The 72,089-nt window shown below is 41.1% G+C and overlaps 1 protein-coding gene and 1 pseudogene across 2 annotated transcripts; both read left to right on the plus strand.

Moving 5' to 3' along the window:
- Positions 1-16,169: 16,169 nt before the first annotated feature.
- Positions 16,170-21,246, plus strand: LOC147423740 (chloroplast envelope quinone oxidoreductase homolog). Its single transcript, XM_086501225.1, has 5 exons — positions 16,170-16,326; positions 17,649-17,790; positions 19,754-19,845; positions 19,943-20,161; positions 20,582-21,246. Exons 1-5 carry the CDS (start codon positions 16,189-16,191, stop codon positions 21,053-21,055), a joined length of 1,065 nt encoding a protein of 354 aa, XP_086357351.1. The 5' UTR covers positions 16,170-16,188; the 3' UTR covers positions 21,056-21,246.
- A 4,758-nt stretch (positions 21,247-26,004) lies between these two features.
- Positions 26,005-29,570, plus strand: LOC147423741 (pentatricopeptide repeat-containing protein At4g18520, chloroplastic-like; annotated as a pseudogene). The gene is made up of 2 exons (XR_015186670.1): positions 26,005-26,594; positions 26,709-29,570. The product of XR_015186670.1 is annotated as a pentatricopeptide repeat-containing protein At4g18520, chloroplastic-like (transcript).
- Positions 29,571-72,089: the final 42,519 nt, after the last annotated feature.

Consider the following 72,089-nt stretch of genomic DNA (forward strand, 5'->3'; position numbering starts at 1 on the left):
ATTTATTACTTTCAATATGTTTTTAAGAGACTCAATCAAGCTATTGGGACCATAATGAGGAATAGCTTCATAGCATGATTTTATATCGAAAGTATGTATGCTAAAGATTATTTTAGGTAAATTAATTAGACAATCATATTGATTTTGAATAATCCAATAAGCATTGGTATGAATGTGTGTGAATGTATATATTTTGTTGTGTAAGGACTCAATGTATTCCATAAGGCCATTATTTATTGTCTTTAATAACTTAGTTATAACTGATGTAACATTGGAAAACATGCATCCATGTGCATTAGTGATCCAACGGAAGTCATTTTTATGAATTTTAAAATTTCCCATTAGGTATGGGAATGTATAATGCAAAGGTGAATCAATATTATTATTCAAAGAGAATTTACAAATTGCTTCAAATATAGTATTTTCCTCTACTATGGAGTATTCGAACTCACTAGAAGATATTCTTAATTTAGCGGCATTTCTAATGAGGTTTTTACAAATAAAAGTGGGTGATTGGGCTGACTTATCCAATCCACAAATGAAAAGATGAGTAGTAAGATAAGCAATCTCATCTAATAAATCTTTATTTCTATACCAAGATTTTTGATTCTGTGTATGATTGGGAAAAATGGCAGAGAATTCTCTCATAACTATCTTTGTTATAAATATATGATGTGCTACAGACTCATTGATGCACATTAATTTACACACTTTTGGCCAACAATCAAATAATTCATTAATGATTGCTTTGGGATTCAATGGTTCATATGGAATATGATTTAAGCCTTTACTAACCACTTCTTTAAGCAATGGATGTCTACATATCTCTTGGTTTGTAGTTACTACATGGCAACCATAGTTATCAAAAGTTTTGAGAAATGGTTTGAATCTTTTTGAAGTGGAACAAATACATTCTACTAGTGGGAAAGAGAAGTTGCAAAAAGTTTCTAAGGGTTTGTATAGTAAGGTGGATAAGTTTTTAGTGTATTTCCATGCAAACCCGATGTTTAATTCCTTAAATGTTTTGTTAATATTAAATTCTTTCAAAACCTCTTTAAACACGGTTTCAGGGGATAAGAAATCAAAGAACTTATTAACAAATAGGACATGAACAAATCTCTTACTATATTTCTTCTTAGTGGAAAAAGAGAAGAGATGATTAGCTTTTCTAGTTAAGACGCGAACTTGGTCATCATCATCATTGAAATCCAAAGCTTTCAAAGTTTCTCCCAATTCCTCTGATCCACGAAACTGTCTTGGCTTTTTGGTAGCGGATTGCATACTTCCAGGGGTATAAGGAAGCCTTTTGAATGAGTCTTTGTTTTTAGAAGGCTTAAGAATAGACTCAATGGTGTTTGCAATAGGAGTATTTACTAGCCTTGGGAGTAATGGAGTATTGGGACTATAGAGGACTAGGCCACGGGCTGCCTCTAGCATATGCTCATGAAACCAAAAGTAAACAATAAGAGCAGTTCTTACCTCTATGGGAATAGTTGCTACCCACCCAATGAATGCATAGACTTGTGCTGGTCCAGAAGAGAATGAGAAAAATTTGGGTAAATTTTGGAAGACAAACCATAAAAGGTGGTCTAGCCAAAGGATAGAGGCTGTGCAAGATGAGTTAGGGTCTGCCCTCTTGCATTGACATTTTAAAAAATGTCTAAAGGTATTCCAACAATTCTTAAGGAATCTTTTTGGATCCTTGGATTTGTCTTGGTTAATGGGCCCTTTTGTTCGTGCTATAAGTGACAAATTAGAGCATTTAGAAGAATCTATATCAGAAAGCTTGATTTGGCTAAGCTCAAAAAAGAAATCAGAAGATAGTAAGTGCTTTGCTTGGATAGCAGTGGCTTTACAATTCTCTACAAGATCAGGGGAGATGCTACAAATAAGGGCTAAGGATTCTAGTGAGAAAGGAGCCCTATGATTGATGAGCTCAAAATCCCATAGCTTGTGATCAAGTCGAATAGAGTCCAATTCGACTTGTCTAGGAGGAAGTAAAGGAACTAAACTAGAGAAGGCTACAGAGATGTTTTTAGAAGGAGATAAGTCAGAAGAATGAAAAGCTAGAGTAGACAATGCTTCTTTCTCTTCAGGGTCCAATAAGTCTAAATCCAAGAGAGGGTTGACAACTTCCACTTGAGATTTAAGCTCTATAGGAATAGATGGAATACCATTTATTTGTAAAAGCTTATTTACAATATTAGGTAGGGATGAAAAGTAAAAATTCAAATCACATGAATCTTGGCAATCTATTAATGATAACGAGATTAATAGCTTATTAAATGCCTCAAGACAATCAGTGGGGTTTTTTCGTGATGTTACGAGAAGAGAAATCCAATCATTTATAGATGCAATGTTAAGGGCAGACAGGGTTTTGTTTTCACATAATAATTTTTCAAAATCTAGGAGTTTCTTATGAAAATCAAGGCCCTTAAAACAAGATAAAATGCATTGTGTACCAATGGGAGGAATGGGAATAGGAGCTTTAGTAGCAACATATCCAAGTTTAACCAATGATGGAATCCATTTCTCCTAAATAATACATGTAAACAGTTAGATCTCTAAACAAATTTCAACTAAATTGACACTTAAGCATATGATACTAGCCCGACCAAAGGCTAGTTAGGAAACAGGGGTGTGTGTGTTTTATGTTTTAATCCTAACCACAATTGGAATCATATGCTTAAGTACAATTTAGATTGAAGTTTCAATACAAAATAAATTATCTTTATGATCATAAATTACAAAAAAACATAGCATTAATCAGCTTTACAAAGATAAATTCACAAAGAAATTGGATTTTGTAGGAGATGCTTTCTGCCACAAGCATTCCTAGCTGAGGGATGAGAGACTCACCTGCCAACCAACCAGACAACACATAGTTAGAATTAATCATGTATTGAATGGGTGACAGGTGTAAAGCGCCCCCCATCCACGTATTATAGTTGTCACATCTAGCAATGCATAGCATCTTGCATTCTCCAATAATGAGGTAAATTATCCATTGAGAGACAGAGAGAGAGAGAGAGAGAGAGAGAGAGAGAGAGAGAGAGAAGGAGAAAGAAAAAAATAATCACCATTTAATAGAAATGAGTTTTAACTCCCAACAATCTCTTATTTTGTAATCACACAAGTTGAGAACATCTTCTCAAGACATTGAATTCACAACAAAAATATTATTGTGAATATGCATGTATCTATAAATGTAGAGGGTGTGTCCATGAAACTTATAGATTTAAAACCATCACCACGTTTGTAGTATATAATCCCTATTGTATTTATCACAAAACCCTACATTTCATTGTATGGATGTAACAAATAAACCAATATACATATGCACTTATGTCAAAATTCCTTACCGTGTGTTTGTTTGTTTGTTTGTGTGTTTGTGTGTGTGTGTGTGTGTGTGTGTGTGTGCGCACGCACGCGCACATATCGATTAGAAGTATATTTAGTTATAATCTCTAGCTTTGCTTACTTACATTTGAATGAGTGATTGTGTGTGCACACATGCACACACGAACGCACATGCGCACAGGATTTTATACATGTGCATGCATTTTTGTAGGTATAGTGTATTTTCAAGTGAGGGTGTGTTTTGATTTGCTTTTGTGTGTGTGTGTGTGTGTGTGTGTGTGTGTATGTGCAAGTGTGCAAGTGTGCAAGTGTGCATGCGCACATACATGCACACGCATGTATGTACCTATGGGTGTGTGAATACATATGAAAACATTTGTACAAAAATTGCAACAATTTCTTCACCATATTTAAAATTGATGACAAAACGATGAATTAAACAACACCTGTGAAGTTGTGGCAAGAAGTAATGCCATGTTGCAAATCACCTCCAAGACTGTGATGTCCAAGGGTACCTTGATGATTGATATAGTGCTACAATTTATACTTTGATTAGCTTCTCAACATATGTAGCTATCATAGAATTATGCTAAATTGAAAGTAAGCAAATAGTCTTTCAAGCTCTACTGTGTAGTACAACTCAAGCTTGTGTATACTCAAGGCTCTCTTGGTAGGCAGCCATCACTCTTCTTCTCCTTTTATCTTCATATGTCCTCAATCTGTTGAAGAGTAGAGTGACCTATTATTAGATACACCAATTTCTGTTTTGCATAGAGACAATATTGTGAGAGTGTGTGTGTGTGTGTGTGTACATGTGAGAAGGAGAGAGAATGATAAAAGACAACAAAGATGCAATCCGTTTCCTCCTCTTTTAGCAATACCCTTTTATTTAAAAATCAATGCCTAGGAGAGAGTTGTGTGTGTGTGTGTGTGTCCAAAACTTCTTTTGTTTGGTGTGCATGAGAGCTAGTGGGAGAAGTTTTTAGACAGTAGGGAAAGTATTTTACCATCTTTTGTCTTTGTTTGAAAAGAAAAAGTATAGGTGATGGTCCTACATGTTTCCTTGTCAATGTAGCCACTACATTTTAAAACAAGTGAAAGATTTTCAAAAAAGTATTTGGATATCTTATTTGTACCCTTCCAATTTGTATAGAAAGAAATTGAGAGCTTTCTCAAGACCTTGAAGCGACTACATTTTTAAACAAGTGAAAGATTTTCAAAAAAGTATTTGGATATCTTATTTGTACCCTTCCAATTTGTATAGAAAGAAATTGAGAGCTTTCTCAAGGCCTTGAACGGCTGCACTTCTTTTTTGTGCATCTAGTGAAAAGGTAGTTTTAATGAGCTTTCAAAATGCAAACTAGGGCCACCATTCAAATTTGAGGGTTGGGTGAGAGTCACACCCAAAAAAAATTTTAAGCAAATAATAATAAGATACCCACCCAAAAAAGGGGGGGAGGGGGGATCTCTTAACTTTGAGAGTGAGCGTGTGTGTGTGTGTGTGTGTGTGTGTGTGTGTGTGTGCATACATGTACAAATATACTGGAGCTTTCTAAAACATCAAAACCTGTTGTGTGTGTGTGTGTGTGTGTGTGTGTGTGTGTATACATGTGCAAATCATACTCTCACCATTTTTTGTGAATCAAATAAAGTGATATAAGTTTAAAATTTATTGATACAATTTCATATAATAATAGTAAAAAAATTGGTGATGGTCTAACTCACTCTCTATAGAACATGGGTATGTGTACATGTGTGTGATGCATTTTTGTACATGAGGTCTTTTTCAGTTTATTGTGTGTGTGTGTGTGTGTGTGTGTGTGTCGCTAGGATGGAGTGTGAGGGAATATGCATTGATGGCGGCCAAGGTCCATTTGGGAGAGAAAAGAGAAACAAAGTATGTTGGCCCGAGGGGAGCGAGGGTTGGGTGTGTGTGCACTGCGTATGCCAAGCTAAATTTCCAAGGCCTAACATTGATGGCTAGAGGGCATGAGGTTGCAGTGAGATAGCAATATCGCCGCAAGCAGCAAGATTGCTAGCCTCCATAGTAGCCATTGTGGACGCTCGCTAATGAAGGTGGGGGAGAATTAAAAACTCACACACGACAAGGGGGGAGAGAGATGTAAAAAAATTTCAATACCCTCTCACAAGGGCCTACAAAAATAGTAAAAAAGGAAGTTTTTCATCATTAGCTTGCCATGTGGCACTAACTCTCAAGCTTAATCCAATGGTCCACAATTGCACCCACAATCCAATCCTTTACTAAGGACTACCAATATTTTAAACAAGGTGAGGAGTCACATGACCAACGAAAGGTAAGGGGTGGGGAAGATTTATCGGAAGTAGGTCTTAATCAGTGTTGCAATTGTACTCTTTTAATATAAAATTGTATTGTCCACATACATCAGTGGTTCTAAACTGAACTAGGATCTAGCAATCGGTCTGACCCCCACCACTGCCTTTGATGATGGATTATGGATATGGGAAATATACTTACCCTTCATTCCCAATCCCCCCCACACTAATACACACACACACCTACATAGAGGTGAACTGGTCACTGACAAATAGTAAGGTTAAAATTTTTGTAAATGTAAAAAAGAAAAGGGGAGTTTTTTTATGACCTTCAAAATGAAAAAAGTGGAGTGACCCTTAAGCTGACACTTGGATGCCTTGAGGTCTCACCATTTTTCCCAAGATCTATAAAGACTAGTAGGGTAAACGACCCAATAAGTGGACGGGTCCCTAAATAAGGCCCACCCTATTCCAAATAAATAAAGTTGTGGATGCTCCAGAAGGCATACAACAATTGTTGTGTGCTTGGCTTACTTTAGTTGACGCGTTATCCCATAGGTCAAGTCACGAGTTCGGATGTTGTTATTGATATGTACTTCTTTTGGCATAGGGTGAGTCCTACAATAGAGACCCTTCTTTTTACATGGCGAGGCACAAACACTTGTCGCGTTTCTTGCACATTGAGAAAATACCTTCAACAATTCTTTTTTGGCTTGGAAACCTCCTAAGCTACATGCACTACCATTGCAACCTGAGAATTTGGTACCACAATGTGATATTTTTTATGTCCTTAAAGAGGAGCTTTTACCCTAGAAATGCCTTGTCCCTTACGATGGGCCCACTTAAACAGCAAGGTAAAAAGATCACATTGACATAAAGAAAGGTAAAATAAAAAGAAGTAAAATAAAAGCAACAAAATAAAGAGACTCCATTACAAACTACAAAGTAAATTTAATAGGCATAGACAATAGATAAAATAATTTCTTTTAAGAGGTCCTTAAATAAAAATATTCGTTCACAATTGAGATACTAGGATATCTCACATCATGGGATCAAACATTGATTTTTTTATTTGAAGCATTTTCAGCATTCCCATTAGATCAGATACAAAGGTGTACCTTTGAGCATCACTCAACCACAATCGAACCCATAACCCAGGTCATATAGATTGAATGCTCAACCAACTGAGATAGCTCCTATTGACAACCGATAATATTTGATGCCTTCATAAGAAAAGATGGTTTAATAAGCATACGAATAAGAAAACAATTTCATGAAATGTCATTTTAGGAGGTACTTAAATGAAAAGATTCTTTCAAAATCAAAATACTGTAAGATTCACATCATAAACCTTGTGAAGGTTTGTGCCACTACCCTTGTTGTTATACTTATTGGAACTAGTGAGTTTTCACATGCATATAGATTTGGTTTAATTGCAGTTGACATCATCTGACATCATCTTCACTAATACTTCTGGAATAGTTCTCTCAATGGAATCTTCAAGTTTTTTGGCTCACTCGGTGTGGCTTAATATGGGTAGAAGTCTATTGACTTTTGTTGGGCATATTGAAGGTTGGAGCTGATGGGAATCAACCCTTACAATCTCACATTTTAACCATCTATGAGACTTAACCCTTGCAGCTTACCTACCATATTTATTAACCTTGTTTCCCCCAAAAAAAATCTAGTTTTTTTGTGCTCTTTCCCTGCATACTTTTTGTTGGGTCATCCTCACTCATTCTCATTCTTTCGTGATGTTTTCTTGGCAAAGCCCATGCGGGTCGTCCTCACTCAGTCGACCTTCGTGACTCTATGAGACATTTCCCTCTACACCCTCGCCTTCATTTATAGATCCCTCCCTACCATATCACCTCTCTCTCTCTCTCTCTCTCTCTCTCTCTCTCTCTCTCTCTCTCTCTCTCTCTCTCTCTCTCTCTCCTGTACCAACATGAGGTAGTGCCTGGTGAGCATCCTACACCCATGTACCGATGTGAGGCCTCACCTTGTGAGCATACATGAGATGACTGTGTACCCTTGATGCATACATGCCAAGATTTCACTACAAGAGGTTCTTCACACTTGTGATGGCTATAGCGACAAAAATACACGGGGATATTCTTCCCCGGTGTCACTATATGCGTCGCTAAAAACATCACAAAGAAAAAGTCGCTATATGCATCACTATAAGCATCATTGTAGGTGTTGCTATATAAAGACGCATATAGCAACGCTTATAGCGACTCTGCAATTCCCAATTTAGCGACACGTATAGAGATGATGTAGGACCAAAAATAGAGACGCATAAAATGATGCCTGAGAATAAATTTTTTTGGTGGCAGGGCATTCATTGTTCTGGCACCCCCGCAACCATATTGAACATAAAGTTTCCAAAATAAATATGCAAAACTAACAAAAGTATCTCGATGAAAGTGAATCATCAAAAGTAGTAGACTGACAAAATTATACACGTCATAGGCATAATCACTTGATTTTTAACTTTAACCAAAATATAATAGTTACAACACAATTGTCATTATTGAGAAAATACATCGTTAGTTACAAAAATGACGTACACACGTCATCTCATTATACATGCTATGAGAAAAGAAAACTAGTGCTATCTGGCTACGACTAGATTGATGTTGACTAATTTGACGTCTCATCACGTCCAAGCAACGTATGTGTCAAATTTTGTAGAAAAAATAATGACACTTTTTGTAAGTATAAACATAAAATTACAAAACAATCTAATGTTTAGCTTATTATTAAAATACAACAAATGTAAGAGAGTAAAGTTAAATACTAACCAAGCCAGAGCGAGAACTCAGAATGTCCAAAAGGGCATTTAAGCCCTTTCTGTTTGCATACTCGCGCTCGTACGATGCGGGGTCATGTCCTTTCATCGACCACTGTTCAAAACATACAAAGAATACGTTATGTTAGAATTTAAAAGTACAAATACCCATAACTACCAAACCTAAATGGCAATGCAAAAACACTTACAAAGTCGGCCTCAAACGATGCCCATCCACGGCTCCCCAGATGGTGCAAGCTCCCTGCCTCTACTCGTGCTCTGGCTGCCTCCTTTTATTGCTTCCACTTGTCAGGATTCTCGCGCGCTGCTTGCTTTGCATTCTTCCAATGTTCTTTGGCTAGCCAATCTGGCATGTTCCACCCATGCTTTATTGCTTTTTGCACACTTCAGAGCGCTTGTGCTTGCAGTACTCGTGCATCCGCACCTTCATCAAGTCTTCATTGAAGCGCTCATCCCAATTTGACATGAGAAACTCGTCATGCAGTATGCTGATGACTCTATCTTTTAATTCATTTGGCACTTCACTCTAGGTGTTTTATGTAGTGTCCAAACACCTGAGAGCAAAGGCCACACATGCGCAAGATCACCTCTTACCCTCGTCATCCAAGATGATGATGCCATTGTGATGTCGATCGAGTAAGACAAGCCCTCTCGCCTGCGACGCGTGAACCTGGGTGTCTCGACACGGGTGGCAAGTGGCGTCTCGATGGGGGTATGGACGAAAGGTGTCTCCACTAGAGTTTGGGCCCCGAAGCGAGGAGTGTTGAGTGGGGTGACTCTCGGAGGAGTAGCAAGTGGTGTGTAGCCAAAAACGGCCGATAGTTGCGCAAAACCTGGAGTAGAGGGCGTCGCTGTGGCTGGTGTGGGTGCAAGCAAAGAAGGGGAAGGTAAGGAGCCTCAACATCTACGAGGGGGTTGTGGAAGCATCAGCAGTGGCTCCTCCACAGCAACCGCCACCACCACTAGAGCGTCGGTGCCTAGAGGAGAGTGTAGAGTGTCTAGTCGACACGGAACTCTCAGAGCGGGCTGATCGCTCTGAACCAGACGGAGACTCTGAAGGAGTGGAATGATGTGACTGTGCTTTGGAGCAATGGCGGTCCTCATGCCACCTCCTTTGCTTAGGGTCCAAGGAAGAAAGAAACTAAAAATCATCCATACCTGCATTAAATACACGAACATTAAATCTTAATGATGAATGGAGAAGAAAATCTGAATAAGTTATAATTTGATTCACAATTTAAATTTCACAAGTTTAGCATAGAGATAAAAATGGGCAAAACTCTACATGATTACAATATATATTATAAAAAGGAGCAAAATTGCTTAGATACAATGTCTATGGCTTTAAGAGGTCTCTCTCTCATCCTCGCACAACTCATCTCTCTCATCCTTGCATAACTCAGCATAACCCCCTATGTCCCACAATAGATTACCCACATTCTTGAATATGTGCATTGGATTGAGCAAGTGACTGATCATGAGTCTGGGCCAATATGGTAGCACGCACCATAGAGAGAATCTCTTCATCCCTAGGGGCAAATCGTCATCACATATCTCCTTCTGCTCTAACCACGCTCAAGAAGACATCCTTGGCAGTTCTCTTCCCAAAACACCGTTGCATAACTCGAAATCCTCAGGAAGATGCGCTTGATGACCTTTGTAGATTTGCTTCTTTGAGTTAGGGCACCTGACGTGCATTAAGTCTAGGTCCACATGTGACGCATGCTCTGTATATGCTTGTTTGGAGCCTTGCATTTTTACACATGATAATAGATAAGCATGAGAAAAACAAATTTTTATAGTGCTTGAGTTTGAGTATTTATCACCTGAGCATTCTGTTAGTCCGGGACAGATCTGATCAAAGCATTGTGCCGATTTGTGTGTCGGCTCATATCCACCACTTCTATGCCAATCCACAATTTTTGTAGCTCTTCCAATAGTGGACGAAGATGCACATCCATATTCTTCACTTTATACCGCCCCGGCACAATCAAGCTTAGAAATAGGTGCCTCTTCTTAGTAGTCAACCACGGGGGAATGTTGTAGTTGACAATGATAATTGGCCATACACTGTAAGATGTTGACCTTTAACCAAATGGATTTACTCCATCCATAGCCAGGCCAAGGTGCAAATTTCGAGCTTCCCTGGCAAAATCCGTTCATGTGTCATTTATATGCTTCCATGCCATACAATCTGCAGGGATCCATAGCACACCGTCCGAAGATCTATTCTCCTCGTGCTATGATGCTAGAGCGGCCATGGACTTACATTCGAAGAAATGCATGATGCGAGGTAGCAGAGGAAAATGTCGCAACACCTTCTGAAAAAAAATTTGTTCGTGTACTCGATATCTCTCGAAATCACATTTCCATACTTCTCCATGTCTATGTATTCCCCCTTGAAAAGAATGCAATCGTTATAGGACAAGCGTGAATAGAACTGTAATCCATCCCCAAGTTTCATAAGATCTTTCTTGCTTCCTCTCTAGAATCTGACATCACATTATCAGCTAGCAGTATGTGCTCTTTGAGCAATCTACACAACAAAAAAATGCAAAACACTTGTGTAAGTAATTTGGTACATTATACATTTAGAGTTTTTTATTGAAGTAGACACATTGTAATAAATCACTTGAAAAGTGATGTGACGTTAATTTCACTCCATCCAAACTTTGCATGCATGTTGAGAAGAACCAAGAGCTCCTTCGATCTAGACACACGTGCTCCACCATACAATGGCATATCGGCTTCACTTTTCATGTCATCATAGATAAGCCTTTTTGAATCCATGATCGTCTTGATCATTTTGTCAATCTCAGGCTTAAACATAGCCTCGTTGGGAATGTGCTCTACATGATCACCCTTTGAGTTGTTAGAGGATGCATCTTGTGGTCTCACGTATGCTGCTTGAGTAAAGCGCCTGCGAATAGGTCTATTGGGTTGCAAGATTGCTTCATGTTGGCCAAGGTCAGAGTCCGACGAGTTGTAATTGGAAACAACTCGATCTAAAATAGATGGGTCAAACTCGCCAAATTTGCAAACGTTCTGTAAAGAAACGCGTCTTGTCCGTCTCACAGCATGTTTGCATTGATTACAAGGACATAAGATCCTTGTTGAGAGATAGGCGTTTCGGTTCGATGTGTTAGGAAATAAGACGTAGCTAAATAGATAATTGAGTAGATTACTTAATGGAGAGAGACAGATTTATATACACGAGATTATAGAGTAGAGAGAGAGAGAGAGAGAGAGAGAGAGAGAGAGAGAGAGAGAGAGTACACACGATATACGTGGTTCACCCAATGTGGGCTACGTCCACGGGAAAGCAGCCACTCAATGGCTTTAGTACTTCAAAACAAGAAGTAGTTTACAAAGGGATTATACCCTTAATGAAGCTCCCGCCTTGCTTCACTCTCACCACCTCACACTCACCTTGTTGCATCAACTTCACACTATGAAATGTGTGTAGAAATGGCCTCCTTTTATAGGCCAAAAGGGCTGCCCTCTCTTATGAGAGACAGCCATGTGTAGCCGTCCTTGTGCGAATAAGTCCAAATCGGACCCTCCAATCCGCCCATGTGTGGCCGCCCTTGAGAAGACAAGTCCGCTTTTGAATTCGGCCACCGGCCATTGACTTCCGACCACCGGCCACCGGCCATTGACTACCGGCCGCCGGCCACCGGCCAACCGACCGGTTGTTTTCTGACCACTTTCCGGCCGACGTCCGGCCATAATATTCCGGCGAAAAAAAAGTCTCAGGGGGCCTCCGCCCCCGAGGCCTTTAAAGTTGCCCCTGATTTTTGTCCGTGAAAATTTTGGTTTCCGGTGAGTGATTTTCCTTCATGCACGATGGCTTCTCCTCATAATGGGGGCCTTACAAATGTGCGCTTTTACCACAGAAAATTACAAGGGTAAATCAGGCTCCATACTTAACACTAGCTTGGCTCAATGGTAGCACTTAAAGTATAAACACCAACTTGGGGTGCCATCCCACGGCCATCAACAATGTATATCGTGATCTACATTTATGGAGATGATTTTCTTGTTGTAATCATGCACGGGTTTAGAAACTGCCTATACATTATGTATATGGGTAGACCTACCTCTGACTCACTTGCCTTGAGCACATACATGAAGCCCATAAACATGAAATTTGAAGATCATGAAGACCATCAACATGAAGACAAAGCACCAGAAGAAGAAGAATCGGACGAAGTAGAAGACACTGACCATGAAGAAATTGAAGACAAAGCATCAAAGAAGACAAAGGTGCTCTTGAAGTAGAGTGAAGCAGACATTTTTTAGGATTTTTCTCTTCGATTAGAGCGTTGTTTTTTCTCTTGGATTGGAGTGTGGCTCTTGGATTAGAGTGTTATGTTGTTTGTCTCCTAGATTGGGGATGTATGTTATATGTGCTCCTCAATTGGAGTGTTTTCTTTCTTCATCAAGTTGTAGCCCAAATTTCAAGGGGAAGATTCCTCTTATATTGACATCCTTAGTGGATAAAGAACCTTCATTGTATTGTCCTAGTCCAAATCTCAAGAGCATGATTGTAAGGTGTGAGCTTTGTTCTAGAGTCACTAGAGTGTGAGTCAAGGAGAGAAGAGGTGGAATTATCCCACATGTATTGGTGCAAGGTTGTAGAGTTACTTAAAGCTCATTTTATGAATAAGCAAACCCAGTCTATTTTGCATTACATCTCTCTTGTTTATGGTGAGCTTGTGATGGCTTAGCAACAACTCAATGTCGTGTTTATGAATCCAAGTTAATTGATATTGGAAAATTTGCTTGTTGATAATCTACCCAACACACACTCACCCTTGTGCATGATGTTTCTCTTCCATCCACCCTAGCTAGCACGATCCTATTCCCATCAATAATTAGGAAATGCTATCTGTGTATTAACTCTAATACCACATGTAATGCCTATGGTAGATAGACCAACAAGGCATTCATCATAGTGAGAGATTCATAACAATTATGAATAAGTAGATTAGAGGGAATGTACTCAATGCAATAATAGGAAATGAACTTTCTTTGATTAGCATAAGAGAGCCAATTGCAAGCTGAGCATGGTGGCCTTATATAGGCTCAAAGGTAGAAGGTGTAAATGAAGGCAAGAGGGATATGAACGACAAATGAAAAAGGGGCAAGTAGCATGTGGGCTATAAAGTGTAACATGTGTGCATAGAATGAGAAGCATGTCTTAAGGATTCCTATGTAAGAGGTTGTATACATGCACATAGAGGTGCATGCTAGTATGCTTGGCTTTAGGGATTGTTCATATATTGAATGTAAGCTAAAGGCTTACCTCAACACATGTTATACACCATGCTAAGGAAAACTTTTTAATGTAATCTATGGGCTTTGTTAATAACTATGTTGGTTAGTAAAGGGAGATTATGCACAAATTACCAAACTGAGTCAAATTTGATAGTTTCTCTAAGTCTTTTCCTATTTAGGTCGAAAGAGATGATCTCCTTACGCCTATTCCAAGATTTTCAAAAGCCCTGTATAAGTTTAGAGCTCTTGGTCTTTTTGAAAGGGTTGAAAAAAAGTCAAAGAGGGGGTAGATTTTTCCAAGAGGGTGCTATTGCCAAAGAGAACTTAATGATATCTCTATGCAGAAGCTATGTCTAATCATTGTTGGGTGCGAGAAGGATCTAGCAATCCAATTTTTTTGTAAGTTTGTCTACTGCAACTAAAATATCAATGATGTTCCCAACCAAATTTAGCGATTCCGTTTTTGTAAGGGTTCCCTCTTCACAAGAAATTATTGTATATTCAATGCATAGCAAGTGAATAAAGAAAAGAAATTTATTGTGGTGAAGTCAAAGCTACACCATCCTGCTTCCCAGGCCAGATTTGTAGATGATGGAGCAAGGGAGGACTTCATTCCAAGGGCTGCTCCACATTGCCTCTAAATTGAGAAGTAGAAATCCAAATGAAGTTTGGAGCTATGATTTTGAGCTTAGTCTCTAGATAAGAGGAATTTTTTTTGAGTTCTTCCAGGGCAAATATTGAAACTCGGTTAGCCGTTGATTAGTGCTCCTTTTTTGGGGTTTGTAAAACTCTTAACATTCCAAGAGACTCCTTTCATTTTCTAGGTTTTTTGGGTTTTTCTCCAAGATAAATTGAAGCTTTTTGTGCACACTGGTCCACATGCATGTGATTCTATTGATTATCTTTGTGGATCGCCATGGGTAGTAGGTACTATCTCTTATTTGTTCGGGTAAAGGCGGTTTGCCTTACTGCGGGCCAGACAAAAAGTTTGATCGTCCACTTATTCTTATGTATGTATATGAATAAGGAGCTCTCTCAATTCCACTTTTGGTAACCAGTTCCACCCACACTCCGTCTCCTCTCTTCGTTTCCCGATCCGCACATGCATGCATTATGCATTCCACATGCTTACAATTGGTATAAGTGCACGACGATAGTGGGAATGACGGCTTTGAGGTTTTGCGACAACAATCTCGTGAGGTCAAGAAAGCTCGCACCCAGTGGTGAGAAGATGATAAAATAGTAGACTTGAAGCTTACAAAAAGCTTTGAGAATTGTTTGTATGTGGGAAAGCAAAGGGGGAGCTTTTGAATCGTTTGCAAAGGCTCTAGAATTTGACACAACCATCTAATCTGAAAACGGGTACAGGCTTGGAAAATCAGCATTGGACATTGGCTTCTCTAGCGTTGAATTGAAGCAATAAAAATCCCCAACGTTGGGAGATTTGGGTGAGTAGCACTAGAGAGAGAGAACAAAATTTAACGCTTGAAGGCCTTGAAAGTGTGTGTGTGTGTGTGTATCAAACACACATGCACAAAGGTTTTACAAAAGAGCGCAAGGTAAGTGTGTAGCTATAAGTGCATATTTATCAACAACAACAACCGATAGTATGCACAAGGGCAGCAGGTTTTGCTGTTGCTTGAGCTTGGGCTTGATTGGGGAGGGCCTCATCACTGCTTATAATGCTCACACTTCCTCTTATGACAACGTTTTGTTGTGCGGCATTGCTTAGAGCAACATGAGTGTGCAAAGTAGGGGGTAAGCGGTCGTGCATGTCAGTGTGCGGGTGCTGAGTGAGAAGCACAGTGGGGTGTAGATGAGGGAGGATTAAAAGCGAGAGAATGCTCGTGGGCACTTTTAGTGCTTATAATACTCACACTTCCTCCTATGACAACATTTTGTTGTGCGACATTGCTTAGAGAAACATGAGTGTGCAAAGTAGGGGGTAAGCGGTCGTGCATGTCAGTGTGCGGGTGTTGAGTGAGAAGCACAGTGGGGTGTAGATGAGGGAGGATTAAAAGAGAGAGAATGCTTGTGGGCACTCCAAGTGCTAGTATTCCATGTAGGAAAATGATTGTCTTGCATGTTGACATGACTAACATAGTTAGAGGAAAGTGGGATGAGTGTTGTGAGAGCGATACACGAATTGAGAGTTGCTAGAGGGTAGTCATATCCTAGGGGCTCACATCATAGTGGAGCTCAATCTCTTAGCAATTTTGCTTGTAGCTATTGCAACCAAGGTGTCACCTAGGGTACCCGCATTTGGGATCTACGGCCCACAATGCCCCCGCCGTAGATCCCACCCTCCCATGCCCGTGCCACTTAGTCCTCAGGATGGTCCATTGCATTAGTGTGGAATCGTGGATAGGGACACTCAAACAAGGGAAAGTGCGAAGTCATAGAGGGAAAGTGTAAAATTTTATAAACGTGTCAAAAAAATGCGCAATACACGCATTTGGAACTTTTTAGTGAGCACTAAGACTCTGCGGGGCCGTCTCCTAGCAGCTATGGCGGACGGCAAGCTCATGCAGGCTCTACAGTATTCCTCCTATGGTGGAGGCCCCTCTGCTCTGAAGGTGAATCTCTCACTCTCTCTGTCTCACACACACACACACACACCCACACCCACACACACACACACACTGTCCGCGCGCGCGCGTGCGCGTACACACACACACACACACACACACACACAGGTTTCACGCCCACGCACAATAATTTTTTTTTTCACCTCAGCGGAGGGCTCACTACCGGGTGTGGTCCTGAAGTAATTATTGTCATGCTTGTGAAACTGAAAAATTCGTTTTTGGGTGTCGATGTGAACATTGTGATTCCTACTACACTAGCTAACCACACATGGCGATTGCTGCAAAGGAACAAGATAGCCTGTGTGCAAATGTTAGGTGCAAGTTGTTATGTGTGTGCAAAACATTGCGCAGGTAAGTCTGATGGTAGAGTAAGAGAAGATGAATCTCCAGGCTGAAACCTTCTACAGGTTCTGTATGCTGAAGAGCAACTGTTTCGGATGTTGCAAGGGGCTAATAGAGGGTTCAAGGTTAATCATGCAAAAGAGAAGACAATAATTGCTGGGAAAGCTTGTGTTTTTCGGTTTATGTGAACCTCGATGAACTAGAATAGGCTAGAGATTGTGGAGAGATTGTGCAGCATCCATGATGTCCAATAGATCAGTTTAACCTTTGTTTTGCAGGCTTGTTGAGCGCAGAAGCTAGCAGAAGTTGTGTGTGTGTGTTCAGGCCTGTTGAGTGTAGAAGCAAGCCAAAGTATATGGAGGAGGTAGAGAGGCAGCCTCTTATTTGGAATGCATGTTACAGATTTAGAGGGTAGAGAGGACTTACACTAATTGGGCTAGATGGGAAGCTTCCTTACCTCGTTTATCGGAGGCTTCCTTGGTTGGTGTAGAGGTCATTGGAGCTACCTATGGGATCTGCAGAGGGGTTGCTTCATGTATGTGAGGGATTGATGCAGCTGTTCTTGACCTTGTGAAGGCATGTATTAGCCAAGGACTCTCTTGCGTCTATGAAGATAACGGTGTGCAGTGTGGCATCATGAAGACCTGTGTAGCTTAGCATGATGACCATTTCGAGGTGTGACAGCCATACAAAGGCTTGGCTACGCTCTTGTTTGAGCTACATCTTGAATTGTAATGCCAAACAGGATCTCCAGAGTAACTAGTCATTGAGAAACTGGAAAAGATCAATTTTGAAGATAGCTTTGTGTGGCTAAAGTAGGCCTCCATTGGGGTGATGTCTGACTAGTGCACCTGTAATGCTCTCCATTATGCTGAATCTATGTTCATACAATTCTAATTAAGTGATGCAAATGCGCATATATTGTATGTTTTGTTGCATTTTCCTATTATGCTGTCTTGGCTTTGTAGCATGTAGAGATTCCTGTGCCAACACCAAAAACGGGCGAAGTTCTAGTTAAACTTGAAGCAGCCAGTGTGAACCCTGTTGATTGGAAAATACAAAGTGGGATTGCTCGTCCTTTTCTACCATCAAAGTTCCCTTATATACCAGGTGCGTTTGGACTAAACAGTTGTATCTAATTCCATCTACCTTTGTATGGTTCTTTGTCTGTGTCACTAGCTCAAGAAATCAGAGACATTTCTTTTGTTGTGTACTTGTACTTGCTTAGACATACTAGGTGTGTCACCAGCGTGTGACTACTATCTATCCTTTTTGTTGATTTCTTTCTTATTATCTATTTACTTTCACTTTTTGGAAACACCCCTCGGGAAATCTAATTGCTCTGCATTGCATAGCTAGTGTGGAACTGTCCAGAGGGAGTCCAGGCCTGAGGGCAAGAGAGCACTAAGGTTGGACAAGGACTATGGTTAGCCAAGTGGGGTCATTGACTAGCCAAAGTGGAATCCTTTGCTACAAAGGTTACATTTCAGTTCTGGATGTGGCCGCAGTGTACAAAGAGGGTCGGATGACCTAGAAAGATACAATGGCAGCATCTCCTAAAATTTAGGGAACTGCTATTTTGGGATCTGAAAATGTGTTGACGTCATTACCTCCGGAATGACAAGGAGAACATTTTCTTACTCTGTCGTGAAGTCAACTGGGCGACCGGTTGAGAGATTTTTAGGCGGCAACTCTGAAATGGGAAAATGCTTATAAATGTGCCAAGTGGCACCTTCTGGTGCACTTTCCTCATGCAAGAGAAGGGGGCGCTGAATTTGAAGAGCAAAGAGGCTCATTTTCAGAATTTGTCACAGGTTAAGAGCTATGGAGTGCTTGCTTTCCCTCTTATGCACAGTGCGGTGCCAGGAGTGATGCCCTGCACGCTACACATTGCCCTCTCTCCCCCCTTTGGCAGTATGTTATGCCCCACTAGTGGGCTCTTCATTTGACCAATGTACAGTTGTGTGGGTTCATGCACGATTGTCGAGGCAAGAGCCTCTTGCACAAGTACTGGATTAGCTAGCGGCTAATCCCCCGCAGGTACAGGTGAATTCGGAGAGGTTTCACGCCAGAAATCTCGTCCGATTCAAAGGGCAAGTAGCCCTACAGGTGCGGGAGCTCGAGGACTTGCTACGGATGCGACCGGCACGCGAAACGGAGCCCAAAACAGTAAATTACAGCCTGCTGTGTATTTTTGCAGGTTTAGGGTTTTGGCCCTAAACGGACCCTAATACCCCCAGGAGGTTTGAGGACGCAAGGGGACCGCTGTACAGGTGATCTGGCGCATTTTCGGGGCTGAAAACAGAGAATTCAGCGTGCTGCAGATTCTCGCCAGGTTTTGCAAAGTGCCCGTATGCGTCTGGAAAGTCAATCAATGCGTGGAAATACTGACTGTGAAGGGTCCTAGTATAGTTATGTTGCCGAAATCGGGCCGGAACAGTTGAAATTCAGCCAAGTTTGTGCGGGGCAGCTTGTAGGGATCTACAACGTTTATTCCCTCTTTTGAACAATAAAGAAATACCGAAAGGGGCGCCTAAGTTAGGGGCCAATCTGGTGTCGGTCTACTCATACAGGTGCAATCTAGCAGCCTGTATCCCTCTCCCCTTTGTTGTGTCTTGAAAGTACAGGTAAAGTGGACGACAAATTAAATGGGTGAAAGCTAAATCAAGGTTTAAAGTAAAGTCTACCACCCTTATTGGATTGAAACAGGCCGGCTTCAAGGTGACCAAGCATCTGTTTAAGGGCTTGGATTCTAGGAGAACTAATCTTCCTATGAAGAGTTGCAAAAAGGAAAGTGCTTTGAGATGTTCGTGAGAAAAACAAATATTTTGGGAATTTTGGAAAAATTGAAGGGTATTCAGGGAATTTTTTGGCAAAATATGAGGAGTATTTCGGGAATTTTTGAAATTTGAGGGGTATTTTGGGAATTTCCCCAAATATGAGGGGTATTTTGGTCATATTCCTTTAGTTTTAATAAAGTCTGAGCCTCAAAGGCGATTGGCATGACAACTTTTCTTACTATAAAAATGAAAACAGACTTCTATTATGATGTGATCTGGTGTTGGTATTTCAGGGACTGACATTGCAGGGGAAGTAGTATCATTAGGACAAGGAGTAAATGGGTATTCAGCTGGTGATAAAGTCATAAGCTGGCTTGATTTAAGGGTACCCATTTACATTCATATTGTGATTATTACTGAAATGCATGAGTGAGGTGATGGATTTGGGAAAATTGAGGACTGTGGTGGTGCCAATTTTGCAGAGTGGGGGTTCTTTTGCTGAGTATGCTGTTGCTTCTGTCAAATATACTGTCAAAAGACCACCAGAAGTCTCTGCTATTGATGGTTCTTGCTTACCAGTTGCGGGCCTAACTGCTTTGCAATCCATTCGAGATACTGCGGGTGTCAAGCTGGATGGTTCAAGCAACGCCAATCTTCTTATCACTGCCGCATCTGGTGGTGTTGGCTTATATGCTGTACAGGTCTGTGAGAGAACCACACCTATGTCTTAAGGCTTCTGTATGTATGATCCCATGTGATGTGCAGTGTGGCATGAAACGTCTCTTGGTTTCGGCTGTTTTGGGGTTTCGAGGTTGAAATGTTTTGTTTCAGGGCATTGAAAAAGTGAAACAGCTTTTGTAAATAAATAGTTATACAAGGAAATAAAGAAATATATATATATATATAGGTCTGGGTGTACGTTTCTATATTTACACACTACACAATTTTTTTTTTTGTAAGACATACACACACACACACTCACACACACATCATGGAGGTTGACGTTTCGCAGGTTTTGCTGTCTCGAGGTTTCTTACCCATGACACGGGTTTTTATGTCTCTTATGATGTGTTTACTTTTCTATACACTTAGTTTTGTTCTGTGCATGACGTCTTTTTCAGATAGCGAAGCTTGGTGGCGCACACGTTACCGCTACTTGTGGAGCCCGCAATATAGAGCTGGTAAAAAGTTTGGGTGCTGATGAGGTTCTAGATTACAAAACACCAGAAGGAGAGGCCATGAAGAGTCCTTCTGGCCGACTTTATGATGCGGTTATTCACGGGACAACTGGAATTCCCTTTTCAAAGTTTAGTCCCAATCTCAAACCTGTAGCCAAAGTGGTGGATTTAACTCCAAACTTCGGCTCATTAGCCTCGGCAGCCATAAAGAAATTAACTCTCTGTAAGCAGCAACTGGTTCCGTTCTTGATGTCTGCCAATGCCAAGGATTTGGCGTTCCTGGCCAACCTTGCAAAGGAGGGAAAGTTGAAGACTGTGGTGGACTCCCAGCACCCCTTATCAAAAGCAGAAGGAGCATGGGCCAGGAGCAAAGAGGGGCATGCCACAGGAAAGGTAGTGGTGACATTTGATGGTTAAGCCCATCTCAAATAAGTACAGATTTTGCAAAGGAGTTGTGTGTTTTGGTGTATATTTGTGTTTTATAGGTATTTATGGAACTGGCTTATAGTTGTGAATATGAATTGCAATCACTCTGTCGCGAGCTGCCATGCCCTTTTGTGTTGACATAATGAATTTATTGAATTTTTATTCATAGCAAGATTCCACTACACCATGCATCATCCATTTATGGTGGCCATGTTTGCATTGTTGGTTTTTTTTTTCTTTTTTTTTTTAAAAGTATAATAATTGATCTTTACCTTGCGTGACTTTTAGTAATGCCACACCGTGGTTATAGCCAAATCATAGATTGTCAATCTTAGGATTGACTTGCAATCAGACACGCCTAGTTTCGGAAACACTTTCAATAGTAGATATTGTTGGCGCTGCTAAAAGTAATCTCTGGTTGGTGGCGTTGACTCACATTTGGTACAAGAGTAATCTCGATCCCATACCATCACATAAAACATGTGGGTGCTCATGGATAAGACATGGAAGTCTCAAAGGTGAGATCGAAGGTCAAACCCTTTGGTCGGGTACCCGAGATTACTTTGGTACTCGAGATTACTTTGGCTGATGCTGTCACGATCTACGGCTCTCCCATACCGTAGATCCCACCCCCTCAAATGCCTGTGTCACCTAGTCCCCTGGTTCTCCTCCTAAATGGCTCGGTGTGGGAAGTACTTTCTATACTCTAGTATCTCCTCCTCCTCCTAAATGGAGATTGTATATACATCCTGAATGGAAATAGTAGACCTGCTAGCGGTTAAAGCATTAGTTTAAAAGATCCCCCCCCCCCCCCCCCCCCCCCCCGCCCCCGGCCCCACCACAACAAAAGAAAAAAGAAAAAAACCCACACACAAACCTTTGTTCACCCTTGGTCCCCCAACCAGCATTTGGTGCCCTCACGTCGCCTCCCTTTGCGTCTTTGCATTTCTCCATCCCCCTTGCCTTCAACCTCAAGATGGAAACCACAAGCCTTTGCATGCCCTCACTCAATATAGGCCTTGCCTTCAACTCAGGGAGGTTGCAAAACTTTATAGGCCACATCTGATCACAAGGTGAAAGTTCACTATGGCTTACATATTGAGAGGAATTTGATAATAGAAGGCTGCGCTTGTGAGAGAAAACAAGAAAGTGACCTAAATTTTTTTTATCACAATAAATTATTATTATTTTTCGAAAACAAGTTTCAAAAGCATAAAAAATGATGATAGGAAAAACACTTCGAAGCATTGTAACAAATTGAAATAAGGTGAAAGTTCACTATGGCCTACATAAGGCTATGAGAAGAATTTAATAATAAAAAGTTTATTTTTTAGGGAAGACAAGAAAGTGACCCTAAATTCATATACTAATAGGGACAAATAGGGACATAATGGCTCGTCATTTATTTTATTCATTACTTCCTTAAATGCTTTCTGAGATTCCCTCTCAAGTGTATGATTCACTACCCATACTACAAAAGGGAATCACGGATTCGAACCCCCACCAAGCCAGATTACCCTACAGCTTCTCCTGTAACCACTCGAGAAACAATGTGGAGCTATTGTTTCTTTGAAGTTGCAAAAAGAAAAAACATAGCTTATCTCCCCTCCCTCTCCCCCCGGGTCGCATGCGTGCTGCAGCTCTCATCAAGCTTTGCACACCTCCTCCTTTTTCGTCCTTTGCTCATGCCTAGCTAATTTGCGTGCGCGTCACCATTCCAATTACCATAAGGGAATGTGATGCATCCTGCCATCGCCCGCCAACCAGAAGTCTCAAAGGATCTTGAAAGATTCTCATTTTACATGCTTTTTTTAAAATCGTTAGCACATACTGACCCTAATTATTTTACAACATTTGTTATCACAATAAAATGGCATGTTTCTTGAAAAAATATAACAATAAACTATTTAAACTATGATATATTTCAAAAACATAAAAAATAATGTTTGAAAAACCACGTAGAACCATTGTAGCAAATTGAGAAAAACAAGTGAAAGGGTCACGATGGCTTTCAAAAACAATTAGAAACAGATAAAATTGTTTAACTAGTATCAGTGTTTGCGAAAGGATTGCATCAGCTTAATCTTGAGCCGATTGAAAATCGAGACTAGGTAGTTGCAAACCATGGTAAACGAAAAACGGATGAAATATCTGAGAAAGTCGTCCAAACATTTTGCAAATCTCAATTTTTTTGCTAGTATTTCCGGTTTTTTCTTTGTGAGGAGGAAACTCGATTAGCAACGGCTTAATAAAAGAGACTTTCTTGAATTGGAATCAAGCTATAAAATGCAAAAAATGTGAAGCCATGTGAAGTTGTGATATGTAAGGTGAAATAAAAAGAACTAATTAATATATGTGTGTGTGTAGAATTTATTAGAATTATGCAAGGTGAAGCTTCACTTTAGCATTCTTTTTTTTTTTTCAAAACTCACAATTGTGAGTGGATTATATTGAGCAACCCAAAAAATTACAAGGCTTTGTCATGCTCATGTTAAGCCATGACAACATCCAGGGATCATAATTACAACGGCTATCAGGGCAGCCACCCCTACCACCCCGCCTCCATATCCTTGATACCCAAGGTCCATACTCTTGTCATTCTAAGATCTTTTATTTACTGATGGCCAAGATTTGCCCCCATCCTAGGCATTCCATCTGCTGACAACAAGGCACAAGTAGTCCTAGACCAATCCTCCGAGTGATGCTTGCGCCCGAGTGCCCATATTAGCACTTTGCTTTCTTGATACCCAAGGTCCATACTCTTGTCATTCTAAGATCTTTTATTTACTGATGGCCAAGATTTGCCCCCATCCTAGGCATTCCATCTGCTGACAACAAGGCACAAGTAGTCCTAGACCAATCCTCCGAGTGATGCTTACGCCCGAGTGCCCATATTAGCACTTTGCTTTCTTGTATAATTTCTGCGAAGCTTGCCACCTCAAATCCTCCTTCAAAAACACGGCGGTTCCTTGTCTGCCATACATTATGAAAGAAGAAGTATCTGACGATCTGAGTGCTGATGAGGAGTGCATGACTACCTGAATTTTTACCTCCAAGGCATAGGTCAGTCTTGAAAGAACTTATTTTCCATGTTCTCTGGACCCACTTGCATACTTTCCCTGCGAGGCCTTTTATAGCTGGGCAGTCCATGAATAGGTGGGCCAGATCTTTACTAGCTAACCTGCACCCCAAGCATCGATCTGACCCAATCCCTCTCTCCTGAATCTTCACCCCCGTCGGTAGAGCACCCCAAATAACCTTCCATAAGAAAACCTTCATGTACTGTGGAACCTTTGGCTTCCATACGTTCTCCATTACACGCTCCCACCTTTCCTCCGGCCATTGCTTTTTCCATAGCTTGTTAAGGGGGCTAGACCAATTCTTCTTTTGCATCATTGTCTGATAAATGATTTTAGTATGGGGTTTCCAAAAGAGACTACTTCCGGGCCAGTTTCAGGCATTCCAGTCCAACTCCGAATCACAGATTGGCATCACTAGATTGTCAAGTTCTTTCATCACTTTATGGACAAGCAAGACCTCCAAGATATTGAGTTGGTACTGGGCAACCATAAGGTCAATGGTTTTCCAACTCTTGTTGACATTGTCCCAGAAGTGCTCAAGTCGGATCAGACCCTTATTATTCCGCTTCTTGGCTGCCTCAATCCAATAGGGAGTTTGAGTTTGTGGCGGATCTACAACTTTGGAGAGCCAGGGGGACCAATGCAGGATGGAGTTCTTGAAGTATTTGGCTTCTTCCCCCCACTTTAAGACTCCTGCTACTCTATTGCATTTTCTTACCAATTCTCCTGAGTTGCCCCCCAGTCTTAAGGTGGACCATGCCGGGGCTAACAGTTTGTTATGAACCTCCACCCCGCTCCACTTTCCTCCCTTCGAGCTAAGTTTAGCTGCTTCTATCATATCTCTGATCATGACAAGCCAAACTTGATCCTGTTTAGCCAAGGAAACAACAAATTTGGCACAACAAGCTTCTGCATGGGCCACAGGGTTGAGAATCCCGAGGCCTCCTTGATTCCCCGACCGAGCAACTGATTCCCCAACGGGCCCATTGCCATGGCCCGGAAGATTTTGTGTTATTTTTCCATCAAAATGTTTTTACTGGTTTTAAGAACTCTTTCTAATGACACATAGCCATCTTGAGAAGCGGGCTAGTGAAGGCAATATAGGGAGTCATAAAGGCATTCATCACTTTTATCCGACTTGGGAATGGGAGAAGTACATACTCCCACCTACTCATTTTTGTTTTGATTTTTTCAAGCACCCACTCGAATCTTTGCTTGTGAGTTACATCCACCCCCAAGGGGACTCCCAGATGTCTAAAGATATTCTGTTTTGTGACAATCTCTCCTGACTTTAGCATTCCAAAACAATAGAATGCAAAAAGAACATATATGTTGTGTGTGTGTGTGTAAAATTTACTAAACTTATGTAAAGTTTCATATGTTGTGTGTGTGTGTGTGTGTGTGTGTAAAATTTACTAAAATTATGTAAGGTGAAACTTCACTTTAGCATTCTAAAACAATAGAATGTAAGAAAAGTAAAGACAAGATGTAAAATGAAAGATATGTCTCCATCATGCACTGAAAACTATGAAAGTCCCCCTAACCCAGCTCAACACTAAGGGTTTCTTTTAGAAAGCCAAAAAAAGGTGGAAGAGGATGAGAAAGATTGTGTGATCCAATATTTAATGACTGTCTTTATATATATATAGAGAGAGAGAGAGGCACACAAATATCAACACCTCTCACAAAGACCTAAAAGAAATGTTGAAAAAGAAAGTTTTTTGCCATGTGGCACTAATCTACAAACTTTATGCAATGGTCCACGATTGCACCAAAAATCCAACGCCTTCATAATGCTATTGAGAGGAATTTAATAATAAGAGGGTTCTTTGTGAGAGGAAACATGAAAAAGTGACTAGCATTCAATTTTTGGCCTGCTAAAGAAAGGCCTTAGTATCGGGCTCGGCGTTCTTTCACCAATGGCGTCCACGTGGAAGGCCAGCATTTTTCGAGGTGAGAAGGCGTGCGAAACTCTGTTTGGAGCCGTCTCACAGTTGCAGCTGAAGAAAGCATGCCCACGTGAGCTGACGATGGGACTCTGGAGTCGCGAGGCGGAACGCAGACGGGCTGGGGCTTGTCAAAGCTCTAGCATCTGAGCATGCGTGCGAGTCCTGCACTTCATCAAAATGCAAGTACCCTCCCTACTGGCTGTGTACCTTAACTCAAATGCGAGTACCCTCCCTACTGGCTGTGCCTCCACTTCATCAAAATGCGGGCTGTGTCCTGCGAGTACCCTCCCTCAAATCCTCAATTGCCTGAGACGAGAGAGAGAGAGAGAGAGAGAGAGAGAGAGAGAGAGATGAAAAAATGACGGTTGAGGCCTTTGAAAGCGTTGAGGCCACCTTCATTGTGGTTGTGAGCAATCGGAACAAACAGTAAAGAAGGAAAGGGCTTGCATGCACCTATGCTTGTGTCTGTGCAGGAATGGAACCTCATCATCACATGCAGAGGTGACTCAACCAGCCATATAATTGCCTCCTTCATTGAACTCGCATCATTGAATAGGCCAATGGTATACACTAGATTGGGAGCTTCTACTTACTACTTAATGGGCTTGGCTGCAGGTCCAAGGCTCAGAGGATCCTCCACACTGTTGTCAATGGCCACTTCTCCATGGCGACTTTCAGCATGCTTTTACTATGTATCAAAAATTGTCTGAGGAATCCCTGCCTGTAGATGAAGGTACTTTTTTAGCCTTACTGAAGGCTTGCACTGACTTAAAAGACGTGGTCAGGGGCAGCAACATTCATGCGCAGATTGCAGAAAGAGGGTTATTAGGGCAACACCTCTTGATTGGCAACACCCTAATCAACATGTATGCAAAATGTGGGGTTTTCGAGAAAGCACAAGAATATTTGATGAGCTTCGAATTCGAGATGTTGTCTCTTGGAATGTACTCCTCGGAGGCCTTGTCAAGTATGAGCGCGCCGAGGCAGCACTGGAGTGGTATGAACACATGCAAGTCGGAGGATTGTCTCCAGGTGCAATCACTTATGTGTGTATGCTACAAGCTTGTCATCGTATTGGAGCTGTGGACAAGGGTAGAAATTTACATGCTGACATTGCCAATAAAGGCTTGTTGAAAAGGAATCTTATTGTTGGAAACGCACAATTAGATATGTATGCCAAGTCTGGATTTCCATCAAAAGCGCAAGAAGTGTTTGACACTTTGGAAGTTCGAGATACCATCTCAAAGATGAACAAGGCGAGAAGGCATTGCAATGTTACCAAGAAATGCAACGGGATGATGTCTCTCCAAATGCTGTCACATTTGTTTGTATTATGAAAGCTTGTGGACTCACTAGAGCGATAATCAAGGGTCAAGAGATCCATGCTCATATTAGCAGACACGCTTTACTTCAAAAGAACCTTGTGATTGGTAATTCACTTGTAGATATGTATGCCAAGTGGGGCTTGATTACGAAATCTCGAGAGGTGTTTGACAAGCTTTCTGTAAGAGATGTAAACTCCTGGAATGCGATGATCCCAGGGTATGCCAAGCTTGAACATGGTGAGCATGCAATGAAATGTTTAGAGAAAATGCAACATTGTGATGTTGTTCCAGATGCGGTCACATATGCGTTAAGCTTAAAGGCTTGTGGCAGCATGGGAAATGCAATAAAGGGCAAAGATATACATTCTGAGATTGAAAGAAGAGGGCCGACAGTAAAAAATCTCGTTGTTTCCACTGCATTGGTTGACATGTATGCCAACTGTGGCTGGCTCATCCATGCTCAAGAAGTGTTTGACGACCTTCTAACTCGAGATCTTGTCTCATGGAACGCCTTGATTACAGGCTATGTTGACCATGAGTGTGGCAGGGAAGCATTGAATTGTCTAGAGAAAATGCACAGGGAAAAGATCTCTCCAAATTCTGTTACATATGCTTGTTGCTTGAAGGCGTGTGGCATTTTGAGAATGTCTGAAAAGGGTTGTGACCTTTATGCAGAGATCTCTCGAAAAGGGTTGCCAAATTCTGACAATCTTCTTGGATTTGCATTGGTGGACATGTATGCCAAGTGTGGTTTGGTGATGTTAGCGCAGGAAGTGTTTGACAAGCTTTTGGTCCGTGATTTAGTTCCATGGACTGCCTTAATCATGGGGTATAATGACATTGGCTTTGGTGAAGAAGCACTGATGTGCCTTGAGCAGATGCAACTTGAGGGGACTTTTCCTGATGGCGTTCTGTTGGCTTGCTCCTTGAAAGCTTGTGGTAGTATCGGAGCAGCACAACAGGGCAAGTCACTGCACACAAAATTTGTAGAGACTGCGTTCTTTGAAAAAGATCCTGTTGCTGGCAGTGCATTGGTCGATATATATGCCAATTGTGGTCTTCTTAAAGAAGCACAAATGGCATTCAGCTGCCTTGTAAGACGGGATCTTGTATTATGGAACACTTTGATTGCAGGTTACACCAAGTATGAACGTCGCAAGGAGGTGTTGAATTGTGTTGAGGAGATGAGATTAGAGGGTATACAGCCCAGATGTAATCACATTACTCTGCAATTTGAGAGTTTCTTTTAATGTTCGTGCATTACACCAGGTCGAGGAAATTTTGGATTCAGATGTCAAATCTTTTGGAGGCAATCTCTTGCTTAGCAACACCTTGGTGAATATATATGCAAAGTTAGGCTGGTTTTCAAAAGCTCTTACAATTTTCCTGCTCGCAACAATATCTCCTGGAATGCTCTAATCTCAGGATTTGCACTGCAGGAACACAATGAAGATGCTCTAGACTGGTTACAACACATGCAAGAAGAAGGAATCCTTCCAACCTTTGTTAGCAGCTTGAAGGCTTGCGGCAGTGCAGGTGCAACCGACAAGGGTGAAGACTTACATGTGGAAATAGCTAGGAGAGGTTTACTCAAAGCAGACATTACCGTGTGCAATGCTTTGATGGACATGTATGCAAAGTGTGGCTGGCTTTGCAAAGCTGAAGAAGTATTTGACAATCTTCTCTTTCGTGATGTAATCTCATGGAATGTCTTGATATCAGGACATGCGCAGTTGGGAGATAATGAAGGAGCATTTGTCCTCCTTGATAAAATGAGAAGAGAGGGTCAAACTCCAGATTCAAGAACGTTTGGGATTATTTTTTGTGCGTGTAGTCAGCAGCGTTGGTGAAGAGAGGCGAGCTATTTTTTGAATCCATGAGCAAGGATTTTGACATCGTCCCAACTTGCCAGCACCGCACGGCCATGTTCAGGATTAAGGGCTTACCCTGCCATCCGGATTTTGTAGTATGGCTTACTGTACTAGATGCCTGTAGAAGGTTAGGGCGTCCACAACTTGGATAGGAAGCTTATTGCTGCGCATTGCATCGACAGAGCTTCAATACCACAACCTTATTCTCTCTTCTTGCCAATCCTCTGAGAAAGGCATTTCATCTTAATCCATCATTGGTATCACAGGCCATCGTGATTCTTCACCTTGTTTTTGTTATTATAGAGTATTACAATTTTGAAAACAAGTGTTACAATTACTTATTTGACATACAATATATTCCAAAAGAATAAAAAATAATGACAACCAATATTCAATGGCCCTCTTTAAAGAGAGAAGTACACAAATATGAACACCTCTCACGAAGACCTGGGAAAAATAATAAAAAAGTTTTTTTGCTATGTGGCACTAATCAGCAAGCTTTTATCCAATGGTTTACAATCGCACCAAAAAAATCAATGTTTTACTAAGGACTCCTTATGTAGTCCAACAAGATGAAGACTTCACGATGGCCTCAAGAAGGCAACATTTTTTGTTGTAATAAATTGAGTGATTATTAGAACACATTTGACTAATGAGAATGAGAGAGAGAGAGAGAGAGAGAGAGAGAGAGATTATAGCTAGAGAGACAGAGAGGCTCTTTTTTATGCATTAAATTGTGAAGATAATAGAGAGAGGAACGTACACCCACACACACACACGCACGCGCGCGCACACACACACACTCACTCAATCACTCACTTTCGTAATGAAAATGTTTAAATGAGTATAATAAGGCTTCATTACAAAGAAAACTTAAAGGGTCATAATTGCAAGCACATTTGTAAGGTTCTTTTTCTCTCTCTCTCTCTCTCACACACACACACACACATGTGTGTGTGTATATATATATATATATATATATATATATATATATATATATATATATATATATATATATATATATGAGAAATAACATTTAATATTATATACCATTCTTCATATTTCATTAAGCAAGCCATGATGTGAACAATCAGACCCTTGTGCACGGTGACTTTCTGGCAGATGCAACATCTGATCGAAGGCTTGGGGGGCCATACGAGTCGTATGTGGGACAGGGGGTTGCTGCGCATACAGAGTGTATCCTGGAGCCATATCTGCTGCCATGGGAGAGGGGATTGGCTGAATGTGCCCTGTGGACAGGGGTTGCTCCGGAATGGGAGCACTGAATTGCTGCTCCCCTCGCTCTAGGTGTTTGGTGGTGCTATCAAATGTCGTATTTTTTGCTGACAGGGTTGGCGGCTCCCTGACTTCTTCACTCACCCGGTTAGGGTCTAATGCATGTTCTTTGGATTCTTTTTGGCATGCAAGGCAAGTTGTGGCAGGATTTTCCTTGCACAATGGCATTGGAGGTCTCTCTATGATAGGTGAGCTCCCCTTGCAGCTCGAGTTTCTGGTGGTGATTTCTTTGGTCTTCTACTGGTTTGACAGCACGTGGCTCGCCGAAAAAGTGTGAAGTTGGTGGTTTGTTCGTGGTGATGGAGTTGAATGCTCCCCCCTTATGGGGATCTATGTAGGAAGTGCGGTTCTGGTCTGCTGCGACGGCTAATACGATGGTATGTTCCCGTCTTATGGAGGTTCTGCCCGAGTCATGAAGCTGTATGTGGCAGGGATAATTTCCTGGTGGTAACCTTGGGCACTGTCCTCGGATCGATGTCGTCTGCTGGTATGCCATGCTGTAGCAGGCCTTTGTGGTCTTTTATTATATCTGTACGAGTATTGGCCCCCTGTATAACCCTAGGTTTGTTGAACGATTTGTCAACTGTAATTGTCGTTGGTATGGTGGGCTCTCATGGCACATGTTGTGCATGAGACTACTGTCTATAAATTTTTTGGTGTTTAATTCAATTTCAACTCACTTATTGGTGAAAGTTGCAAAAAAATAAAAATAAAAATTTTGTTACCATATACATGTGGTAGTGATGTGTGTGAACACACTAGGACCGCCGGGGCATTTTTTCCCTCTTTAGGAGGTTTTTTCCCCCGTGCATTGTATATACGCCCATCACTCTAGGGCTATCTATCTTTACATTGCACACTAAGTAACACACTCTCTATTGTGTGCCTTGAGCTTCCTTCGTCTTCTCCAAGCTGTGTGTGTTTCTCTGCAACCCTAATTCCAACAATTGGTATCAGAGCAAGTCACGTCCTCCCGGGCTTAGTCGCCAGCTGCTCCAGCACACGCCTGCTCACTTTCTCCGATTTCAGTGAGCTTTGGCGAGCGTTCGCAGGTCGACAAATATTTTGGGTGAGCTCAATGAGCTCGGTCTGCTCAGAATTTTGATTTGGGCTCATTTCGGCCTCCGTTTCCACTACGGGCAGTACTGCACAGGTTATTTCGTCATTTTGTGCAGATTTTCTGTCAGTGCCGTTTTCTGCATAACAGGTGCCTTATAGTCTTCTACGGTTTGTGCTATATAGCACAAGTTGTTCCCGCTCCATTTCTCCTATTTTCGGGCAGTTTTCACATCAGGTGCAGCATTTACCATGGCTGACAACAACAACACAGATGTGTTCAAGATGTTTGCTGCTGAGGACAAGTTGGATGGGGACAACTACCCTATGTGGGCTTATATGATGCAACATGTTCTTGTGTCAAAAGGTGTCTAAAACATTGTGCAAGGCATTGATGTACGTCCTGGTTCTGAAGATGTAGGCGATGTTGAGGATGTTGCAGGTCTTGCTGCAAGGGTTGCAGCTGTTAGAGTTGTTTTGCCTATGGCAGAACAAGTTCGTTGGGATGTTAAGGATGCGCAGGCTCATGCATTGATTGCCTTGTCTGTGAAGCGCACCATTATTCCTCACATCCGTTCAGCAAAATCTGCAAAACAGGCTTGGGATATTCTAGCAGGTCTTTATGCAAGCCGCAATGAGGCTAAAATTGCTTTGCTGCGTAAAGAGCTAGAGTCGAAGATTATGCATGAGGAAGATGATATGGACACTTTCCTTGCTAGTGTCAAGGATATCAATGAGCAACTCATTTCTGCAGGTGAAGTCATTTCGGACAGTTCCCTTGTGCAGACTGTTCTTGATGCCTTACCAGATTCCTACCAGACTTTTGCTAGTACTTGGAGACTCATGACCCAAGGAAATCCTGAAGTTGTCAAGTTTGATGCATTATGCACATTGCTGTTGCAAGAGTCACTTTCTAGAAAAAACAGGACTAGGCAGCGTGCAGTTGAATAGGCTTTTATTGCTTCTCAAAGAAAGGGTGGTAACAGTAATGCAACCACTTCTTATGGTTCTGCTGCGAGTGGCAAAAATTCTGTTCCTAATGCTTCTGCTGGCAGCACTTCGTCTGGCAATTCTGGTGATAAGGGCAAAAAGAAGATGCGTTGCCATTATTGTAAAGCCAATGATCACTTGATCAAGTCGTGTCCTAAGTTGAAGGCCAAAGAGGCTAAGAAGAAAGAGGGTGGTTCCACTGCAAATGCTGGTTCCACTACAAATGCAGCCATTGTTGAGTCTTCTGTGAAAGGAGATTGCGATGCTGATGTTGATGCAGAATGGGCTTTTAGCGCAGAGTGCACTTACAATCCTGCTGTCCATGATGCATGCTTGTCAGTTGCTGCAGATTCACATGTGTGGTATTTCGACAGTGGTGCTACAAAGCACATTACCTCACATCGTGAATTGTTTACCTCTCTCGAGTCTGTCCCTCATGGGAATTCAGTCACTTGTGCCAACAACGCCTCTTATCCAGTTCAGGGAGTTGGAAAGATTGTGCTCACTGCTGCTAATGGCAGTTCCTTCACACTTGTTGATGCACTTTATGTACCTGGGATCAAGAAGAATCTCTTGTCTGTATCCGCACTTGCTAGACTTGGACTTGTAGTCAAATTTGTGGATGACAGATGTACAGTTCATGATCTCAGTTTTGGTGATGAAATTGTTGCATCTGGGCTTTTGTGCCGTGGGCTGTATAAGCTCACTTTGTATGACAAGTGTGGACAAAATTTTGCAAATGCTGTTGCAGATTCAAGGGCTATTTCAGATGCAAAACTTTGGCATGCACGTTTTGGTCATCTGAATTTTGCCAGTTTGCTGCGTTTGCAGAAATCTGATATGGTTGCTTCTTTGCCGCCTCTTGAAGCACCTGTCAAACATGTTTGTGAAGGCTGTATTCTGGGTAAAATGCAGCGTTCTAAGTTTCCAAAGGATGGTTCAGTTAGGGCCACATGCAGGTTGCAGCTTGTGCATAGTGATGTTTGTGGGCCCATGCAAACTCCGTCCTTGGGCAATTACCTGTACTTCGTGACTTTCATTGATGATTACTCCAGGCATGCATGGGTATTTCCGCTTAAAGCGAAGTCCGAAGTTTTTATGTGCTTCAAACAATTTTTGGCTATGGCTGAAAATGTCTCAAAATGTACTATGGGCACCCTCCGTTCCGATCGAGGGGGGGAGTATATGTCTCATGAATTTAATGCATTTCTGGCTAGTCGTGGGATAAAACACCAATGTACAGTGCCTTATACACCTCAGCAAAATGGTGTTGCTGAGAGGAAAAACAGGTCACTAACGGAAATGGCACGATGTATGGTCAAAAGTCAAGCTTTGCCGCATTCTTTTTGGCTTGAGGCCATCATGTGTGCCACTTATGTACTTAACAGGTGTCCTACGAAAGCTTTGCAGTCTATTACTCCATATGAAGCATGGCATGATAGAAAGCCTTCTATTGAGCACATGCGTGTTTTTGGCTGTTTGGCATATGCTTTGGTGCCACAAGTGCAGCGCAGAAAATTGGATGATAAGGCTGTCAAATGTATTTTTGTTGGTTATAGTGCTGAAAGCAAAGCTTACAGGTTGTATCATCTGCAAACAAAACGTATTCTGGTTTCACGGGATATAGTGTTTGTGGAAGATTCTGTTCATCCCTTGCTGTCATGTACTAGAGACAGTAATGTAAGCTCACAGGACATTTATGACACTTTGTTGCCTCTTTTCAGTGGTGGAAATACGAATGTAAGTTCCAATGAGGCAAATGTACAACCTATGGGGGTTTCTAAAAATGTTTTAGAACAGCCTATTACTGATGCAGATGTACATGATGTACTTGATGAGGAAAGAGCTGAAAATGAGCAGGCTAGAGGTATGCCAAAATGGCTGGTGCACACTTTGCGTGACAGTAAATTGGATGCACCTTTATCTAGTCGTACTCGTTCAGGCTCTCGCCATGCATCTTATGCATCAGATTGTTATGCCTTGGCTGTGTCTAGTTTACATGATGTTGAGGAGCCTCTGTCTTTTGATGAAGCACAGAATTTAGAAAATTGGATTACTGCCATGAAATCAGAATATGATGCACTTATAGAGAATGACACATGGACTTTATGTGATTTGCCTCCTGGCAAAAAGGCCATTGGTACGAAGTGGGTTTACAAGTTGAAACGCAAGCCGGATGGTGAGATCGATCGCCATAAGGCTCGACTTGTTGCAAAGGGTTATGCACAACAAAAAGGCATAGATTATGAAGAGACTTTTGCTCCCACTTGTCGTATGACTACTGTGCGTTTTCTATGTGCATTGGCAGCTCATTTTGGTTGGGATGTACATCAATCAGACATTGTTACTGCTTTCTTGAATGGTGACATATTTGAGGAAGTTTATGTAACGCAGCCTCGCGGTTTTGTCATAAAAGGACAAGAGGACAAAGTGTGCAAATGTAAGAAGGCTTTGTATGGGTTGAAGCAATCTCCTCGTGCTTGGTATGAGAAAGCTGACACTCATTTGGTTAAACGAGGCTTTCGTAACAGTCCAACAGAAAGCACATTGTATGTAAAGCGTGAGGATGATGTATTTCTCATTGTGGTTCTTTATGTTGATGATTTGCTGATCACTGGACCAAATGAGAGACATATTGCTGAATTTAAGGCTGATTTGAATGCTACTTTCAAGATGAAAGATTTGGGGCTATTGCATCATTACTTGGGTATACAGTTTAAGCAGTGTGATGGTGGTATTGCCTTGTGTCAGAAAAGTTACATAGAGACATTGCTATGTAAGTTTGGACTTGAGGATTGCAAACCTATTGCCACTCCCATGGAAATAGGTTTGAAGTTGAGTCTACATGATGCTGGCGATCCTGCTGATGTCACTCTTTACCAAACTGCTGTTGGCTGCCTCATTTATGTATGCAACATGAGGCCAGATATTCAGTTTGCAGTCTCACAGGTCAGCAGATTTATGCATAGCCCAGGGTCTAAGCATTGGCAGGTTGTCAAGAGGATTTTCCGCTACCTTAGTGGCACTTTACATCTTGGCTTGTTTTATCCCAAGGGGGGATCATTGCCGCCAGACTTACATGCTTTTTCAGACTCAGATTGGGCTGGTTGTTTTGACACGTGAGTGTCCACAAGTGGTTTTTGTTTCATGCTTGGCACTTCATGTATATCATGGTTGAGCAAGAAGCAACCTACTGTGGCCACTTCGAGTTGTGAGGCTGAGTACAGGGCAGTCTTCACAGCTACGGTTGAGTGTGTATGGCTCAGAAGCCTTATGGCTGACTTGGGTGTTGGACAGGACACTGCCAACACTATCTACACTGACAGTCAGAGCGCATTGGCAGTTGCGAGGAACCCAATTTTTCATGCTCGCACAAAGCACATTGAGGTGCATTACCACTATGTCAGGGAGAGGCTCTCAGCAGGAGAGATCAGCTTGGCTTATGTGCCAACACAGGACAACCTTGCAGATCTTTTCACAAAGGCATTGTCTCGTGAGAAGCTTGAAGCTTTCCACAAAGCTTTGGGCTTACTCCCCTTTGTGGACTGATCCTGTCCTCAGAGCATGGCACTTCCCTTTACTCATGTGCCAGCTCTCGTTCACCGCATCACTCCAGGGGGGATTTGTTACCATATACATGTGGTAGTGATGTGTGTGAACACACTAGGACCGCCAGGGCATTTTTTCCCTCTTTAGGAGGTTTTTTTCCCCGTGCATTGTATATACGCCCATCACTCTAGGGCTATCTATCTTTACATTGCACACTAAGTAACACACTCTCTATTGTGTGCCTTGAGCTTCCTTCGTCTTCTCCAAGCTGTGTGTGTTTCTCTGCAACCCTAATTCCAACAAATTTATATGCTGTGAGTTTTGTTTGAAATGCCTTGAAATGTCAACAATTAAAGTTAATGTGATGGTGCAAAATGCCTTGAAATGCCAAAAATTAAAATTAATGTGATGTTGAGAAATGCCTTGAAATATCAAAAAATTAAGGTTAATGCGATAGTGAAAATTGGATGGTGAAAGTTTTGCATGTTTCTCCACCACTCTCCTATGACCTTCTTGGCCAAAAAAGGGGTAGAGTAGGGTGAGAAAGGTCGTGTGTGATGTGGGACGCATGTCTAACCTCACCATCCTATCTTATTGCAGTATTAGCGAGAACCATGATTAAATTGTCAATCCAGGGGACGAAGCTGACTCGACTAGTGCATAGAGGCTACGAGAGGTTGTCAATCTCTCGGAAAACAACTAACAACTCGCATCTAACTCAAGCTACACTCAAGTGACTGAAATCACCAAAAGCCAATCGCTCATAGGCAAACAAATCACATCCGTTACAACATCAAATGACATTCAAACATAACGAAACTTCTAGGAAATGTTTATAAGACCTAAGCACACATGCTATGGTCTCAAACCCCACTTTAGGTAAAGTTCCAAAATCGCGATTATTAACAACAATGGATTTTTGACCTAGTCGTTTTCGACCCAGAATGCATCTAAATGCTTAGCAATGATGTCCCAATACCCCACCTATGCTTAGTTTTTGATTTGAAAGTGTAAATTCCTAGTTATGATAAAATTAGGCTGCGGGTCGGCGACGTCAAACACTACGAAATATTGTGAACTACTTACGTCAATGCATAGAGCTCTTACCTGCAGTTCAATGCAACAAACGTGACTGCAATGTGACAACCGGGGAGGGAGTAGGAAGTGTAAGAAGGAGAGGAGTGAGCGCCATTAGCTCACGCTGCGTTTCTATTATCCAAAAACTTAATAAAATCTTTACAAAGTTGGCTTTTATACCTTAGCCAAGGTCTAAAATGTGTAATGTCTGGCGCCCAAGACCTTTGAGGCTCCACACTTATTGCATCTGCAACCCAGGTATACTAAGTGACCTATGCTCTACATCTTGCAACTCTTATTGAGCCCGTAACATGTTAAATATTACAATGGCTTGAAATAAATTGAGGATTTACAATACGTGACCATTGTGGAAAAACATGTAATAAATGTGTAACTCCAATCTTTACTGCTTGTTCACTTTGATCTTCGATGTGCATCTGTACGTCTTGGTCTTTAGCAGCTTCTGTTAACTGATGTTGACTCAGTTAACATTCCCCCCTTTCGATTTTAGTGCCCGTCCTCGGGCACTGTTGAAAAGTGTGGAAGGTTTTGATTGGTTGTTGATAGACTGATCTTCATTTTGTCGTTGGATTTGTTGATGAGGTTCAATTTGCTGCAGCGTCTTCATTGATCTGAATAGTCGATTTTGAGAGATGATGTTGCATGTGTTCGTTGTAATAGCATAATGATGAGGCTTCTATTTATTTATGAAAAGTATGTACAAGGGAAGTAGAATGATGAGGTTCTAAATTAGGGTCTAATACCTGGATGACCAAAGAAAAAAAACCCAGTGGAAAAAAAATGCCTTTGGGATACGTGCATTATTGGAGTACTTACGAGCATGGAAAATATTAATAAAGTACTCAAGGAATTATTTGCTGATAGATATGGAATTTAAAAAGGTAGCAAATATGAGAGGGTAGCTTGATGGAACATTGGTTTGCCTGTTGGAGTCCACTCAAGGTGCATAGGTGGAAGCAAAAAAGAGTGTCTAATGCATATGTCCAATGGTGGGACATCCTATATGCATACACAGAAATGCATGGGAAACAACATGTTGTGCCAGAAAGATTTTGAGGGGTTATTCAGAAAGATGGTGTAGCTATAAAAGCATATGACATAGCTTTGCAAGCTGGCACCCCTTTATAAATGGTTTTCGTTGACGAGGATATGTGCTCTCATCTTACTGTGCACTGTGCGTGAGTGTTGACTCTACGACACTCCACCAATTGTAAGTTAATAGACTTTGACTCTTATGCTCATCTCAACCAGCATGAGCAACATGACTTTAGATATGCTCAACTCTTCCAGCTTGAGCGTAGGCCTAATAACTACGACTCTTAGCACAAAGTTTAATATGACTTGAAGCTTTGGGACTAACGTTTTGCTCATTTTATGGCTCAACAGCCCAACTGTGACTATGCCAAAGAGTTTTTTTTGCACCCTGGCGACTTGAATTTTCACATTCTTATGCTTACTACAATCATTTCTTCAGGTAAAAGTAAGCTTGAATCCTCAAAAAGAGGATTAGTGAAGGACCAAGTTGGCATTGAAGGTTTCTTTTGCCATACCTGTTTTATCATCTTTGGATGTGCATTCTTGTTGGTTGGGTTTTCCTTCTTTGACTGTGAAGACTCTATTATCTGTTTGATTCTCCAAATAGGCCTGTTGATAGGAGTCTTTGATGTTGTTGTAGGCCTTTGTTGGTTGTCGACATTTGGATTTTGACTAGGAGCATTGGAAGACTTAGGAATCCAAATCTCTCGATGACCTTTGTATCTCCATTGTTGACTTTGTTTTGCTCTAGGTCTTGTTGAGTTCTTGAGATCTTCATGCAAGTCTGATGTTGTTGCAGTTGGCTTATGGTTGACTAGTAGCCAAATATTTGTATGTCTTGTATAGAATCCTTGTCCAAGAGAAACATCCTTTGAGATAAACATCCTTTGAGATCCGTCTTTTTTCTGTATCCTCTTGAGAGTTGTGGTTGACTTTAGCATCTTTTGATGTTGTTCTGTTGTATACCTGCTTCTTAGGTATCCTAGGATATTGTCGAGGTTGATACCTTGTTGGCCTATCTGTCTGTTACCTCCATAGTATTCTTGTTATTTTAAGCTCCATTGTGATGCTATCCATCCCATGTGTTTGTCTTTCTGTGTGGATGTCCTGTCTTTAATCCAAACCGGATCATTGACTTTGACTAAACTGCTCGGAACAATTAGCTAAAATATCTTTGCTTTTCTAGGTGTCTCCTTAGAGGGTTCACTTGGGTCAGCAATTGACTTGAAATTTTGAAAGCCTGACTCGCTTGAAGAAGCTAATCCATGAGGGTTCTTTGATGTAGAGGCATATGCTGTCACACCTTCTTTGCTAATCGGTGGAGGGCCACTTTAGCTTTACCTTTGTCTGCAAGATTTTTCTTCGATCCTTGTGACTTCTGCAACTCTGAATCTTGAATTTTTGGTTCTATTGAAGATCTTTGTCCAGCTTTTGCCATGGTCTCATCTTGATCTAACTGTGTCTCTATGGAGGGTAGCTTGAGATTTTTTGTTGCAATCTGACTTACAACAGCTGATTCTGCTGGCAATGAGTGATTGAGCTTTGGACTTCCTATTGCTTCCTGGTTGTTTGCAACCTCGTCCTCCTTTACTTCTATCTTTGATGACATTCTCTGCTCAATAGCTATCGTGGTTGATCTTTGCTCTGTTTGATGTGCACTTGCTATTGCCTGATTTGCTTTAAGCTCTTCTGAAGTTCTGTTCGATGGAGATGAATCATCTTCAATAAGCTTTGCTTTGATATCAGTCTCCATTTTAACCGTGCTTGAGGACTTCGTGCTGTCGTCCATGGGTGACCAGTCTTGGTCTTCATTCTTTGTTGTCTGTGATGACTCCATCATGTTTGAATTCTGTATCTCTAACATCTTCTCGGCCATTGGCATTCCTATTATGATGTCTTGTGGCATATATTTTGCTGTGATCACGTGGAATTGAGTTGTGATAAACTTGAACTTACTTCAATGGTGGTGGAGATGATTCCCCAGCATTCTGTCGTTTGTCTCGAGATATGCTCACAAATTCAGGAGCATCTTCCAACTGCGGTTGTCCACATCTTTTCCAAGTGCGAAAAGACATGAGGTTTTTGTCTAGTTGAAAATCTAGCTTTACTTCTCCTGACAGCTTTTCTTCGTTTTCACCAATAATGTTGCACTTGATCTTCTCAGAATTTCTTTTTTTATTGAGTGCTTTTGTGGTGGCAGTGTCCGTGGGTTGAACTTTTTCTACATTGGCTTTGCTTTGATCACCTGCTTCTATTGATGTCGACTTGTATGACTGTGCTACCGCACTTTTTTGCAATTGTTGAGCATTGTCCTCCTGCATTTGAGTAACCTTTGACCTTAATAGATCCATTGTACTGTCTGGCAGAATCTGTTTCTTCAGAGGAGATTTTGGTAGTGACCTTTGTGTAGCCTTTTGGACTTTGTCTCTCATTGATTTTGACTTTTCTGTTACCTGTTTTGGCAGCTTGAGGCTTTACATCATCTTTAGATAATCCTTGACTTCAAGTTTAGCATCCGTAGGGGCTTGTACAAGGTCATGAACCTGCTGCTGTTGAGAATCATTTCCATTTGCATTTCGATATGTATATGCGAGCTTGGTCTCACGCAATTGCTTGAACACTATGAGATTTTTTGGCTTTTGACTTTGACTCGTGTAGATCAACTGAAACTTTTGTCCCCGATGATCTTCATAGAAGAATTTTTCTGCAGATTTTAATGGTTTCTGGGTCAATGGAAAACTTCCAACAACCATATGGTCTTCCAATGGTTTTTGCTTTGAAGGGGTCTGCTGGTTAGAAGTTCTTGGGCTTCTAACTGGTGTAGCATTTTCTGGTACTAGAGCTGAGCTTGATGAATTTGCAGCTCCCCCCTTCCTAGGGTGATCAGTATAGCCTGCTTCATTATGAGAGCTCAAAACTGTTTGGCTCTGGTTGAGTCTCACCTATTGGGATTGTGAAGGTACACTTTGGGTAGCACTGTTGATGTTTGGTATCTGTAAACCTTCTGTATAGTTTCCTATGTATCTCCGTGAAACATGACAAATTATTCCCCAAGTCAAGCTGTAGATAGCACTATCTTTGCCCTGATATTGTCTATCCCATGGGTCTCCTATGATATGAGCTTCTATGGTTTCAGGACCCAAGGCATCATAGATGCTAGACTCTCGTCTATATCTACGACTATTTTGGTCAAAGTATATGCTCGATTGGTCACAACATCGAAGCTCGATTTCCAATGGAGGAGAGTTTGGCTCTGAATAGATTTCTGGATTCACTCGGATAATATCCTTCAGCTCTAAAGAGGAAATGAACCATCCTTTCTGATCTATCACTGGACGCACTTCTATGAGCTGGTATGTGGGTCGTTCAAACACTTGTTGATCCTTTTTGTACAGTTTTCCTTTTTGGTCTACATAGTGTGCATATGAATTATGTGTACCATACAAAGCTAACATCATTCTATTTGATGTGTCCCTTAGACTCGTGAATGATTGCACACTTATGACAATGGATGCAAAATCATTTGCAAACCTTATAGTATTTTCAACCTTTGGTGATATCTCGACACCTTGAATAAATTCATGCAGGAATTTGTTGTTCAAAGAATCAATTTTAAGCTTTTCAGGTGCATGTGCATCTTTATGCTGATTTTGAACTTGCAGTGTTCTTACTGGTGCTTCTAATGGTAATGCAAAATCATATCATTGCACTAAAAGTGACAAGTTAAATGCTTACATCCAGACTCACATTTCCAATTTGCTCTATACCTTGCTTGGTGGTTGATGTGTCCTTGTTGTCTGGGTTTCTTGGACAATCTTTAGAAAAATGTCCACCTTTTCGTCCACAATCTGGGCAATATGCCATGACTGGTGGTATTTCAACTGGCTCTATCATGTCAAGCTCATGCTGAGAAGATTCAACTTATCTGGTTGCCAAGTTGTCGGCATTTTCTTTTAAAACACTGAGCATCAAGTTGTAGAATGCTCCATCTTGACTTTGTATTGTCTTTGGCTCGGTTCTCCAATTAGACTGGCTTCAATTGGTTGATCTGTTGGATCTTTCAATTTTGGTTCTCGATTATAGATCTGACCATTGTAGTCCATGTACAATGACCCTGATTGCATATGCACTAATTGTATGTTTTGCTGGCTTGTGCAGATTTCTGGATAAACACTAGGGTTGACTATCTGAACTTCTATCTGCACTTCATCTTTGAGCTTGCAATACCTGGCTCCACTGAAGTCTGTGAACATCTGGGAGTTCTCTAAATCTGGCTTTACTTTGATCAATAAGATCTTGGCTCCTGTGCTGCTTTTGCTGCTCATTAGATATCTATGGCCTTCTGAATCAACATATAAGACTTTATCCCCATTATAGCCATAAAGCTGTAAAATCTGCTCTGTTGCACTTGTACCTGTGTTACCACTACTACTAGCTTGCTCTATTGTACTTGCACTCTCAGCTCGAGATGAGTCTATGTCGACTGGTTCTATAAAAATTATCTCCTTGCAGATTTTGGTATTGACTAGCAAAATTTTTTATGCTCGTGTTTGATAAGACTGCTTTTGCCAAAGTACTTTTGGTAGTTGATTTCTCTTAGACTCACAAGAGTTGATTAACTCTAGCTCGAAAGTGTCAGAATTGATTGCAGCCTTTGAAATGATGAAAATCTAGGCCTTGAATAACTTAACCTGCAGATTAGATTGTTATCTGTTTTTTCCACTTGACTTGAATTCAGCTCTTGTCAAGCTCCCAACTGTTTGCCTGCAACCTGGTTCTTCAATTTGAGCTAAGTGAGTCAGCAATTGAGATTTCCAAATTCTGTCCTTGTAAGGAGCTAAATGACTAATCTACAACTTGAAAACTGAGTGAACAGGTACCAATTTGGATCCGATGGAACCCAAAATTGACCAGTGGCCTTGTATTATGTTGTTCTAGCACTGTAATAGCGCGAAAGTCCAAAATCTTGTTTCTAGGGTTCAAAAGTAAATAATCCTAATTATTTACTTTTCTCAGTTTCTACACTTTTTAGGCTTGTTTTGCCAAGTAATTACCTTGCTGTGGTCTCTGGACAAGTTTGGTTGAGCTTGATCAAGATTTGTCCAAGTTATCATTTGTTTACTGTCCGCAGACTCTGATTCCAAATCAAGTTAAAACTTAATTTGAACAAGATTCATCAAGTCAGACTCAATTTCTTGACAATTAGTACAGATTTCAGTTTTTATCAAGGTTTTGGTATGTTTTGTGATCCAAACTTCATGAGCCTTCACAAAAGATGTTTGCAATCATGCTTAGAGTCTATGGTATCAACCTTGATCAGTTTTGAGTCAAAAGTTAATAATTACGATTATTAACTTTTGACCTAAAATGAACATTTGTTTCAACTTTTTCACTAGACAGTCTTTTTATGATCTATTTTGAGTCTATGAATCAAGTTAAAACTTAATTTGTACAAGATTCATCAAGTTTATCAACTCTTTCGTGTCCGTAGACTCAGATTTCAAGAATTTGGCTTAAGTCTCACTTTTGTGATCCAAATTTTACCAAAATGGATTTGTGAGGTCTACTTGATGTGCTTGACCTTGTGGTATGCCCAAATATGCAAGATTGTCAATTTTTGGAGTAGATGTAAATAACCATGATTATTGACTTCTGCTAAATTTTTGCAAGTTTTTGTTCCAATCTTGACATAGATCTGTTAAGCACCTCAAGTTAAGGTCTCTAGCCAAGTTTCATCAAGTTTGGACAACTTTTGGTCAAATGGTCATCAGTTTTCTGTCCGCAGACTGACTTTGCAAAATTGGTCACAATTTTCAATCCAATGATCCAAATCTTACCAAATTTGGTTTATGGGGTTATTACAACATGGTTAAACTAGTGGTATGCTTACTTGGTCAAAAAAATTTGAAAAATGGAGCAGATGTAAATAATCGCGATTATTTACAACTGGCAACTTTTTGCATCTTTTTGGTCAAGTGATCATGTACACATATTTATCACATCAATATAAACCTATGAATCAAATTTCATAAAGTTTGGACAAATTTTTTCCAATTTAGACTCAAGTTTCAAAAAGTCATTACAAACTTTAGTTTTTACCTAGTTTGGTGATCCGAATCTTTTGTGCCTTTACAAAAGTTGTTTGTACACATGTAATGAGTCAATGGTATGAACCTTGGTCAAATATGAGCTGAAAGTTTATAATCACGATTATTAACTTTAGGCCCAAAACTGTCACTTTTTTGAATTTTTTCACTAGGCAGTCTTTTCATGATCTATTTTGAGCCTATGAATCAAGTCAAAACTTAATTTGGCCTAAAATGTCAAGAAAAGTAAATAATCTGAGTTTTGGCCAACTCTTGAAATTTTTACCTCAAAGTGTCCTTGAGCTTATCCCACTGGTTCATACAACTTTTAGGCTTACTCTCTAGTTGGATTGAGTGGTTTGGAGTCTTTTCGTGCTATTTCTAGCCGTAGACCTGAAACTCTGCAACTTCATATAAACAACTCACAATGATTCTTTCGGAGAGAGCAATGTTCTGAAATCTACCTTACCCTACTCCTACGTTCTCATGCAATGGGATTGTGGAAAGTGTCCACAAACACACGTTTTCTTGTTTATTATGGTTTTCAGAGCCTTGATCTTAAGACTTGTCTTGCCTTTCAATCATTCTCAAAATCCTAATCTAAATTTACAATCCTACAATCCTAAAGGCACTCAGCAAGTACGATTACTTCCAAGCTACCTCTACACAGCAAAAGACGACAATCTTAAGCTATGCGGTTTCTAAAAGAAAGTTTTACTCTAGGTGAACCTAGAGGAAGTTAATGGACAACTACACAAGACGCTCGTGTTTTCCCTAGTTTATGTCAATTCGTCCCCGGCAACGGCACTAAATGTGGGACGTATGTTTAACCTCACCATCCTATCTTATTGCAGTATTAGCGAGAACCACGATTAAATTGTCAATCCATGGGACGAAGCTGACTCGACTAGTGCATAGAGGCTACAAGAGGTTGTCAATCTCTCGGAAAACAACTAACAACTCGCATCTAACTCAAGCTACACTCAAGTGACTGAAATCACCAAAAGCCAATCGCTCATCGGCAAACAAATCACATCCGTTACAGCATCAAATGACATCCAAACGTAACGAAACTTCTAGGACATGTTTATAAGACCTAAGCACACATGCTATGGTCTCAAACCCCACTTTAGGTCAAGTTCCAAAATCGCGATTATTAACAGCAGTGGACTTTTGGCTTAGTCGTTTTCGACCCAGAATGCATCTAAATGCTAAGCAATGATGTCCCAATACCCCGTCTATGCTTAGTTTTTGATTTGAAAGTGTAAATTCCTAGTTATAATAAAATTAGGCCGCAGGTTGGCGACATCAAACACTACAAAATATTGTGAATTGCTTATGTCAATGCGTAGAGCTCTTACCTGCGGTTGCAATACAACAAACGTAACTGCAATGTGACAACCGGGGAGGGAGTAGGAAGCGCAAGAAGGAGAGAAGTGAGCGCCGTTAGTTCACGTTGCATTTCTATTATCCAAAAACTTAATAAAATCTTTACAAAGTTGGCTTTTATACCTTAGTCAAGGTCTAAAATGTGTAATGTCTGGCGTCCAAGACCTTTGAAGCTTCACACTTATTGTATCTGTAACCCAGGTACACTAAGTGACCTATGCTCTACATCTTGGAACTCATATTGAGCCCGTAACATGTTAAAATATTACAATGGCTTGAAATAAATCGAGAATTTACAATACGTGACCATTTTGGAAAAACGTGTGATAAATGTGTAACTCCAATCTTTACTGCTTCTTCACTTTGATCTTTGATGTGCATCCGCACGTCTTGGTCTTTAGCAGCTTTTGTAAATTGACGTTGAATCAGTTAACATGTGACGCAATACCCAATGTCCCTCTTTAAAGAGATAGGTACATAAATGCCAACACCCTCTCACAAAGGCCTACAAGAAATAGTAAACAAGTGAAAGGGTCACAACAGCTTTCAAAAACAGTAAGAAAGTGATAAAATTTTTTAAACTGGTATCAATATTTGGGAAAGGATTGCATCAGCTTAGTCTTGAGCTGATTGAAAATTGAGACTAGGTAGCTGCAAACCATGATAAACGATAGAAAAACGGATGAAATATGTGAGAAAGTCGTCCAAACATTTTGCAAATCTCAAAACTTTTGCTAATATTTTTGGTTTTTTCTTTGTGAGGAGGAAACTCGATCAGCAGCCGCTTAATAAAAGAGACTTTCTTGAATGTTAACAATAATTGGAATCAAGCTATAAAATGCAAGAAATGTAAAGCCATGTGAAGTTGTGAAATGAAAGGTGAAATAAAAAGATAATTAATGTATGTGTTTGTGTAGAATTTATTAGAATTATGCAAGGTGAAGCTTCACTTTAGCATTCTTAAACAATAGAATGCAAGAAAATTAAAGACAGGATGTGAAATGAAAGGTAAGTCTTCATCATGCACTCATGCACTGAAAACTATGAAAGTCCCCCTAACCTAGACCAACACTAAGGGTTTCTTTTAGAAAGCGAAAAAGAAAGTTTGTTACCATGTGACATTAATAAGCAAGCTTTATCCAATGGTTCACAATTGCACCCAAAATGCAACCCTTTACTAAGGTCTTATATAGCCCAACAATAAGTTGGCCTAGTGGTAAAGGTGAGGGCTTTAAATGCACCCAGTATGGTTCAACCTTTGAGACATGTGGGTGTAGGTGACTGGGTGCAATTTCGTAAAACTAGTCGAAGCAAAGCTTTGAACGATGCAAAAAGAAAAAAGATGCAAACAAAGAATGCCACCTCTTTATATATATATTACAAAGCATTTTGAATTTTACTTCAAGAGGCTCCATTCTTACCCTTTCTACTTATGCATTTTAGATTTTTTGAAAAAAGTTTCTATCTTTCGATAATCGTGGAGACCTCATTGCAGGACCATGTTCTTTCATGGTTACCGCATACCTATTTGCCTCTCCCATTAGTTTGTGAAGTATATTCCTATATTTCATAGGTTGAGCATGGTATATGAATTGAGGTGAGACCATAGGCTCTTTCATGACTACCTCATACCTATTTTCTCTCTCCCATTAATTTGTGAAGTATATTCCTTTTATTTCATACCTTGTGCATGGTATTTGAATCAAAATGAGACTGTAGATGCTTCAATGACCAAAGGTTTCAAACCTGTCCACCTTCAAATTTGCTCATTTACATTATGTGGAAGCTTTCGAAGATTCCCACTCAAGTTCTCACTTCCAAGGTAAATGCAAAACTCGCCATTCGAGAGTAGGTTTGAACCTCTTATATGTTGGACAAAGACCAAGGGTCATTGTACTAACCAAGTCGTCTATGCGCCGACGCTACCTTTTTGTTTTGTTTTGTTTTATGAGTCAGGGATGGGTACCCTTTGTGGTCTCCCTAAAAAGAAAGAAGAAATAATTAATATATACATTAAAAAAAAAAAGAGTTGAAGAGGCGACAAAGACTTCATTGCACCCATATTCATAAGGAAGACTCTTTTGTGACTAGTTTCCTCTGGTCTACGTGAATTTTTCTCTCCCCTAGAGGCCAAGCTTATTTGCCCTCTTAAGAGTAGTGTCCTTGAGGGACATATATTGCTATTGTTCTAGGTGTGACAATGAACAAGTACCTCAGTTCAGAGGCCGAGGTACTGCTAGACTTGCTTTGGCCTTCCAATTGGAGTTTTCTCTACAAGGTAGCTTCTTGCTCACCAACTAAACTGCCCTTCAAACTCAACGATTATCCCAAATGAAATGCCATACCCGCTTGAAAGGGTGTCGCCTCACAAGTGGCATCCATTGGGATTGATAGTGCCTCCCTTCCACCTCCCAATTTTGTTTCGATGAGGCTCACCCCTTGGAGGGGTATGGTACTTGATTATCTCTAAGTGCTCAACTCCGGAGAATTTTTTCATTTCCCTCGAAATGGATTGGAATAAATTTATAGCATAAGAAGGAAGGGGTATCGCGGTACAACCTCACCAAGGAATTTTTCCATAGGGATGTGCCCTGCAGCTCCGTTCTTGAGTGCGGATCACAATGTGCCCACGAGGGTATCCGTTTCTCACGAGCCTCCTCACCAAGGATGATAACGATCATCTCATTAGGGTCCAACGGTGGGTCATTATCGTTAAAGGTGGAGTTGAATCGGTTTACCCTCAAGCCATGCCGCTCATCATCAAGTAAAAAAGAAATCTACCCTCCAACGAGGAGCACAATGGATAGACACTGTGTCCGCGCCTCCAATTATCTGCCAATTTAAGCCACTTGTCCTTGCAAGGACCAACTATCTTTCATCACACCTATCTACGATAGTGTTCCTATCGAGTAGTAGGTAGCCACGAGCTTGTTCATATTTGGCCATCTTATAGGGCTTCAACGCAATGCATGAACGCATTTTGTCCCACTTGTCCAATACATGGTAGCATAGTGAGCTAAAGACAACCGCTACGACATATTTATTGATCCAGTGCTTGGTTCGGGTTGCCCAAGTCCATTTCTTGAATGAGTGGTTCTTAGGCTTCTTATTTACCAAGGAGCCTATCCAAGTGGATGAAGCCGAGTGGTACTTGTGGGAAGCCCTAGCTCATTGTCTCCCACAAAATGCAAGTACGGGAGGGATGTTGAATTTGTAATGGAGGGTTGCCATCCCGATGGTGACAAGGCATGTAAAGTATGGAGTATACGCTAATCATTGGCCATGTAAAAACAAAGGTACTACAACATGCTCATATCCACCTATCCTTGCCCTAAATAGACCCTTGGTCCCTATTTAGGAGTCCCCTTGACCATACATGCGTAGATTTTAGGCCATGCCCACCCCATACCTTAGGCCTGGCATTACTCCCCCCTTGGAGAATCATTTTCTTCCTCAAAAACAAAAGTTGTAATATCTTCGTAAGAACAATAATGTTTTTCATAGTGGCATTCCTCACAGATCCAACTCTCCATTTGATCGATACACGGTTCAATAAGAGGTTCAATAAAGTTAGGAAAAACATCTCGATTTTCCACATTGTTGTCCCTTTGCAAGCATTTTGAGTAATCGGCATATATCCAACATAGTGTGTAGACTCTATTTATAACTCAACTGAGTATTTTAAATGAGTTACGACAACTTCTAAATGAATGACTAGGTTTAAAATTTTTTGAAGGTACTGGAACATGCAAGAATACCTCTTCTCAACTTTCCATGAAAGTGGCATGCTAACAAAGCTCATTGGCTTCCTTGACTTGCTATCATTTCTTATCAGTAGGAAACCCCACCATAAGTGGTGATCGAGGTTGACAACTTGACCTAAATATGAAGGGACTAAAGCTAGTTGCAACATGCTTTGAATAATGGTAAACAAACTCCAAATAGAGAGATAACCTTTCCAATTAGATTGCTTTTTGCTAACATACAATTTTAGCATATCCTCTAGCATAAGATTAACACTTGTAAATTGTCTATCCATCTATGGATGAATGACAATACTGATACTGACTTGCTTCTCCTCAAACGATTACAGACAAACCTTCAGAAATGAATGGTAAACGTGGGTGATAGTTACTCCCAATATTGTTGAGGAATTTATATAATCAGTACAGATTATAAACTACCAATTTGGTTAACTTTAGAGATTGAATAGTGAACTGAATAAATTCTATAAAATTTAGCTAAATTATCTACTGCAAGCACCCAAGCCAAGCCATGACCTCTTATGGTGATTGATAGATCCACAATTAATGTCATAGAGATACTGTAAATATAGTGCAAAATGCTTCACAAGCTATGAATTTCATGAGTTTTCATGCCGTTCCAAATCCACCTTTGCTAAGCATAGGGCCCATAACACCTAGATTGCATGCATTTGGCAAAATTTGAATCTGCATTTTTATGACTCTAATTGCCAATGCTTGAAAGGGATTGTGAATTTACTACTTGCATCTCATCTGGCACTGATAGCCGTTTTTCGGCTCTCCATAATTGCCATAGTAAGTTACTCCACCCTACCAAATTCACCCAAACGCTATGGCTATCCCTACCATTTCACTGTACATAGGCGTGTGTGAGTTAGGGGGCTTTTCCCATATCTTCTTAAAAAACCCTCAGCTAGCTAATCACTGGGCTAGTTGAGCCAAAAAAATAAAAAAAATAAAAAAATAAAAGTATATTATGGCCTCTTTGTGTGTAAATATTTCATTGTATATATGGCCTAAATATAGGGATTTTTTATAATTATTTTGGTATTTTATTTAAATATTTCTACTTAGGTGTGTGTTTTATTAAACTTATGTACACCTTCTTTCATCCTCTTACACCATAATTATATTTTTTACCAATATGTACATACTCTAACCTCATATTTTTCCTTTATACAAATCACTCCCACATTTTCACCCTCACCCTCGTGAAAACAAAAAATTGATTTCTACTTATTGGTTACGTTTATTATATTATTTACTTGCATACCTTTTCCTCTTTCACCCAAAATAATTCAAGGAGGGACCATATCATATGATTCCAATATCTTTCCATATCCATAACTCCTCCATATTTTTATTATTATTTTTACTCATTATTCTAACACCATGTGCTCATTGAGCTAAAGTCCATGAATAGTCCATACACTAGTCCCACCATGTATATATTTCTTTATTCACCAATAATCCTCCTCCATGCATGGGTCAAGGGCAACTTGGATGCTTTGTATTATAATATGACAAAGGAGGGGCTCACTCTTGGATGCATTGTACAAATTCAACAAAGAAGGGGGCCACTAAAAGACTTTTGCAGGCATAAAAAAAGGCTTTTTGGTGAGAATTTTGGCACCTATCTCCACTCCGAATTTGGAGCAGTGGTCAAAAAAGAAAATGTAGCCCACGCTCTGAATAATCACCTCAAATTTTTTCATGATTTTTGGAGCTACCAACGGTGAGCTATGAGTTTTTGAGTGGACCCCAGTCTGCCCACTTTTCTCACAAGTAGCCCTTAGTCTTCTCTCACCCTTCCACACACCTACTCACTCTTACACATCCCTCCCTCTCCTTCCCTCACTCAAACCTGCAATTTCCATGGCTTCTCCCACCCTCTTCACCATTACCCTTCTCTCTCATCCCTATAGTTCTTTTATGAACCTCTACATACATACACCCTCTCCATGTCTCTCTCTATTGCTTCTATGTTACAATTTCATTTACCTCTCCTAAAAATATCTAAAATTCAGCATCTTAACCATGATAACTTCTGCAAATTGAGGATTTTTCATCAACAAATCCTCTTTTCATCGTGGTGGTCAACCATGGCGGCGGTGTAAAGAAGCGAAGAAGAAGAAAAAGACCAGCGGTCATTTTTTCCACAATCTACACAAGGGTGAGTTCAAGCTTCTTCAAAGCTTCACCATCTCAATGATTCTCTTTTAATTCACCCCTCTTCCTTCATCAAATCAACTCATCCTACCCATTGTAAATGTATCACTAACAATTCTAGTGATTATTACCACTAACAACTAACTTCTCTTGTAAAAATGCACCCACACTATCAACATATGGAGTAGGCAACCGCACAAGTAAACCAAATTCACTCACTCCCATGGAAGTTTCTCTCCTTTCACCACATCAATAATTCTCTTACTTGGGCCCACATCCATGTGACTCAAGAGAAAAGAGAGACCCCATTCTCATTTGAAATTCATAAAAATTCATAATCCTTGATCTTTCCTAATAAAATTGATTAGGCTTAATCCTAATCAAGGCTTCTAAAACCTATAAATAGAACCCATTCCTCCTTGTAAAAATGATCACTATACCATTGCACACTAGATAGAGCGTACCACACGCCAGTTCTATCTTGGTTGTAAAGAGAGAGTAAGCTTTCTATACACCATCACCTTGGTGCATAGAAAAGCTTGAGCTAGTTTGAGTGAGTGCGAGTAGAAGATATTCTTCCTACCATTGTTGTATCTACCCCAACATCAATGAATTGGTAGTTTTGGGTGCAATTCATGTCCAAAGGCTCACGCTTCTCCTCCAATTTGGCTTGGCAAACTCATTCAGCTTCATAAGGTGACTTGTTTCATTGAAGGTTGTTGTTTTGTTGCTTGTGATTCATTGGCTATTGTTTGGCTACCATTGTAAGAGGGTGGATGGTGAGAGGGCTCCCATAACCCTAAGACAACGTGCTAGTGATGCTATAACCAAATCTTGTCACTTGATTCCGCAAGCTCTAAGTTCCTTTTTGTGCAAAATATAAAGTTGAAGCTAAGTTGTACACCATCTCGCTCTCTTTCTCTCTCTCTCTCTCTCTCTCTCTCTCTCGTGTTTTAGTGTGTGAGAGTGTTCCATTGGTGTTAGGGTTAGTGTAAATTCCTTGCTTGTTTGTGGGTTGCTCTAACGATTCTCCTCTTTTGCGTCCTAGTTCGCTCTTAAACTAGGTGGTGCCCCTTGTGTAGTTGGGATTTGGCTGTGGGTTTGTTTTTTTGGTTTGTGTTGTGTTGTGCCCCAGCCCCATTGAGCAGCACGGGAGCCTTGAAGGGTGTCTAGAGGTTGCTCTTCTTGTTGCCCGCCCCGGACCACCTCAATTTTGGTGCCCCCACAGAGGACGGGCTTGTGTGTGTTTTGAGAAGGCTCAACCTTTAGCATAATTAAGTAGCTTGTATGAATCATGAGAATTTGTATGATCCCTTCATTCCCATTGCAAGGCAAAAGGTACACATAATTGTTAGTACTAAGTTGCAATTTCAGCGAGTAATTAGTAAAATTTTAGGTCCTCTTAGGTTGGTAGAGATAAACGCATCAGTAAATCCTTTTATTTTGCCTCTCATTAGGTACGACCTTAGTTTGGATGTCTATATTTTTGTTTTGTTTTAAGAATTAGGTCATGCATAGACCATGGATAATGGCCCAGGAATACAGGTTTTTCCCTTTCATTTCACTCCACACATTAGAGTAAACATTGCAATTAGTAGAAAAATCCATTTTCAACAACGTATGGTATTCATGTTTGGTGCCCAAAGAGTAGGAGAAATTCTCGCGTCACCAAACCCTGTCATTCTACCTCTTATTGATTATCATAGGTCATTTGATGTGAATATTTTTATTTTGTTGTAGAATAGATTGCAATTTAGAAAATATTATTGTGTAAATCTTTTAAAGAAAGAAAAAACAAAAACGCCAAATGGAGAGGATATTATTGTGTAAATTCAATGGAGAGTAGTCCAAGGGATCTCAAAAGAGAAGAAAAATCTACTTCACAAGCACCAAAGAGTAAAAAGTGCCATGGACAGAAGATACGTGGGAACGAGCTCTTATGCATGCCTACAACCTATATCTTACAGAATAGCCCATTCTAGGTGTGAATTTCTAGTGAAATTTACACGAGGATGTTCGTGTGGACTCACAGCACAACATACTCCGTTTTTACTTTTTTACCGACAGTAAATATTTTTTACCACAGTAAATATTTTTTACCTACAGTAAATATTTTTCACCTACATGGTAAATACAAATCACTTTTTACCTACAATAACTTTTTTTACCCATGGTAAATATTTTTTACTGTACCATAAGTATTTGGTAGGTAACAGTTCACTGTTACTAGAAGCGGTGATTGGGCATCAACAATGCAGTTACAGGAGGAGAAAAGGGGAAAATCTTATGGTAAAGGTGAGTCAACAGGGATAAAGACTTTTGAGTTGAAAAGAGACATGCTGATTTTTTCAAAGAACACATGTCAAAAGAAGCCATGGTTGAGGATTTTTTGAGAATTTGATATTCAGGAGGACCCAGCAGGTCCCCCCCCTGACATGTGTAGAACCTCCAGTTTCAACAGCCACCTACTTGCTCTTAAAAGCTGGTCAAGGCCTTATCCCCATGTGTCACAATCAGAAAATCAGCATTTACCCTCCCCTCTCACATCACTCTAGAGAATATCTTGATGGTGACATATCAGGTGACCTCAATCTGTTGACCACCCTAAGCAAAAAGTAACCCCAATCAACGGATTTAAGCATGTTTATCCCTAATCCTAAACCCTCTCAGAAACCTATATAAGGAGGCCTTCTCTCACTCAAAACGACAACACTTCACCCACTTCACCAAGCAATGAAGCTATGACGACATTTCTCACAACGAGGAGCTATGGATGGAGCTCTACTCTCTCTCCCTCTCTCTCTCTCCCTCTAGTATGCCACATTACTAGCCCTAAAACCTAAATAAGGAGTCTTCTCTCATGCTCCATGGCCACCATCCTCGCCGTCATTCTCTAAGGTATTGATGTGTTGCTAGTAGGATCATACCTACTTGCTGGGTTGATTGTTTTTGACAAGGGATTATGCCATCCTTGGCTTGCTTCTCTATATCCTTGTTATGTATGATCAGATGCCATTGTATTGTTAAGCTGATGTCTTGTGTATATATATGATACATAAGGTCCCTAAGCTTCGTTTCTATGTGTTTCGCCATATGTTTTGATGCCATCATAATGCCAGAAGTCTCACTTGCCTATGTGCACTATGTGTGAGGTCCCTAAACCTCTTAATTTAGGGTGGTGCCCCCTTTGTTTTGTTCTTTGCTTGTTTGCATGAGGCATGGTTTGTGGAGTGTGCACGAGTACAGAGGCCACCCACGTGCACTGCTCTTTTTCCCGCCATCATTTTGGTGCCTCCACTGAGGAGGGCTACACAGACCTTCAGTCCACAAGCAATGAAGATGTGCAATCTACAACATGGACGAATGGCGTGAGGAGTTTGCAAATTGGAGAACAGAAGAGGAGGAGGCTTTAGACGCCTTAAAAGCTTTCATCAAGGTCTTGTTACCAGGTTGCAGTGTCATTGAAATTCAAGAAGTAAGTTCTTCTACATGCCTTGTTCGTGATCGTCGCCAACGAAGGAGAGTAAGAAGAAGAGCTTGATATACCTCTCCTCTCAACCTATGAGTGCTCCAGAAACCTCCAACGCACACGAGCTTGAAATATTCTACATCAACATACACGAAGGTACTGTGACACACATTAAGGGAAGAGAAAGCATCACCAGACCTCTCTTTTCTGAGGAGCCGACTAAGAGGAGGAAGATCACCTGTACACCTAAGTGGCCCAAGGCCGCACCGCGTGCTCAAGCGTAAGGTAACATTTGGCTTAATCTCATTAATAAGGGATTACATGACCACTACATGCAAGAAAAATGCTAGTGAGCAACCAACTTCAACCTCCAACTTGCAACCACGACTTTCACCCCTAAATCCTCCTGAAGCAAAGAGGCGAAGGATTGCCTACAAGATTGCCGCCCATCTGCGAGTGCTCCCAGTGCACTTTGTGAATCCAGACACCACCAATCCCAAGCCAACCTCCTGTCCGCGTGAAGATCACTTTGGATATTGTCCAAAGTGCTTTGGAGACCGGGTGAAAAGCCTCCCTGCCCTACCTTTGATGCTAATTTTCAAGAAGTTATCTCAATCTAAGGAAACTATCTTAGTTGATGATGTGCTGCACATTAATGGTGTCACTTTCATTCGTCATGCTGATTATGGTAATAGCATCCAATTGTTGCTTGCTAAAAGGCTCAGCATTGTACAAAGTGTTGCCATCACGCCTTACGTCTTCACAGATGCATTAGGAAGAGTCGAAGTGATCCGAGGTGCTGACCTTCTGTGGCTGATCAGGCTCATTGGTCCCAAGGTGGTGCAACTAAGCTAGGCTCTTGTGTGTAAGTATGGATGCCAATAATGAGAATGATGATCCCCGCATGTTTCCTTTCCATTTTGTGCGTCATATACGTGTGAATATTTGTATTGATAGAAAAATATTTTATCAGCAAAGAATAGCCCTGTTGTTTGGAGCCGAGAGACTTGGGGAAATCTTGCGCTCTCCTCATCCTGTCATTCTACCCTTACTAGACTATTACCATTCCTTTGATGTGTCGATCTTCATCCTATTTTGAGCTAAGTTGTGCTAAAGCTCCAAATTGTAATTACCATACTCTATTTTAAAGTAAATTGGAGCTGTTTGTGTAATTGTTTACTCTCTCACTTATGGCCTTCCCTAATTTTTATGGTAAGCCTAGGGAGGTTGCTCCAGACTTTTTGGATAATTTGGAAATGGCCTTTTTGGTATCGGGAAGGGATGACGAAGCTACTAAGTTAAGGGCCTTCCCTTTGGTCTTGAGGGAAGGTGCAAAATTATGGTATCAAACTTTGGCACCTGAAGAAAGAAGAGACTGGGAGTCCTAAAAGATGGCCTTCATCGAAGAATTTCGCCGCCATGAGCCTCCAGAGGAGATATGGAGACAGCTCTTGGAGCTACGCCAAACATCACCCAATGACTATAGAAGCTATGAAGGAAAGTTTTCCAACTTGTGGAAGAAATGGTGTGCATCACTAGGTGAAGGAGAAAGGGCGCCAGAATGCCTAAAGAAGGACTGTTTCCTGGCAGGGCTTTACCCCATCCTTCGAGAAAAGGTAAAAGGTAAATTCCCAGATACCTTTGATAAAGCTATGACTTATGCAAGGGAGAAGGATAGGAAGTTAAAATTCCAAGCTCAACTACAAGGGGGAATGGAGCCTCCACCGCTAGCTCAACCTACGGCAAGGGTAGTAGCAGGGACAGGAGCAACAGACCAAGAGTCCTCTCAACAAAAATTACTTCAACAAATCACCAATCAACTAGAGAGCCTGTCCATCAATCTGGTTCAAGGTGTAAGGGCTCCCCAGCCAGGAAATGAACGAAATAGACAAGAAGGACAAAGGCAAGCACGTGAGTACATTTGCTACAACTGTGGAGAGGTAGGTCACGGCATGTATTATTGCCCCCATCCACGACGCTATCAAGGAAATGGTAATCAAAGACGGCCTCCTCGCCAGCAAGTCACTCCTCCTCGAGCTAGGCCACTAAATGGACAAAATACACACGTGGCTCCACCAATCCAAATATTGAGACCCCCTCCTCCACCACCACAAGCACCAGCAGAGATCCCTCCACTACCATCGGGAGGGGAGGACAGGGTTGTTTCTGTCATAAGTCTTGACAATGGTAAGGATAAAGGGAAAGAAAAAATGGAGGAAGCTGTTGCCATGCCAATAAAGAGAGTTAGGAGACAACGAACTGATGAAATGGAAGCTTCAGAGACGGATAAAGGGAATGAGGGTTCCTCCCAAGTGATAGGAGACAAGAAAAGGAAGAGTAGGTCAAGGAGGCACATAGGAGTAGAAGACTTTCCACTTGGGGTAGGATCCATACCTTACGACCTGGTAGCAGATGTGATTAAGCAAGGACCAAAGATTTCATGGCAGCAACTCCTCCACCTTTCCCCAAAGATGCGTAGAACCTGGTCTAAGATGGTCAGCACCAGGAGGGATAAGGCAAAGTCAGTTGGGTCTATTAGTGCAAGAGGCATGAAGGATATCGTGCTAGTCATTGATGCAGAGATTAAGAGTCAGCGAGTCTCCAATGTGTACGTAGATGGTGGAGCCGAGATTTGTGTTATGACAGAGAAATTAATGCACAGGTTGGGTTTGGAAGTAAACGAGCAAACTTCCTTACAAGCTAAGATGGCAAATAATGTAAGGGTGGCTTGTGTGGGAAAGGTTAATGGAGTGAAGGTTTCAGCTTTTGGTGTGGCAATCTCAATTGATGCTTATGTGATCCCAACTAAGGGGGAGGGCTATCCGCTAATCCTTGGAAGACCTTGGCTTATGGCTATGAAAGCTAGGCAAGATTGGGAGACAGGTTCCCTTGAGTTGCGACCAAATCATAAGGTAGGTGGCAAGCAACAAAAAATTGTGTATGACATGAAGCAGGGTAGACAACAAGACCTAGAGATGGAGACTTCTATGGATGAATGGAGCACAAGCAGCTGCTCTTCATCTGAGGATGAGTCATCTGAGGAGGATGCTAGCTCCTTGGAAGTCATGGGTATAATACTGCGAAACCCAGAAGGAGAAGGTGGTCAAGACTCTCTAAACAAGGAAGAAGCCACAGGCTTAGAGGAGATGCTAGCTAAGGACCTACTAGAAGAAGAGAGAGAACCCTATTTGCAGGTACTAAAGAAGCATGCTGGCCTCTTTATAACTGATTACGAGCACATTAAAGGAGTGACGGTAACCCAACACCATATCCAATTAAAGGAAGGTGCCGTCAACCTTGTTGGTGATGAGGTATTTGCACAGGTCGAAGCTCTAGTAGGTCATGTTTCTGAGTATAAAGAGATGGTTGTGGAGACGTTTATAGAGGGTTTGGATACAGGTTTGAAAAGTGATCAGGTTTGCTTGGCTATGCAGCAAGTGGAGGCAAATGGCAGGGTCTTGCTATGTTATGTGATGCTATGGATACATGTGTTATTGGAGGTTGCTTTACATATATTTTTGTGTCAATGGCGAGTTTTTTTTAAAGTGGACTATACCATGGAGGGTTCTGTAGTAGATGGTAGGATAGTTGCTTATGATTCAGGTTTCTCAAGTGATGGCAAGTATGCTTATAGTGGACACGAAGGATTATGGATGCAGGGTGACGAAGCTCCGTGCTATAAAGAGCTGGAAGGGTGGCCTGTCTATTGGCCTACAAGTGCAAAGGAAGGCTTGGATATACATGTTTTACAGGTTGATGGCAATGAGCAATGCTTTACTTTTGATCCAGGTGGATTCTACACCATGCGTGGGGGAGCTTTGAGCTTTCCATTTGACCCTGGAGGGTGATGCAGTAGCAGATGCTTTTTTCTCTATCTCTATCCTATCTATATAGCCACTATACTATCATTTTTCTTATACAGAAAAAGAAAAGAAAAAAAAGGAAAAAAAGAGAAGAAAAAAAAGAAAAAAAGAGAATGCTACCAGTGAAAGTGGATATTGACAATGGATGGGGTATGGCTTTCAAGGGTCTAGGAGACCAGTTGTTAGTCATGGATGAATACAATTATTCATCAGAAAGGACTAAACAGGGTGCATCAGCCAAGAAAGCAGTAACATGGCAAATTCAATTGGTACCAGGTGGGTAAGTATTCAAGAGAACCCTATTGTAGCACAACCTACAGCTAGAGGCATCAAATACCTCTAGCTTAAGGGGGAGGGCTATATGATGCATGGTTTTTAGGACCCCTTCTGAAGATGCAATAAAGGCACAGTCAGTTGTTGGGGAGATGAGGATACTCTAGTCCAAGGGATCTCGAAAGAGAAGAAAAATCTACTTCACAAGCACCAAAGAGTAAAAGGTGCCATGAACAGAAGATACGTGGGAACGAGCTCTTATGCATGCCTACAACCTATATCTTACAGAATAGCCCATTCTAGGTGTGAATTTCTAGTGAAATTTACACGAGGATGTTCGTGTGGACTCACAGCACAACATACTCCGTTTTCACTTTTTTACCGACAGTAAATATTTTTTACCACAGTAAATATTTTTTACCTACAGTAAATATTTTTCACCTACATGGTAAATACAAATCACTTTTTACCTACAGTAACTTTTTTTACCCATGGTAAATATTTTTTACTGCACCATAAGTATTTGGTAGGTAACAGTTCACTGTTACTAGAAGCGGTGATTGGGCATCAACAATGCAGTTACAGGAGGAGAAAAGGGGAAAATCTTATGGTAAAGGTGAGTCAACAGGGATAAAGACTTTTGAGTTGAAAAGAGACATGCTGATTTTTTCAAAGAACACATGTCAAAAGAAGCCATGGTTGAGGATTTTTTGAGAATTTGATATTCAGGAGGACCCAGCAGGTCCTCCCCCTGGCATGTGCAGAACCTCCAGTTTCAACAGCCACCTACCTGCTCTTAAAAGCTGGTCAAGGCCTTATCCCCATGTGTCACAATCAGAAAATCAGCATTTACCCTCCCCTCTCACATCACTCTAGAGAATATCTTGATGGTGACATATCAGGTGACCTCAATCTGTTGACCACCCTAAGCAAAAAGTAACCCCAATCAGTGGATTTAAGCATGTTTATCCCTAATCCTAAACCCTCTCAGAAACCTATATAAGGAGGCCTTCTCTCACTCAAAACGACAACACTTCACCCACTTCACCAAGCAATGAAGCTATGACGACATTGCTCACAACGAGGAGCTATGGATGGAGCTCTACTCTCTCTCCCTCTCTCTCTCTCCCTCTAGTATGCCACATTACTAGCCCTAAAACCTAAATAAGGAGTCTTCTCTCATGCTCCATGGCCACCATCCTCGCCATCATTCTCTAAGGTATTGATGTGTTGCTAGTAGGATCATACCTACTTGCTGGGTTGATTGTTTTTGACAAGGGATTATGCCATCCTTGGCTTGCTTCTCTATATCCTTGTTATGTATGATCTGATGCCGTTGTATTGTGAAGCTGATGTCTTGTGTATATATATGCTACATAAGGTCCCTAAGCTTCGTTTCTATGTGTTTCGCCATATGTTTTGATGCCATCATAATGCCAGAAGTCTCACTTGCCTATGTGCAGTATGTGTGAGGTCCCTAAACCTCTTAATTTAGGGTGGTGCCCCCTTTGTTTTGTTCTTTGCTTGTTTGCATGAGGCGTGGTTTGTGGAGTGTGCACGAGTACAGAGGCCACCCGATTGCACTGCTCTTTTTCCCGCCATCAGATAGTAACTGATCAAGAATGTGTAGAAATGTTTGAGGTGGTCCTTAGGAAAGATGCTAGCACTTGGTTTGACTCTTTTCCTGAGGAAGTTAAAGGGAATTACACGGAAGTTTTGAATCGTTTCAAGAAATACTTCTTTGATCCCCAAAACACTCAGAAATTATGGCAAGACATTGTTTCTCATAAGCAAAAAGACTTAGATGACTACTACTTGTACAAGCAAGAGTTCCTACGTCTTTGGGCTCTATGGATACGAAATTTTGCTAACCCTGGTGATGGTGCAGAATTTCTAAAGAAGGAGAGGTTCATAGACGGTCTCTTTCCTGACCTTAAGGTAAAAGTTGAGGCGGGTGCACCTGCTACCTTTGATGCAGCTGAAACTAGGGCTGCTGAGAAATATAGGAAACTCAAGTGCTTAAGGGGGGAGGTTCCAATAGAAGGTCTTGGACCCAAAGTTAAGTCACAAGCATCAACATCTAAGGAGCTTCCTGAGGTAACGGCGGAAGTGATTGAGAAGTTAAATGAATCTTTAAGCAGCTTGTCAATTCACCTTGCACAAGCTGTAGGTCCAAAGGGACAAGCAAAGAAGTCTGAAGAGCGAGACCCACGACCTAGGAGAGTCTTGCAATGTTGGAATTGCGGTGAGTCTGGACATGGGATGTATAATTGTCCTTGGCCCCGTGGGGAGCCAAGGAGACCTAACTTGAATTACCCAGTGATGAATGCAGGTGAAGGAACTAGTCAGTAACCACGGCTTATACAAAGGCCAAATGGAGCAAGACCACCTCCACAAGGAGTGGAAGGAGTTCCACCTTTGCCAGACCCAAACGTGCATGTGTTAGAGGTGACAAATTCAAGAGAGGTTGACATGGAAGCAAATGGCATTAAGCGTGGCCGAGGGAAAGGTAAGGAGAAAGAAGGAGTTACATCACAAAGTGACCATGGACGAGAAAAGAAGGCAAAGGAGACCAAGGAAGCTAAGAGGACTCAACGTCGTATCAACCTCCAAGAATTTCCTCTTGGACATGGAATGGCTCCATACAACCTGTTGGAAGACATGAGAGGTAAGGGTCCTGATATCTCATGGCCTCAATTTCTTGCATTATGTCCACAAGTTAGGAGGGATTTAACAAGGGCAGTTAGCACTAGGAGAAAGGTAAAAGAGAGTGTGCTTGTTGTAAAAATTGCACAAGCTGAAATGAATGAGGACATTACACCTGTGCTAGATTGTTACATAAAAGGGAGATTGGTTAGGAAAGGTCTAGTGGATGGGGGTGCACAAATTTGCATCATGACAGAGGGACTCATGCAAAAACTAGGCATGCACATCCATGAGACACCTGATATTAAGGTCAAGATGGCAAACAATAGCAAGGCTAGGTGCGTAGGCATTTGTAAAAATGTTTTTGTGGAGGCCTTTGGCATTAAGAAGGCAGTGGATTTCTATGTCATGTCTACCAAAGGAAATGGTTACCCATTTATCCTAGGGAGACCATGGCTAATGAAAATGCGATCTTTGCAGGATTGGGAGAGTGGAAAGCTAATTTGCAGGAACGACAATCATAAGAAGGTTGTCTTTGACATGAAGGAGCAACGCCAAGAGGAGCTCCATGAAGAATCATCTCAAAGTGAGACGGAAGAAGGTTGGATCGATAACACTTCAGAAGAAGAAAGTAGCGGCAGCATTACTAAAGAGGAGTCTTCCATCGAAGTCATGGGGGTAAGGTTTAAGCCAACCAACCAAGAGACCTCTTGTCAAGGTTTGGAGGAGGTAGGTTCCCAAGAGAACCAAAAAGTGGAAGATGAAAGAATGCTAGAAGGTATGCTATCTACAACACTTACAAAGGATGAAAGAGAGGAGTTCAAATGTGTGCTAAGGAAATTTCCTAGGCTTTTTGCTAAAGACTACACCGATGTGCGTGGAGTAGATGCTGTTCAACAAAAAATTGAGTTGAAGCCAGAGGCCACACCTAAGGCTCAGAAGCTACGAAGGCTAGGAGTCATCAAGGAGCAGGCTTTACTCAAGGAGGTAAGAAAGCTTCTGGCAGCAGGTTTCATTTATCCAGTGGAGAATTCAGAGTGAGTCTCTCCCATTGTTGTCACTCCTAAGAAAAACGGAAAGTGGAGGGTGTGTGTGGATTACCGTCCACTCAATGAGGCAACAAAAAGAGATCACTTTCCCCTCCCATTTCAGGATGAGATACTAAATGAGGTAGCTGGTCATGAGAAGTACACTGTGTGTGATGGCTACTCAGGCTACTTTCAAATAGGTATCGCATTGGAAGATCAATTGAAAACAACCTTTATTACTCCTTGGGGTTGTTATGCTTTTAGAATCATGCCATTTGGTCTGAAAAATGCTCCTGCAACATTCCAACGTTTCATGAACATGGTGTTTCAAGCATTCTTTGGAAAGTCAATTAGGGTGTTCATTGATGATTTTTGCATTTATAGCTCAAAATCATTGCATCTACAAAGGGTAGAATAAGGTTTAAAGAAGCTCTACGACATGGGAGGTCAACTCAACCCCGACAGGTGCCACATAGGTGAGGATGAAGTGATCTTGCTCAGTCACAAGGTTTCCTATAAAGGCATTGAGGTGGATCCTTCAAAGGCAAAGGCTCTTATTGAGCTCCCATCACCGAAGAGTCTTAATGAGGTCATCTCTTTCATTCAGAAGGTGAAGTATATGTCACGCTTCATTCACTTAGCCTCGGAGTTGCTTCATCCTTTGCAAAAGTTGACACAACAAGTAGAATTTGCATGGTCTGACGAGCTTGAAGAGTATTTTTGTAACATTAAAGTAATTTTATCAGAGCTACCAACACTCATGCCTCCTTGTTGGGAGTACACATTCTTTGTTAGCTCTAGTGTTGGAAGGGAAACAATTGGTGCTGTGTTGCTACAACAAGATCCCCACAGTACAAGGATGCGACCCATCTACTTTGCTAGTAGGGTCATGAATGCTTTGGAGGGAGACTACACAGAAGCAAAACTCATGATGATTTCTCTCATGTTTGCGGTGAGAAAGTTTAGATCCTACCTGCTACCAAAACCTTTTGTAATTCTCACTGCAGAAAATTTGTTCCCTTGGGTGTCATCTCAAATGAATCTTAGTACTAGGATCTCAAAGTGGATTATGGAGTTGCAAGAGTTCCAATACTCTTTCAAGGTAGAAGATAGTGTGCGTGCACAATTGGCAGGGATTCTCCCTTATAGGGTACATGAGAAGGAAATTAAGGTGCCTCAAGTAAAGACCCTACCATTGCCACCACCAAAAAGTATTCCCAATGCTTTTACCTTGTTCTTTGATGGAGATTTTCGACGAGCCACAGGGAAAGCAGGGGGAGGGCTAGTGTTGCTCAACCCAAGTGGGGAGGTGGTCATGAAAGAGAAGGTCAATCTACCAGGTTCAACTAGCAACAATGAAGCAGAATACGACACACTACTTCATGGTTTGAAGATGTGCATTGGCCAAGGGATAAAAAGTCTCATGGTAAAGGGAGATGCACTTCTCATTGTTAAACAGATTTTAGGCATTTGGGCATGCAAGAATGAAAGCTTAAGGACAAAAGTTCATGCCATTCGTAGGATGTTTAATCAGTTTGAAGAAGTGCAACTATATCATATTCCGAGGAAACAAAATGAAGATGCCGATTTACTTGCACAACAAGCAGTTACATGTGTTGAGAGAGAAGTGCAGGTCATCATGGTGGCAGCAGCTGTCAAGCAACCGAGATACCAGGGATTGGAGTCATTCGCTCCCATTATTGGCTACATTTTGGAGGGTGAGTTTCCACAAGACTTCACGAAGGCTCAGAAGAGGAGACTCATGAAGAAGGCAAGTTTCTATCTCTTCCTAGAAGGCTCCCTCTATCAAAGAGGGAAGGATCAAGTGTGCAGAAGAGTACCAACTATCGAGGAAATTCCAGCCATTCTAAAAGGTTTGCATGAAGAGGCATGTGGTGGTCATTTTGCCCAAGAATCAACTGTCAAGAAGATTTTGCTTGCGGGGTATGTTTGGCCAAGCTTGCATGTGGATGTTCAACATTGGTGTAAAAGCTGTCACAATTGTCAGATAAATGGAAATAGAAGGTTGGTGCATGGCCCGAGGCAAATAGTGCTTGCAAATGGACCCTTTGAAAAGTGGGGCATTGATGCTATGGGTCCTCTGCCTAGGACAAAAAATGGTAAACTCTACATTCTAGTGGCTGTAGACTATATGACTAGGTGGGTGGAAGCTCAAAGTGTGGCAAGAGTGAATGAGAGGACAGTTAGCAAGTTTGTGTACAATCACATTTGTTGCAGATTTGGCACACCTTTGGAGATTGTTTCTGATAATGGTCCAGGGTTTAGGAAGGGATTGCTCATAGAAGTTTGTGAAGAGCTTCACATTGTACATCGTCATAGCACACCATACTACCCACAGTCAAATGGTTTGGTGGAGAAGGCTAATGGTGTCATTGCAGGAATCATTAGAAAGATGGTGCAAAACAAGACAAAATTATGGGATGACTTCTTGGATGGTTCCTTGTGGGCATATAGAACCACATATAGGGAAGCCACGGAGTTCACACCATTTCACTTGGTCTATGGTCAAGAGGCTTTGCAGCCTATCGAGCTCAACATTCCAACAATGCGACTTCATGGCAAAGGAGCACAAGATGATCAAGAGGTATGGATGGATCGACTTCTTACGTTAGTGGAGCTTGAGTGGAAAAGAGAAGCAGCATACGAGTGCTACAAGAGGAAAGCCACACAAGCAAAAGAAACGCACGACAAGAAACTGAAGGACAAAGGCATCAAGGAAGGAGAGCTTGTGCTAAGATATGACAATCGACTTGACAATCGTTTTGATGCCAAATTTGAAACAAGATGGCAGGGGCCATACATAGTCAAGAAGGCTTTCAATTCAAGTTACTATCAACTTATGGACTTGAATGGGAAAGAGCACTCCAGGAAGGTAAACGGGTATCGCTTGAAGCCTTATTTGAGTCGCCTTCTACCAAAGGATCTACCAGAGCAAAAGGCAACTATCTCATGTAAGTATTGTTCCATGAAGCATGAGTGTAACACAAACCAAAATTCCAAGGGGCCAAACAATGAAGATCTTGTCAAGGACTCTGAAGCACTCTCTTTGGAAAAGATTCTTTATGATGGTACATGAATATACCATCATCCTGGGGGAGGGGTAATGATAGCCGTTTTTCAGCTCTCCATAATTGCCATAGTAAGTTACTCCACCCTACCAAATCACCCAAACGCTATGGCTATCCCTACCATTTCACTGTACATAGGCGTGTGTGAGTTAGGGGGCTTTTCCTATATCTTCTTAAAAAACCCTCAGCTAGCTAGTCACTAGGCTAGTTGAGTCAAAAAAATAAAAAAATAAAAGTATATTATGGCCTCTTTGTGTGTAAATATTTCATTGTATATATGGCCTAAATATAGGGATTTTTTATAATTATTTTGGTATTTTATTAAAATATTTCTACTTAGGTTTGTGTTTTATTAAACCTATGTACACCTTCTTTCATCCTCTTACACCATAATTATATTTTTTGCCAATATGTACATACTCTAACCTCATATTTTTCCTTTATACAAATCACTCCCATATTTTCACCCTCACCCTCGTGAAAACAAAAAATTGATTTCTACTCATTGGTTACGTTTATTATATTATTTACTTGCATACCTTTTCCTCTTTCACCCAAAATAATTCAAGGAGGGACCATATCATATGATTCCAATATCTTTCCATATCCATAACTCCTCCATATTTTTATTATTATTTTTACTCATTATTCTAACACCATGTGCTCATTGAGCTAAAGTCCATGAATAGTCCATACACTAGTCCCACCATGTATATATTTCTTTATTCACCAATAATCCTCCTCCATGCATGGGTCAAGGGCAACTTGGATGCTTTGTATTATAATATGACAAAGGAGGGGCTCACTCTTGGATGCATTGTATAAATTCAACAAAGGAGGGGGCCACTAAAAGACATTTGCAGGCATAAAAAAAGGCTTTTTGGTGAGAATTTTGGCACCTATCTCCACTCCGAATTTGGAGCGGTGGTCAAAAAAGAAAATGTAGCCCACGCTCTGCATAATCACCTCAAATTTTTTCATGATTTTTGGAGCTACCAACGGTGAGCTATGAGTTTTTGAGTGGACCCCAGTCTGCCCACTTTTCTCACAAGTAGCCCTTAGTCTTCTCTCACCCTTCCACACACCTACTCACTCTTACACATCCCTCCCTCTCCTTCCCTCACTCAAACCTGCAATTTCCATGGCTTCTCCCACCCTCTTCACCATTACCCTTCTCTCTCATCCCTATAGTTCTTTTATGAACCTCTACATACATACACCCTCTCCATGTCTCTCTCTATTGCTTCTATGTTACAATTTCATTTACCTCTCCTAAAAATATCTAAAATTCAGCATCTTAACCATGATAACTTCTGAAAATTGAGTATTTTTCATCAAAAAATCCTCTTTTCATCGTGGTGGTCAACTGTGGCGGCGGCGTAAAGAAGCGAAGAAGAAGAAGAAGACCAGCGATCATTTTTTCCACAATCTACACAAGGGTGAGTTCAAGCTTCTTCAAAGCTTCACCATCTCAATGATTCTCTTTTAATTCACCCCTCTTCTTTCATCAAATCAACTCATCCTACCCATTGTAAATGTATCACTAACAATTCTAGTGATTATTACCACTAACAACTAACTTCTCTTGTAAAAATGCACCCACACTATCAACATATGGAGTAGGCAACCGCACAAGTAAACCAAATTCACTCACTCCCATGGAAGTTTCTCTCCTTTCACCACATCAATAATTCTCTTACTTGGGCCCACATCCATGTGACTCAAGAGAAAAGAGAGACCCCATTCTCATTTGAAATTCATAAAAATTCATAATCCTTGATCTTTCCTAATAAAATTGATTAGGCTTAATCCTAATCAAGGCTTCTAAAACCTATAAATAGAACCCATTCCTCCTTGTAAAAATGATCACTATACCATTGCACACTAGATAGAGCGTACCACACGCCAGTTCTATCTTGGTTGTAAAGAGAGAGTAAGCTTTCTATACACCATCACCTTGGTGCATAGAAAAGATTGAGCTAGTTTGAGTGAGTGCGAGTAGAAGATATTCTTCCTACCATTGTTGTATCTACCCCAACATCAATGAATTGGTAGTTTTGGGTGCAATTCATGTCCAAAGGCTCACGCTTCTCCTCCAATTTGGCTTGGCAAACTCATTCAGCTTCATAAGGTGACTTGTTTCATTGAAGGTTGTTGTTTTGTTGCTTGTGATTCATTGGCTATTGTTTGGCTACCATTGTAAGAGGGTGGATGGTGAGAGGGCTCCCATAACCCTAAGACAACGTGCTAGTGATGCTATAACCAAATCTTGTCACTTGATTCCGCAAGCTCTAAGTTCCTTTTTGTGCAAAATATAAAGTTGAAGCTAAGTTGTACACCATCTCGCTCTCTCTCTCTCTCTCTCTCTCTCTCTCTCTCTCTCTCTCGTGTTTTAGTGTGTGAGAGTGTTCCATTGGTGTTAGGGTTAGTGTAAATTCCTTGCTTGTTTGTGGGTTGCTCTAACGATTCTCCTCTTTTGCGTCCTAGTTCGCTCTTAAACTAGGTGGTGCCCCTTGTGTAGTTGGGATTTGGCTGTGGGTTTGTTGTTTTGGTTTGTGTTGTGTTGTGCCCCAGCCCCATTGAGCAGCACGGGAGCCTTGAAGGGTGTCTAGAGGTTGCTCTTCTTGTTGCCCGCCCCGGACCGCCTCAACACTTATTTGTGTGTGGTCCATTCATGTACGTTGAGTTACACACACCGCTTTTGTACACCATCTGGAGCTGATTTTGGCATGTTTTCTAGCAGCTACCCAATCTTTTTTGAGACTCGCTCCAAAAGATAGTCCTTTTCAAGACTCAACTATAGTTTTTGTGTCTGCTAAGCCTTTTGGAGGGTCGTTGGTGAGGTTTTATTTGAGTTGGGATATTCTCAATTATTGAGATACCTTTGATGATACAGGTAGATGGAGATTTAGATTTGACATTGCATTGGTAGTCTGTTTCAGTTAGCTTGACTTGGTTTATGCACAACTGATCTTTCTTGCCAGTTTAAGGTTGATCTTATGCGTAGGGAGACTCTGCCAGATTTCTCCCAGGATTTCTCATCATAGTTCTCGTGTTATTGCCATACACTTTTGATGCATACGCCAATTTTTGTTTCTTGACATCTATATAACATATATGTGTGATGTTTTAGAGTCTACAAAGATGACTCATGAGAGATGGACGTCTCATTCATGCCGATACTTGCGCTATTGGCAATGTTCACACAGGGGCACATTAGATGACATTGATTTAGGTGTATGAGGAAGAAGAGGAGATGAATGCGAGATGCATAAATGGTTTTGACACATGCTAGAGAGGTGGTTTCATATGCTAGTGATAGTGTCTCCATGTGTTCCTCTAGCGTTCCTCTTTCTTACATGTTTAGCACAAGTGAAACTTCTCCTTGTTGGTTGCTAGATGAGGAAGAACTCTTCCATATCACACCATGTTGTGAGTGGTCTAAGCACTTTTTCTAGCGGGAGTCTTGGTCAAGTGTACTTAGCCAAAGGTTTGGTGTTTGAAATTCCAAGAGCATGAGATGCATGTATGCCACTACCTCGCCACTACCCATTGGTGTATTATAAACACTTTGACATGTGCATTATGTTCCTCAGTTGAGATAGAGTTTCATCTCAATGAGATAGTTAGCAGATAGTGGATGTCAAATACTTCTTAGAGTGTAGTATTTCTAGATGCATTGCGGTTTGCTAGTGATTATGAGGGGAGCTTGGAGTGGCGTGGTTTATTCATTGCATGCATCTGAGGTACAAGATAGTTCGATCTCGATTTGGTTGCACACATGTCACTGAGAGACAAGATGAGTCTCTTTTGTGGATCTCTCTATTACTGTGTAGGACATGTTTGTAGATAGAGACTTAGAGCAGTCATACTCTAGCGAGAAACAATAGATTGATTCTCAATCTTAGGATAGAGATTCCTCTACTAGTAGATGGATGAAAGGAAGTTTTTTGATATGCTCATTCTAGAGGTTGATATGGTGATGTCACGACATGTGATGAGTAGTCCTAATGATGCAGAGGATGCACATAGCATTGAGGTGTATTCCATGGATAGATTGGTAGAGATTGCACTGAGCGTTGATATGGATACCAATGGTTGGTATATACCACATAGTCTTCATTAGCCTTCGAGAGTCCCGTATACGATCTTCTAATGCCGAGGCCCAAGATAGTAGCTACAATGGGAGCATTTGTAGTTGGTTTTTCAATCAAGCAATGACTAACACTAGCACGATGCATCATGGAACTATGCATGTCATTATGGGATATGTGTAGGATATGCATGCGCATTCTAGCAGAGGTACACACTTTTCCACATCGCTTGAGCTTGTACAAAAACATGCATGTACTTTGAGAGAGCTAGCGGGAGTAGATTGAGAGAGTCTCTCACCTATTTCATGCATATTCTATTAAGTCCAATATCAATTCCACTTATCAGCACACTTGTTGTTAAGTGGAAGGTTATTGGGGTAAAGGCGGTGTGCCTTATCCCGGGCCAGACAAAATGTCCTACTACACACTTATTCTTATGTATATATAAGAATATAATCTCTCTCACTTCCATTTATGGTAGTCAACTCCACCATACTCTGTTTCCTCTCTTCCCTTTCTGCTTTGCACACACACGCATCATGCACTCCACATGATTACACTTTTCCTTCCTTAGGTCTCGAATCATAGTGGGGAACTCACCTTTTGATTGATAGCTTGAGGGTGTGTTGGAGGTAGTGGAAGCTTTGTTGATCAACTTGGTTGACGTGTTTAGCTAGTGCCTCTTGTTGATTAGGGGGTTTCTTTCACGAAGATGGGGGGGGGGGGGGGGGGGATTGAGAGGGACAAACTCATCGTCTTTGAGTTGTGGTATACACGCATAGCTATTAGGTTCTATTTTCCTTTTTTGTTGTATCCTCTTGCAGGGATGGTTTGTCCTTTAGTGTTCTTAGTGTTTTGGGAGGTAGATGCTAAGTCTTGTGATGGCTAGGTAGTGGCCACTTTACTTCCTATTAACAATTGAGCAGTTGCATCCTTATGTTCCATGGTATTTTGGAGAATCCATGGCTTGTTATTTGCTCCTCTCAGACACTTTGCTAGACAGTCTTTGATTTTGTGCCTCTTCAACCCACAATGAAATCATGCATGTGAAAAATCCTTAAAGACAATGGGTTGAAGAAAGTAAGACCCATTGTCTAGATTAATCCTCACATGCTTTGTCTAAGTCCATCTCGACGTGAATTTGGGGATGCAATATAAGGTTGAAGTCTCTAGTGGTCTGCTACCCAGGACTTACCCTACTGAGGATACAATAGTACTAATGAATTTGTAGTATTGAAAAGGCAGATGTGGGAGTTCCATCCACACAAGGTAAATAGTATGGTTATTACCCTCAAGATAAACTGGCTTGGACCATATAGAGAGAAGAAATTCTGATAATCCATTGACCAACTCTTGAGGCTTGAACAACCATTCTTGCATCCTTCAACATGATGATGTAGAAGGTTTTAGGTAGGACTTTAACCTATGTAACTTCTATACCTTTGATAAGATAGTTATCCTTGAACCATTCAGTTAGGAATTTTGATAGTATGCACGAGAGCATACATGTTGGAGGAAGTTTTGCTATTGCTTGAGCTTGGGATTGATTGGGAAGGACCTCATCACTGCTTATCTTGCTCACACACCCTCCTATGGCAACATTTTGTTGTGTGGCATTGCTAAGAGCAATGGGACTGTGCAAAGTAGGGGATAAGTGGTCGTGCATGTCAGTGTGCGAGTGCTGAGTGAGAACTAGAGTAGGATTATGACTCAATGGGGAAAAGAGAAGGAATGTTCGTGGGCACTACTCCAAGTGCTAGTATTCCATGGAGGATAATGATTGTCTCGTATGTTGACATGACTGACATAGTTAGAGGAAAGTGGGATGAGTGCTGTGAGAGTGATACATGAACTGGGAGCTAGGTAGGGTTTTGGTTAGAGGTTAGTTTGGGTGTAGCACCATATC

The sequence above is a fragment of the Adiantum capillus-veneris genome, chromosome 26, assembly GCF_014529385.1.
Source record: "Adiantum capillus-veneris isolate H3 chromosome 26, ASM1452938v2, whole genome shotgun sequence".
NCBI lineage: Eukaryota > Viridiplantae > Streptophyta > Polypodiopsida > Polypodiales > Pteridaceae > Adiantum > Adiantum capillus-veneris.

Bases quoted from the DNA above. Each gene is read 5' to 3' on its own strand.
- LOC147423740 (XM_086501225.1), top strand. From the start codon at position 16,189: ATGCGCAATACACGCATTTGGAACTTTTTAGTGAGCACTAAGACTCTG. The intron at 16,327-17,648 runs GTGAATCTCTCA...TTGGCTTTGTAG, and splicing joins GAGGCCCCTCTGCTCTGAAG to CATGTAGAGATTCCTGTGCC. The intron at 17,791-19,753 runs GTGCGTTTGGAC...TTGGTATTTCAG, and splicing joins AAAGTTCCCTTATATACCAG to GGACTGACATTGCAGGGGAA.